The 66658-nt window shown below is 38.7% G+C and overlaps 1 protein-coding gene across 1 annotated transcript; it reads right to left on the reverse strand.

The window, feature by feature from the left end:
- Nucleotides 1–49945: 49945 nt before the first annotated feature.
- On the reverse strand, nt 49946–60734 carry Kcnj2 (potassium inwardly rectifying channel subfamily J member 2). Its single transcript, XM_052757077.1, has 2 exons — nt 60542–60734; nt 49946–55330 (listed from the first exon to the last, which is right to left on the reverse strand). The coding sequence occupies exon 2, from the start codon at nt 55101–55103 to the stop codon at nt 53820–53822; it is 1284 nt and encodes a 427-aa protein (XP_052613037.1). The 5' UTR covers nt 55104–55330; nt 60542–60734; the 3' UTR covers nt 49946–53819.
- Nucleotides 60735–66658: the final 5924 nt, after the last annotated feature.

The following is a 66658-nucleotide window of genomic DNA, read 5'->3' on the forward strand; positions in this document are numbered from 1 at the left end:
AACCTGGGGACCCTTCCATTAAGAAAGCTAATATTCTGGTGAGAGTTTTCTAAGGCTTCATTTTTTCTTTCGTTTTTTTTTTCCTGAGGTACCGAAATTATGGGAAATAAGGACATCTACTAAGCTTCTTTTGTTTAGGGAAAACAGTGCAGAAGAGGATGAATTGAGACTATGTGGGGCTTTCATGGAGCATACACAAAACAAATGTATTACAAGTGGGAAGTTGAAGAGCCTGGGTTGTTTATTCTGAATGTGATATGCTGACAAGCAGGATAAATTTTTTAATTTATTTTTATTTTTAACTATGTGAGATGATGTTTTATGTGTGGTGTCCGTGCCTGTATGTGTGCATACCTACGTGTGTGTGTGTGTGTGTGTGTGTGTGTGTGTGTGTGTGTATCTCTGTGTGCAGGCACAGGTATCTGCAAAAGCAATGTGTTACAGGTAGTTATGAGCTGCCCACTGTGGATACTGGGATTCAAACTAAGGTCAGCTGTAAGAGTAATATACATACATAGTTAGCCACCAGGCCATCTCTCAATCAGGATACATTTATTTTACCTTGAGAGTGCCGTCAAAAGTAATGCACAGGCCATTCCCACTTTGGGTTTTAATTCCCTTTGATTCTTGGGTATCACAAATCAAGACACTATTCAGCCCCAAGCAGAGCTACTAAGCCACCTAAGTGTGTAGTTTGTTGCTTTATAATGTTAATACTCTATTGGTAAACTCATTAGACATATCCTATCCATCAATACCTTGTTCGTTTTCTTATCTGTGCTTCTGCAGTATCAACTCTGTAAATCAACACACACTGTACCTGCCAAATGGGAAGTTACTGAGTCAGAAATGGGCACTCTTGTTTACAGGAGAATACCCTATTCAAGCTCAGTCCCCATAAACTGGCCCAGCAGGCTTTATCCTGGCAGAGAGTCAGAAATGTAAGAGTTCCTCTCATGCAGTTCTTTCCGAAGGTCCTGCTCCCAGGAAAGGAATAATTACATCTTTGCAAATGACTAAGATGTTCATTTGACTATGTAAAATATGCTTCCCCGGTCACAATCCCTAACAGAGACTGCATGTGGTGAGTGTAATGATTACCTCTTTGTTCTACGCTTTGAGCTTTTGATTTTTGTGGATGAGAAGAGTGAGGTTATTTGCAGATAGAGATAAAATGATACTTACATTTACAAGAGGAGAGATTTGTTTTATTTTGATTGGGTTTGTTTTACTTTTGCTCTTTAAAATTCTAGGGAGGGAATAAGTCACTGTCCACTTAAAAATTAAATGTCATGACATTTAAAGTCTATTAGTTTCTGGTAAACTTCTTGTAGCTGAGGGCTGGGGTTGCTGAAGATTTGGAATCAGTCCTGGTTGAGCCAAGAACTAGTCCAGTTGCTGTAGGTATTGTCAAATTAAAGTCTGTGTCTAAATTTTTTCTCTGTCCCTTTAAAATGTTCTATTCTTCTAGGGAGATTGATATCACTATTATTCCAGTGCTTAAAACAAATGGTTGAAAACTGGAAGGTGGTTAAATATTCTCTGGGCTGGCATTGTGCAGAAAGAAGAGATGGATGCACTCTGTACAACTGACTGGAAAGGAGGTCAGGATTATTCACTATGTCACCAAGGACATTTGCCCAGAGCTTTGTTGCCATAACTAAATGATAGGTAGTATTTGCTGTTTTATTATTTATTCATATTACTAAAGTGTAGTGTGCATTTTAGAAACTCTTTGTGGGTCAGGATGATGAAAAGCTTTATATCTTGCTGTTCATGATCGGCATCTAAAATGCTGGGGAGATGATAGAGGTTAAGTCCACACATGGTGCATGCAATGTGCAGAAGCATAAAGCAAATGGGCTACAGAAATCATTCAAGGGAAATTGCCCTGTTTTCTCACTCACATCAAGTCGTATCCTTCACATGATGCATCTGAACAGCTCAAGCAGTACCCTAAGCAAGGGCAAATCTTTACTGATAAGCATGGTGTCAGCAACTCAGTGGAAGAAATGTGATACAGAGATCAAACCTCTGATAAAAATATTAGCTTTATAAAACAAATTCTTCCTATTCAATCCTCCTCAACTCTAGCCAATTGCAGATTTTTTAGAGTATTTATATAATGTTTGAGAAAATAAGTAGGGTCCAACTAGAGAAGAATAAGTAAATCAAAACAAAATTTCTTCTCATTTAAATAAAAATTAGGTAACATTGAAACATCTTAATTGATATTGTTTCATACAGGTGGATAATATATATTATTTAATGTTTATACACTATTCTTTAAGATAAATGTATAAAATTTTTTTCTATAGTGATCATATTAAACAGTTAGATGTGCTTCATTAGATAATCAGAAGAATATATTGTTTCCTTTGTTGGTGAAAAGTTATGCGCCTTTCTTTTTAGTGATTCTAAAAACTAGATAAATGTCTAAATCTGAGGCAGGTAAGTATGTCAATATAGTATGCTTAACAACTACAGTTTTCAAAATGCAAATCCACCAAAGTAGGCAATCAAATACAGAGATAAGGAAAGAAGAAAAGCAGAAGATTCTAGAAATTAGGGGTGCAACTTTATCAAGGCTTAGCTTATTTAAATGAGATTGTGTTTTCATCAGAATGAACACCAACAAAAACTAGAACATTGGCTATTAAGTTGGTAAACCTCTTCAATGGCCAATTAAATGAAATCCTACGAGTAGGATCTACTGTCTGTCATACTCAAAAACACACCCAGACTCTGTTGCGTAGGTTCTATTAAATGTCTGCAGATGCTCAGTCCAAGTGCTTGGAAGCTGTTGGAAGCAGTGAGTGAATGATTGCAATCTCATATTCCTAGAGTAGACAGAGAAGACAGACAACCAATGTTGTTTTTGGTGGGGGGTTGCTCATAGATTTGTGCCACATTTTGGTGAACCACAGAAGAGAACATCATGACCCTGTGTTATGAAAACCACAGTAATTCAACAAGCAAGTTTAGACAATTCCTAGAAAAAACCTCTGTTTTTCTGTCATGCTGAATGTGGTTGTCACTCACAGCTCAGATGCATGGTACCAGAACTAGATTCTAGTAAAGTGTGCTGGATAGTTGTATGTCAGCTTGACACAAGCTAAAAACATCTTAGAAGAAAGAACCTCAATTCAGAAAACACTGCAGTAAGCTCGGTGCTATAGCTGAGCCTGTATGACATTTTCTTGATTAGTGATTGATGGAAAGGGTCTAGTCATTGTAGGTGGTGCTATCTCTGGGCTATGGTCCTGGGTTCTATAAGAAAGTGAGCTGTGCAAACCAGGAGTAGCAAACCAGTAAGCAGCACCCTTCCATGGCTTCTGCATAGCTCCTGCCTACAAATCTATCCTGAATTCCTTTGATGATGAACTGTGATGTGAAAATGTAAGCTGAATAAAACTTTTCCTCTTCAAGATGCGTTGGTCATGAGGTTTTGTTGCAGCAACAAAAACTCTAAGACATAAAGAGAAATCCAATTGTATTTAGATACAAAGAATTTTGATGCATCAATCCTGGATATGAATTGAGTGTGCTCCCTAACAGTTCATGTGTTGAAGGCTAACTGTGAGGTTGGAACCTTTAAGAGATGGCGCCTAGGTCATTGAAATGCTCCCCTAATGGAAGACTTGGATGGTTCTTGTAGCATTCCAATTACTTCTTGCTATTGACTGTCCACAAAAAAAAATTACTAGTCTCCCCTCCCTATGTTTTACTTTTTTGTCTTATGATCTTTTTGCTCATAAACATGTTTCTGCTGTGATGGCCACCCACAAAGCTGAGATACATGCATAACGTCCCCCTGGTAGCTACTGTGAGGTAGGTACAATGCATTGAGATTCCAAAACTATGAAGTAAATAAACTTCTTTTCTGTGTAAAAATCTACACTAATGAATTATGTTTTGGGACAGATATTGTACTGATCTACTCAACTAGCCCATATCCTAATGACAGGTTGATTCTTAGAGCTATCCAGAGTTAAGCTCAAATGACCTTAGAGGATTTAAAAGGAATATATATGGGCAAGTCAATAAAATTTCCTGATCTTCTCAGTCTCTATTTGTTAAATAAAAATGATCATACTTCCTGGTTCATAGTAGTACTATGATAATTTAATGGGACATATAAAGTGCTTATCACTGATTAAAGTTCACTTAATAATCATAAAAATTATGAATTTTATATAATATGACTCTTAAAATAAGTATTAAATAGTCCTGTAAAATAAGGAAAAAAAGATCAAGATTCTATTTCATTGTGACTCATTGACCAATAGGGCCTGGTTTACAACTTAGGTTGGGAAACTGTCAGTATATACTTGTAAACCAAGAAATCATGGTTGCTATAAGCAAGTGCTGTAATAAACACTGTTTTCCTTTTATTAAAGAAAATTTCTTTGGGATGAATCTAGGTAAGCAGATATATTCAACAGTCTTTTGCTTGAAAATAATAAGCTAAAAAATAGTTTCTGACCTCAAGTAAATATGCTTAGTACTGAACACGATCCTCATCATTTCAATGTATTCATATTTTATTTTGATTTTTCATTACTCTAATTTACATATGAACCCAGGGGAAATTGGATTTGTTTAGTTTAAGATGAATTTGATTGACTTGCCATTACCCTTCACACATTTTATTCACTTACAATTGTTTGATTGTTGTACTTGGGTGCATCTGTGCCTACAAGTACATGTGCTCATGTGTATCCATAAATGTGGAGGTCAGAGGACATGCTCTGTAGTTACTCTTCAGTTGCTGTTTACCTCATTAGCTTGGAAATCATCCGGTAAGTTAGGCTGGCTGCATAGCAAGCCCCAGTTATCTTTCTGTCTCCTCCTGCTCCTGAGTGCTTGCTTTACAAATAACTATCACCATGCCCAGCATTTCATATGGAAGCTGTGTATCAAGCTCAAGTCCTCCTATCTGTAAAGCCAATACTTTACCAACAAAGCCATGTCCCCAGACCCTTAATTAGTTTTGAATTCTGTGTGATTAAAAATGTAAATGAATACAAATTAGAAAAGCAACTGGTTTTCATGAGAATGGATAGATCATTGAAATAATTTCATAATATGTTAAGATTAATATCTTGTGAAAACAGACTCATTTGGGAACTGTTCTCAAAGTCTGTGTTTATTTAGCAAGGCTCAACCTTTAATTCTACTGACTTTTTGTTAATGATGAATTCTCATTCTTCACTCCATATTCCATCTCTGACTCCTAATATATCATGTTTTAGTCAAATGATTTGGAGAGGTAAACAGAAATCTATCACAGCCGAATTTCATTAGTATCTTTGATGTCAATATGCAAGTTTCTGTGAAATTTGAAGATTAATATTGTCTCCAAAATTGTTAGGAGGATCATGGAACGTGAAGACAGGCAAGAATTAGCATCAGGAAGCTCCTCTTCGAAGAAACATCTATGGAACAGGTTTGTTCTATGTGGTGATTTTATTTGTGCTCACCAATAAAGCTTATCTGGGGATCAGAGGAAAAACCCAGCCACTATATTAAACATAGAGGTCAGGCACATGCCTTTAATCCTAGCATTCAGGAGGCAGAGATACATCTGGATCTCTGTGAGTTCAAGGACACACAGAGAACAGAGCTAGATGTGGTGGCACATGCCTTTAATCCCAGCACTAGTTAACCATAGAGGTCTGAAGGTCTGTATAGATAGATAGGAAGTGATACAGCTGGGCGGAAAAAGGAAGTGATGTAGCTGGGAGGAGAGAGGAAGTAAGATGGCAAGATACAGAAAGGTATATAGGTGTGAGTATACAGGAAATACCTCTTTCTTGGGCAGAGGATTTCCCAGCAGTAAGAACATGGCTGGCTTCTTTCTGCTTCTCTGGTCTTTCAGCTTTCACCCCAATATCTGGTTCCAGTTTTTTTATTAATAAGACCGTTTAGCAATTCATGTTACAGTTCTGAATTAAACAATCTCAGAAAGAGGATTTCAGTGTGAAAAGAAAGTGGACAAACAGCAAAATTCACAGAAAAATGCAGCATATCACATGCCCAGACATTCCCCCAAAATGCAAGAAAGAGACTCCACTCTGGATAAAGACAAATGCATACTCTCTCCACCCATGGCCTAGATGAAGGAATCTATAACAGTTTCAACCAACCACTCAAAATATAACCCCAAAAGGCATGGACCATTTGATATGTTCTTAGTAATTTAAAGCTTTAATCCATCCAATGCTGTTCAGTAGTCTACATTCACAATGACCTCCTTTTTACTCTACCTGAGTGTTAAGTATCCTCTAATTATGCTCTAAAGACCAATAGGAAAGATATATTGGAATGATATAGAGTTCTCTCTCCCAAAGAGCATGGCAGATACTGCCTTTAGATTTGATAAGTCAAACCAGCTCCTGAAGAAACTTTATACAAAAGAGGACCCCATTCTTTTGCTGCTCTGGGTATACTGTGCACAAGGTTGGAGGAAGAAGGCAAGGCCTCCTGAATGATTGTCTTCCTTCTGGACTACATTTGAGGCTTCTGGAGTCTTGGAATTTCTTGATCAATGAGTTATAGCTTGCTTCTAGGCATTATTCTTCCAAAATATAGTTTGAGTATATTCCCTAAGAGGTAATATGTTGAATAAAGGCTTAACATTGAGGTTTTGGGACATGTAAGAGGAGTACCATAAAAGTTTATTGGAGATGTTCCTGTAAGGAAGACTTCAGTGATTATCGTGGGAACCCAGTTATTTCTAGCTCGTGGTACCTATTTAGTGGTAAGCAGTACAAAAGATCTTGTATCTCATACGTGAGTGTATACATGCATATTAGCAAGTCCTTTCATGGTTTGTCTAAGAACTAGGAGTAGGAAAAATTAAATAAATAGGTCCCAGTGACTATGACATTCTCATTACTATACACTGGCAAGAATCACTGAAGAGTCTGAAAATTCTGAATTCAAATCTAAATATCCAGGTCACAAAAAGACATATTTGTCATGGTACTTGAATATAACATTGTATTTAACCACATTTAAACATACCCTGCTTTTTACTCTTGCCCTGGACCCTACAGGTGATTGAGTACTGGCTTACCTGCATTTCTCTTTGATCTAAGATAGTAAGCTGCTTGTGTGTTCAGAAAGCCACTAAATCAAGTTAATGGGTTTAAAGGGCTAATTCAAACTCAATGCTTATCCATGTCTTTCAAAGAAAGTAGACTAGAATGACCAGTTTATCCTTTGGTTAGTGACATTGTCTAGTCTTCAATTTCTAGCTCAGAATGTTTATTAATGGTGAGCATACCTAGAAATGGTAGGAATTCAAATGAAGATGCAAGGTCTTGATGATCTATTTCATTTCATCTCTTAGGACCAGAGAATGATATTTTTGTTGGACAGCCTTCACAGATTTAGGAACAGACTCCATTAGTACTAGTTATATCTCATTGCACTTCATTTGTATAGTTGAAAATGCTTTAAGAAGTTTGAGACAGTCATTCCCTGCTTTTCAACATCAGACACAAACTTTTACAAATGCTTCTTTGTATGTGAGACTCGCTGTTAGCATGCCTTTCTTCTAAAAGAGTATTGAAATCTGCATGACCAGTGGTCATTATTCTTCATGTCATCTTCTCACATGAAGCAATCGAGAGGAGGGACATGTTATGACTAAATTGATTAATGATCTTTCCTGTGCTTACTAAAGCTTTTCTTCATGTATGCTCTGGCCGGGGTTCATTTGACTAGACATCTCACATCTTTGCAAACTTAGTTTTCTACTGAAAGGAGGTGTCCATAAAATTGCATGTACAATAACACTTTCATAACACAGACCATCCATTCTTGCTTCATAAAAACTAACCTTATCAGTGTACAGTATATTCCAGCCTGATATTTTATGACCATGTGACCTATTCTATAGTTGTGAGCCTTTCAGAATAGTAAGCATTGAGATTGTAGTGTGAAGCACAGAGTCAAAAGTACTCCTTGCTTGTATTGGATTGAGCAGATAATTTGACTGTTCATAAAAAGAAAAAACAACACTTTAGTCCAGGCATATCCTGACTCCTACATGCCAATAATTTAATAAAAATCATTGTAAAGATCTGTGCAGCTGTTCAACACTGAAACAATGATGCTAACACACCAAAATAATTTTTGCCTCCTGGAACCAAATAGGGATTTCGTGGTTGTCAGATTTTCAAACATGAGCTTATTGCCTTCTCTTTGTCAAAGTGGAGAGAAATTCTTATTTTGATTCTGCTGTTGACACTCACAAGGACATCTGAGAGTTCAAAGAGACTGTGGCAATGTAAAGTCTCATATGTGAGCTGAATTGGAAAAAAAAATCTCTCAGATGCCTCCCTGAAGAGAATTGTTGAAATATTTAAGGGCTTTCTTCAAAAACTATAAGTTAATATGCTTGATGTTTTTGCCAGTCTGAACTTGACTATAGGATTTATTATAAAAATATTTGCCTGCCTCCCATGTCTGAAACTTTGGAAATTCTTGCTAATATTTGTTGAATAAATATTTTCACATTCAATTAAATCAATAGAGGCTAATTTTCTATATCAGACATTGCTGAATGCCTCCTCTAAAAGAGACCCACAGTCAATATTTTAGGTTTTATGGACGGTGTGTGGCCTCTGACAGAGCTATTTGATCACAGTGTTGGAGTTCAGAACAGCAAGTGACAATATGCAAGAATGAGCATGGTTGTTTTTCAGTAAAATGCTCTTTATCAAAACAGGCCATTTGGTCTACACTCTTTAGTTCCCAACCTCTCATCTACACAGCCTTAAAGTTGGGAGGATAAATGCTTCTGTGTCTTTGACAAATAAATCCATGAGTTTGGTATGGTTTTAACATAATATTTTGAGGGATAAGAAAATAAGTGCATATTTTAACAGATTGATCTGAAATAACACAGCCCATGGAATGACAATTATCCAGAAAGCAACATGAATTTTTCTGTAAAATGTTAATTATAATTAATATCCAATTCTAGTTGTTTGATAGAGGCTATCTAGTTTTTAATCTATGACAACCAGATATAGTTTCTATTGAGTGGATATGTTGATATTATATTTGTTGATATATAACCTAGAAACATTCCTGCAACAGGTGTGATTCTTTTGATTCTAATGCCAAAAGAAATGCATTGAAAACAGACCACATTAGACGAAATAAGAAGCTTTAGTTTTTCAGTATATTACTGTATCTATTTGACAACATAATGAAAGGAGAACATGAAAGACAGTGAATTTTTCAGGAAAGGAGGAAGGATAGGAGAGTGGAGGAGAGAGGAGGAAAGAGGAAGAAAAGGGGAGGAAGTTTGTTTTCTGGGGATATTTTAAAAGAGGTAGGTTGGATAAATAAAATAACTCAGATAAGTACCTGTTAGTACCAAAACCACTTGCCCCCCTTTCTTATAAATGAGCTTTTACTTGTTATAGTAAACCAGAGTTGTTGTTGGACTGATGAAGAAAACTTTGATACATCGACATATCTATATCATAGTCACATACCTGTGATGTAATCCCAAGAGATAGAATGTCACATGAAGCAACACAAGAGGAACATGAGTGTGGAGAGAGGCTTGTCATTCCAAACAACACTGTGCTGGAAGTCAGGACAGACTGTCCAGAAACATGGAGAAAGTAACCTAACACATGTTCCCTGATGGAGTCAGACGTTAGAAGGACACTGTCAACTGCAGAAAGTGATTCAACCAAACAGATAGAGCAAATGAAACAGTTTTCCAGGTGAACCATGCAATTATTTAGAGCTATTACCGTTTTAAATACCTGATGATATCAAGGAATTAAGAGACTATGTGTGGCATTTAAACTGTATTTGTTATAAATGTATAGATAAAGCACATCCATTTGCCTGTGATAGAGAAAATTCTTCACTTTTTTTTGTTCTAAAAACTTTTTAAAGACATTTTTAAAAATGATGTGCAAATGTGTGTTTCTGTGTGTGCATATGACACATGTGTGCCCATGGAAGCCAGAAGAGGACACCAGATCTTCTAGACTTTGAATTACAGGAAGTTGTAGGTACCTGAGGCAGGCACTGGAAAAACATTTCCAACCATCTCTCACCAAGAAGAATACACACTCATAACCACTGGGTTATCTTTCCAGATTTCTATGTTATTTTTTCAAAGAAATTTGTTATATCCTTTCTTGATTTTTGGAGGAAGAACATCAGTACAAAATTCCTTTTCCTTTCTGAAGACCAGGCAAGTGAATGTCTTTATCTTCACACGTAAGTGGCTTTCCTAAAGAAATTCTATATTCTGTGACCTTCAGAAATGAAGAATTTGTTTAGGCTAAATAAAGTATCCACCAAGACATTTTCAGAAACAAGTAGTGGACAATAGTGTTGACTTCAAAACCAAAATCACAAACTTGAGTGACTTAGTAAACTTTTAATCTGAGTAATTCAGAAAATGGGTGATCATCACAATATAAGTATTCTTATAACTGTTTTCATCTCTTAGATGTCGTGTGTGTGTGTGTGTGTGTGTGTGTGTGTGTGTGTGTGTGTGTGTGTTTTGTCCAGGTATCAGAGTGAGATCTGTCTTTATTCAAAGAAATATTTTTAATTTCATAGATGTATACAATACAGTATGGTCATATCCATCCTGTACGTCCTCCTTCCAGCTCCCCCCATTCCCTCTCAATATATCTTTTTTCTCCCTCCCAACTTAATGTCTTCATAACCCACTAAGTCCTGTTAGTGCTGTCCATATGAGCATATGTATGACATCATCAATGGGTACATGGGCAACTCACTTAATTTGTTCAAACTCAGCAAGTCCTATCCAATGTCCTTTCAAATCTTATAAGGAGATCTCAATGTTAAGTTAGAATAATCAATAATCACTCTTTTTTATAATTTAATTTAATTTTACATATCAGCCACAGATTCCCCTGTCCTCCCCCCTCCCACCCCCCTGCATTCCCCCCAACCCACCCCGCATTCCCATCTCCTCCAGGGCAAAGACTCCCCTGGGGATTGAGTTCAACCTGGTAGATTCAGTCCAGGCAGGTCCAGTCCCCTCCTCCCAGGCTGAGCTAAGTGTCCCTGCATAAGCCCCAGGTTCCAAACAGCCAGCTCATGCACTAAGGACAGGTCCTGGTCCCACTGCCTGGGTGCCTCCCAAACAGTTCAAGCTAACCAACTGTCTCACTTATCCAGAGGGCCTGATCCAGTTGGGGGCTCCTCAGCTATTGGCTCATAGTTCATGTGTTTCCATTAGTTTGGCTATTTGTCCCTGTGTTTTTCCCAAGCTTGGTCTCAACAATTCTCGCTCATACAATCCCTCCTCTTTGTCGTCAATTGGACACCTGGAGCTCCGCCTGGGGCCTGGTCGTGGATCTTTGTATCCGTTTCCCTTAGTCATTGGATGAGATTTCAATAATCACTCTTAGTATACATTAGGAATTCAGCTACCAGTTTTCATTAGTGTACTGACCTTAATAAATCTCCTAAAGCACTATGTAATGGGTAGCTGTTCCGGCTTTGACATGGAAGTACTACCCCCATTGAGGCTTCCAGTAATTGTCACACCTATGAGTTGGGGCCAAGAGAGGAGCCCTTAAGATCCGGATGTGCTGGCTCTCATGGTTCCTGGATCCTGAACACTGGATGTAGATTGAGCAGTATTTTCCAGAGAACACTGCTGGACTGCACTACACCTTTCCTGGACCCTAAACCTATCCCTTTACTTGTAAGTTACCCCACAAAATAAACCTCCCTTTTAACTACGTGGAGTTGCCTTAATACTTCCACCAATAGCACTATATGCCTTTCCTAGGGAAGACAGTTACCCAGGTGTGCTGCAAATCACCTGCCATTATTAACTCTGATATTTACTAATGCCAGATCAATTAGAAAGTTTGGAGGGCTGAGTACTCTTTGTTCCCTTGCATGTAAAATTTTAAAACGAAGCTTCATTCTAAGTGTCTTCACCTTGTTAGAAATGTGGGATACATTATCAGTAACTATGATCTGCCCAGCCTAAATCTCTTTGATTCCTTAGCCAGACATTGAAAGGGGCACAAATATGCCCACTCTTTCCATTATCTGAACTATAAGTGTTGACTTTGTAGATGTGGGAAACTATGGATAATGTGAGTAAACATGAAAAAATGTGGATGGTGTCTGAGTGATAAAGACACATGTAAAAACAATATCACCATGGGAAGAAAATATGATGCTTTTTTTTGGCATCTCTGTTTTAAAAGCTTGCTGTACTGTTCTGTGTGAGGAAAGATCTTGAGATCACATGAAGTTAGTCATGACAGAAATCATTTCCACTGGATGGCATGGAAAATGACCCCACACTTACGGCACAGAGCTTTAGTCACATGCTATCAGAACATCATCCCTGGCAACTTATCTACAATCCAGAAGTCTCATGTCACATTGCAAAAATATTTTTAGAAATTAACAACAAAAAAATTAACCCACTGTAATAAAGATGCACTAACCATAAAATGAATCAAGTTCACAACTAATGTTGTGATATAAAGGGTACTCTTACCATGTTCCTTCTAAGCAGCCATTACTCTGGGACCATTAGAAATAAGTTCATAGAAAATGAACACATACAAATGGGACCTGAGGGACAAATGTAAATTTAAACTACATTTGCCAGAATAATAAGGCTTTCACAAATTTGAAATAACAGTTGGCTCTAATACTAAAATCCAAATTGTTAACAAAATTGGTAATAATTCTGATTTTTTTAAATATTTTCTGCAAGTTCAGAGAACTTATTTATATAGAACTATGCCATAGCATATATAAGGAGCTATACATCTAAGCATTAAGTTCTACCCTTAAAAACCTCATGTGGCAGTAAAAGGAACAGGAAATACATCATTTAACATACACATAGAGGGCTGAAGACGTGGCTTAGTGAGTTAAATGCTTACCTCTCAAGTGTAAGGATCTGAGTTCTGATCTCCAAAACCAAGTTTAAAAATGCTCAATGTGATAATTGGCTTGAAATCCCCATCCTGGAAAAACAGAGACATCTGAATCCCTGGAGCCCAGTGGCCAGCCAGCCCAACCTACTCATATGGCCAATAAAAAAAAAAAAACATTATCTTAAGAAAAAAAATGGATGTCTCCTGGGGAAGGAAGTTGAAGTAATTCTCTGGCATCCCTATATATGTGCACATGTACTTGCATACACATGTTCACCCTGTACACACATGAGCACTCATGCAAGAGTGTTCTACATAAGTACAAAAACAAAAGGAATATAAATAATAAATAAGCTAAAATACACACATCCACACAAATACAAAAACTGTAACATATACAAGAATCTATAGACAATTTAAATAAAGCCTCTAAGAAGAAATAGACCATTTTGTTTAGAGAAGCCACACAGCTTTATAAACCTTGACATTATCAAACACTCTTTGTGGTTATTGCTGCAATAATGATATGCTGTAGTTCTTAGGATCTGGGGTCAATTTGAGGCAAAGATAAGATCACTCAGGACAGTGTCAGCACTGGGTCTGGATTTCCTTATTTCATAGGAATAGAATAAACCAGTGTAACAGTTAAGAAAGAGCCTTTCAATGTGACTTTGTCAACTGATACTTAGAAATGGAATTCTGTGAGTTCACAGGTACAGTGATTCTGAAGGGTCTAGAAGACAGAGTTTCACAGAAGTCCTCTCTAATGTGATCAAAATACATTGCATACATGTATGAAATTCCGAAAGATTGAATAATTCTGAAGTCAAGCTAAGGATTTTTTTTATTGATTCTGATATCATGATGGATTTGTTCACACTCTTACTTATGCATAACACATAAAATTTTGGTAACTAGTGAAGAATTTCATAAAGTGATTTTCATACATCTGAATTATGCATTTTGACCATGTTCACCCCACACCCTCCCTTCTCACCTCTTCACAGTAGTTTTTTCCTTCCAGAAAAATCTTATAATTTTACTTCTATTTTCATTTTACATATTCACACGCATATGTATTATATATTGTGAAGTCTAGAATCCACAATGGAACAAAAGATTATTTCTCTTCTTGTATCTGAGATAATCTGTTTAACACACTGATCTACAATTGCATCTATTGGTCTGAAAATGGCATACCTGTTCTTTATGGCTGAATAAAATTCAATTACATACATATATATATATATATATATATATATATATATATATATATATCATGCTTTCTTTAACAATGCAGATGCAATGTTGCAACAATGCAATGTTGATAGGCACTGAGGCCAATTCTATAGTGGCATTTGTGACAAATTCTATGATAAACATGAATGTTCAAGTGTCTCTGTGTTATGTTGACTTAGTATCCTTTGGTTACCTGCTCAGGAGTGGTATAAATAGGTCATACAGTAGTTTGTTTTTAGTTTTTGACAAATTTCCATACTGATTTCCATTGTGGATAGACTCAAAATCTGGACTTCTCTAATAGGAGTTGGAATCTGGCATTGTGTGCAATAATGGCCAGAAGGTGCTCATAGAAATCATGTAGACATTTAAAGAAAACTAATAAAATTACCAACTTAAATACTGTAACCTAAATTACTTCTCAGTCTTTTGTCTAAAACAAAGTGTAGAACTTGTGACCTTCGTGTTTGATCAGAAAACACAAATCCAATGCCAGTGAACACCAGCAAAGCAATTTATCACTTGCTTGGTGAACAATTGCCACACTCCAACTATCACACTTACATTATCACAAAGGGTTTCACCATTTGCCCCAGAGTTTGCTACACATTTGCTCAAACAATGAAATGGGTAACTCAGTAAGAGATTATTGACACTTATTCATTAGCAAACTCTTTTGTTCTGTTTTGTTTATTAAGGAATTTTTTATTCATTTTACATACCAATCACAGATCTCCCTGTCCTCCCTCCTCCAGGCCCTCCCGCCATCCCCCTCAACCTCAACCCCCATTCCCTCCTCCAACAAGGCAAGGTCTCCTATGGGGAGTCCAAAGAGCCTGGTACATTCAATAGAGGTAGGTCCAAACCCCTCCCCCTGAATCAAGGCAGTATAAGGTGTCCCACCATAGGTAGTGGGGTCCAAAAAGTCAACAACACTAGCAAACTCTTTACAAACCCAGTCTGTGCACTGATATGCACCCTGTAACGTTCTGCTGTATATTTCTAGGAAGCAAAGCCTTGCATTCAACCCGATCAAATCTAAGACTTGTAAATTTTTAATGTCATCATCTTCTTATCTGTAAAATAAAAATATTGAAAGTCTCTTATTAATGAAGTTATTGTAATGATGAAAAGTGATAATGTGTATAATGTAGTTGGCAATGATCAAAGCATGTTTAACATTCCTGACTGTGTCATAGTTTCAGTCATCATCAACACCATCCAATGCAAGAAATTTTATTTATTTCTCTGAACTCAAATTCCCTTGGGTTAGAAATTAACTCAAGAGCACTTGCTGTTCATGCAGAAGATCAAGGTTTGGTTCCCAGCACCCACATAGCAGCTCACAATCATCTTCAACTTCAGTTCCAGGGAATCTGAAACACACTTCTGGACTCTGTACAACAGACATGCACATGGTACACATAGATAAGTGCCAACAATTACTCATACACATGAAATAAATCCTAAAAAGAAGAAAAAAACAAAACTTCGCTCCTGTCTTCAGGTTGTAGCTCAGTGCTTATCCAGCTCACACTAGGCCCTTAGTTTAATCTCCCTACAATGTAATTTCTTGAGATTTCTTCCCATGATTTTAATTTAACCTTTCATTCATTAAAACTAAGTATATAAATAATGATGCAAATCTTTCATATAGCTAAATTCAGTTGTTAACACATCATTGAAAATAACTGGTTGCATTCTGCACTGAGACTCTTTCTAAACTTAATTATGGAAAGAGACATATTTAAGAAGGGAATCTTATTATTGTGATGAGGACTCACTATGCCATGTTCTTTAAACCTGCACCAGAGAACCCTTTACTTTTCTGTTCAGCCTTTCCTGACACTGCTTGAATGTTTTTGTTTCTATTAAGAGGCAGTTATTAACCTTTATGGAAAATTCCCCTCATATGTGTAACTTATTTTAAAAAGTAATAGTGGAGGGTGGTAGAAGGTCCACGAACAAAGTGACCCACCTCATCATTGCTTTCGCTGTTCCTAGTCCATTTCCATGGACTAGTTCCATGGCTAGTCTCTTTGTGTCTGTTTTATTTTTTCAAGCTTAAATTATTGAGATTCTTTGCTATAAAAATTTAATGGGAAATTATATAAAAGATTTTTAGGTGTTTGTTTGTTCAGGGGGATTTTCTTGTTTTGTTTTATCTTGATGATAGAGAAAAAAGTTTCTTGGATGAAAAGAAAGAAAGAAATGAGTCTATAGATAGGAACTGAGGTTGAATCTTGTCAACAGGCAGCTTGATTCGTTGATTCCTGCATGTGTTTAAAATCAAAAGACAGAGCAGAATCTTTGCATAATTTATAATGTCAATACACTGCTCACCAACATAGCAAGAATGGTATATGAAGCCATTTAAAGAGACAGTAATTTCTCTTACTAAAGGCTGAAACATATTTTATGGCAAAGTTAGCTGTTTTCATTTACTAGAATATACAACATTTTGGAAATATGAAATTGTATGTTAAATTATGAGATTTACACATCCAATAGAAAGTATATGACTTAATACGCTTTAAGTGGATTGGCTTTATGATCAATAATTAGTTCTCAGTTAAATATTAAATATCAAATCCATATTTGTAGTATAATGTAATTTTGTTAAAGTTGTTATTCACAGCTGTATGATAAATTCTTGCCTGGATACAAATTAACAATGACAGAAAAAATGCCCTGCTAGTATGTGTAGTTTTGTTCAAAAAAACGCTTCCATATATCCTTCCATGCTGTCTTCCTATAATTCTTGAATAGTATATTAAAAAACATATAATACTTTTATAATCAGATAAAAAGAACAGAGTTGAAACATAAATGGAATGATTAGCCTACATTTGTACAACAGTAATTCTTTAGTGCATTGAACTCAGTGTGTCTCAAATTCTGATTCTTACCCCCAGACCTAGCCTCTTAACCATTAATCCACACACTCCCATTGTGAAGCGTCACATCTCAGAAGAGAAACAAAGCTAAAAGGATCGTGATTTATGTACAGCCTATATATTTCAGAACCTGCTTGACCACTTCTCAATCAATTTTCCTAGGAAGAGAAAAAGTCACCCTCAAGCTGTGGACTTTCAACTTCTGAGCTCTGCCCCAGGAAATGTCCTGAGCAACAGGAAGATATAAGGATACCTGGTCTCCAAGCAACCTGGCTCCCATTTAGCACGCAGCTTCATAAAGCTTAACGAGGACTGGCTATCTCCTCCACTTGGGGAGCGACTAGGCTCAGTGGGAACAGGGTGTTCTGGGTTTTGTACCATGTGAATGAAGAGATCATAAACCTGTGTGACTCTTACAAGCACTTTTGGTCAATGGAAACTTCTGGCTACTGTACTCAGCGTCCACAGATTTAATGACTAATAAGAGGTCTCATACTTTAGCAACCATCCTGAAATAACCTCAGTAGTCAGAAGCTCCTTGGATACACATCTCTCAAAGCCCCTCATTCAAGGAGAACTATGCAGTTCTGAAGTCAGTAAAAATATAACCATGAGAGTTACATTGTTCAGTTTTGAATCCTGGCCTGTGTGTGACCTTGATCAAGCTATTGTAGCTCTCTGCATTTGTATCTTCTCCTCTTTTAAGTGGAGAGAGTGTCAATATGTAGCCCAAGAGCTGCTACAAAGTTTAAGTGAATTAATATTAGTAAAATACTTAAAATGGAACCTGGAGTACTATGCATGTATTCCATTAGAAATAGACCTGTTTTGTCTGCTTCAGAAACTTCAGAAATATTCTTTTTTTTTTTTTTTTTTTTTTTTTTCTTTTTTTTTTTATTAATTTATTTTGCAATACAATTCAGTTCTACATATCAGCCACGGATTCCCTTGTTCTCCCCCCCTCCCGTCCCCCTCACCTTCCCCCCAACCCCCCCCCCCCCATTCCCATCTCCTCCAGGGCAAAGCCTTCCCCACAGACTGAGGTCAACCTGGTAGACTCAGTCCAGGTAGGTCTAGTCCCCTCCTCCCAGGCCGAGCCAAACAATCCTGCATAGGCCCCAGGTTTCAAACAGCCAACTCATGCAATGAGCACAAGATCTGGTCCCACTGCCTGGGTGCCTCCCAAACAGATCAAGCCAATCAACTGTCTCATCCATTCAGAGGGCCTGATCCAGTGGGGACCCCTCAGCCATTGGTTCATAGTTCATGTGTTTCCATTCATTTGGCTATTTGTCCCTGTGCTTTATCCAACCTTGGTCTCAACAATTCTCGCTCATATAAACCCTCCTCATTCTCGCTAATTGGACTCCCAGAGATCCACCCGGGGCCTAGTCATGGATCTCTGCATCCAGATCCCTCAGTAGTTGGATGAGGTTTCTAGCACAACAATTAGGGTGTTTGGCCATCCCATCACCAGAGTAGGTCAGTTCAGGCTGTCTCTCGACCTCTGCCAGCAGTCTGTTGTGTGGGTATCTTTGTGGATTTCTGTGGGCCTCTCTAGCACTTTGCTTCTTCCTATTCTCATGTGGTCTTTATTTACCATGGTCTCCTATTCCTTGTTCTCCCTCTCTGTTGTTGATCCAGCTGGGATCTCCCGCTCCCCCAAGCTCTCTTTCCCTCAACCCTCGCCTTTCATTACCCCCACTCATGTCCAGGCTGTTCATGTAGATCTCATTCCATTTCTCTGTCATTGGGTGATCCCTGTGTCTTTCTTGGGGTCCTGTTTTCCAGGTAGCCTCCCTGGTGATGTGAGTAGCAGACAAGTCATCCTTGTTTCATGTCTAGTATCCTGCTATGAGTGAGTACATACCATGTTTGTCTTTCTGAGTCTGGGTTACCTCACTCAGGATGATTTTTTTCTAGATCCATCCATTTGTCTGCAAACCTCATGATGCCATTGTTTTTCTCTGCTGAGTAGTATTCCATTGTGTATATGTACCACATTTTGTTTATCCATTCTTCAGTTGAAGGGCATCTGGGTTGTTTCCATGTTCTGGCTCATGGATAGGCAGGACTAACATAGTAAAAATGGCAATCTTACCAAAAGCAATCTACAGATTCAATGCAATCCCCATCAAAATACCAACACAATTCTTCACAGACCTGGAAAAAATAATACTCAACTTCATATGGAAAAACAAAAAACCCAGGATAGCCAAAGGAATCCTGTACAATAACACAACTTCTGGAGGCATCACAATCCCTGACTTCAAGCTCTACTATAGAGCTACAGTAATAAAAACAGCTTGGTACTGGCATAAAAACCGACATGTGGACCAATGGAATCGAATTGAAGACCCTGACATTAATCCGCACACCTATGAACATATAATTTTTGACAAAGAAGCCAAAAGCGCACAATGGAAAAAAGAAAGCATCTTCAACAAATGGTGCTGGCAAAACTGGATATCAACATGTAGAAGGCTGCAAATAGATCCATATCTATCACCGTGCACAAAACTTAAGTCCAAGTGGATCAAGGACCTCAACATAAATCCAGCTACTCTGAACCTGCTAGAAGAGAAAGTAGGAAGTAGTCTTGAACACATTGGCATAGGAGACTACTTCCTAAATAGAACACCAGTAGCACAGACTCTGAGACAAACAATCAATCAATGGGACCTCTTGAAACTGAGAAGCTTTTGTAGAGCAAAGGATACGGTCAACAAGGCAAAGCGACAGCCTACAGAATGGGAAAAGATCTTCACCAACCCCACATCTGACAGAGGACTGATATCCAGAATATATAGGGAATTCAAGAAATTAGACATCAAAATGCCCAACAGTCCAATTAAGAAATGGGTTATAGAACTAAACAGAGAATTCTCAACAGAGGAAACTCAAATGGCCGAAAGACATTTAAGGAACTGCTCAACATCCCTAATCATCAGGGAAATGCAAATCAAAACAACTCTGAGATACCACCTTACGCCTGTCAGAATGGCTAAGATCAAAAACACTGAAGACACCTTATGCTGGAGAGGATGTGGAGCTAGGGGAACTCTCCTCCACTGCTGGTGGGAATGCAAGCTTGTACAACCACTTTGGAAATCAATATGGCGCTTTCTTAGAAAATTGGGAATCAATCTCCCCCAAGATCCAGCTATACCACTCTTGGGCATATACCCAAGAAATGCTCAACCACACCATAAGAGCACTTGTTCAGTTATGTTCATATCAGCATTGTTTGTAATAGCCAGAACATGGAAACAACCCAGAAATATTCTTAATACTAAATACGAGGTCTGTTTCACTTGTATTCAAATAGCGTTGCCTAAAAGTTCCATGGGAAGTCAGTTTACTATCCTCAGGAAGGTGAGAAAAAAAATATCAGGCCAGTAAAGGTGGCATGTGTTTTCTCTTACAATGTGTCAAAGGGAAGCATTCAAATTAGAACAAACAGGATGCTTAAATGCAGGGTCAGGAGAAAGGACCACTGTCCTGGAAGGATGCAGAAAGCATTAATGCATCTGAGGTGAGTAGAAATGGGTTCATATTATCAGGATTTATCATAGGATAATGAGTAGCCCCTAAAGGTTGTCTTAGTAGGACAATGGCAAAATACTTATGTATTTTGAACAAATAGATTTGGCAGCTTGTAGAAAAGTTATTCCAGGTGCAAGAGGATGAGAGAGGTCATGAAGATGGGGAATTCTGCTTAGTTGAGCAAATGAGATCATGCACTAAGACAATGGCTGGAGGAGTGACCTGAGCAAACAGGTTTTGAGACACCGAAGAGTGAGGCTGGGAACATGCTGGGACTGGGTGTTGGGGTAGAGGGGAGACTCAAACGTAAACAGATACTTTCATAGAAAATTGAGAGTTGCCACAAACCATCTCAACCTCCCTCCAGTAATTAGTTTTTCTATGAAAATGGTTAACCATATATAAGGCCATAGTCATACTTTGGGGCAACATGTTTAAAACATTAAATCAAATTTTAAAATAGTATTTTAGGGGCTAGTCTTGCCAAATCAGTTTTTCCAGGTTCAGTGATATATTCAGTCTCACAAAGTAAAGTGAAGAGTGATAGATGAAGACACCCAACATTGACTATTGACTTCTGGCCTATACACACACACACACACACACACACACACACACACACACACACACACACACACACATACACACAAACACAAACACACACAAAAAAAATGTATGCACATGTATGTACACACACTCACATGCACATACAAAAACTCCTCACTTAGATTTTTAAGCAAACTTTCAAATTGAATTTTGCAGCATAATTAATTTTGTTGAAAGTATTAATAGGGGCTAGAGAGATGAATTTTCAGTTAACAGCACTTGTTGCTCCTGCAGAAGACTCTTATTCAGTTCTCAGTAACCACATAGTGGCTCATAACCATCTGTGAACCCCAATTTCATGATATCAGATGACTATTTATGACCTGGAATCACCAGGCATGCATGTAATGTACATACGTACATGCAGATAAAACACTGATAGACAAAATAAAATATTAATGTTATTATTAATCATATGATAGAGTCACACAGAGGAAAACAGAGACATGTGCTGTTAATCTGCATAGACTATTGATGAATGTATTCTCCACAGTCCTGAGTTTCTCAGAGATTTGGTTTTTTCCAGAGTGTGTCCTGTGTTTATTTATAGTGCTCTTTGCCTTTTCTTCTACTACGTTCTTCATCTTCTCTCCTTGCATATCCTCTCTTTTACATGCATATCCACACCTTGGGCAAATAACTTAGTATTCTGAGTTTTCTTTTTCTCCCTCAGTTTTTATTAGTTTATTAGGAATTTTGTATAATGTATTTTGATCATACTCATCCAGCAGCTCCTTCTACATACACTCACTGCACTCCTATCCACCCAACTTTGTGCCTTCATTTTTCATTTTCCAAGTACAGCTGATGCTGCAAGGCCACACTTGGATGTGTGGCCTTCCACTGGTGGGCAGTTGGCCTACGAGGAGTCATACCTCAAAGAAACCTGACTCTCCCAAGAGCTATCAAATGTCAAAAGCTCCTCGGCTAAGTAGGGGTGACTCTTCGTGTCCACCTTCCCTTTTCACAGTAGGATTTTGTCTGGCATGAGTTTGCACAGGTCTTGTGCACGCTGTTACAACTATTATGAATTAATTTGTACAACTTCCCTACTGTATCCAGAAGACACTGTTTCCTTGTACACACCCAATATCTTTGGCTTTTGTAACATTTCTGCTCCCTCTTCTAAAATGATCCTCTGTTTTGGGAGGAGTGGGTGTAATATAGATGTTCTGTTTAGGGCTAAGTATTCTGCAGTTGCTTGTTCTATTTCTCTGACCATCCAGCATTTCACCCCAACAACTGGCCCCAGGTTTGATCTTATTAATAAGAACTGTTAACATTCATGCTACATCTGGCGCCCAACGTTCGTGGTATGGATTCTCGAAAAAGCTACTTGCCTGTGGGTCTTGTGGGCCCAAGCTCAGGCCCGAGTTACACTCGGCCGGTTGTGGTGGTGCACGCAGGTAGGATTTGCTGAAGGAGAGAGAGGCAGGAGGATCACGAGTTTGAGGCCGGCCTAGGAGGCTTGGGAGAAGCTTCGGCCCAGACCGAGCCACAAACAGCAGTGGGACCATGGAGGCAGTGGCTACTGCTCCATGTTGCCAGCTCCTTCTCATCGTATTGGTGACTGCGGTGATGCTGCTACCTGGGATGAAGGGTTTACTGCTGCTGGTTCAGAGAAGAATTGCCAGGACCATCGTGTTACAAAAAAGCATCGGCAAAGGTCAGTTTGGAAAAGTTTGGCAAGACAAATGGTGGGGAGAAATTGTTGTGAAGATATTCTCTTCTAGGGAAGAACATTCATTGTTTCAAGAGACAGACATTTATCAGACTGTGATTGCTCCAAACCACAGAGGAGGCGCACACACACACACACACACACACACACACACACACACACACACACACACACACACATACACACATACACACACACACACACACACACACAAAAAAGTCTGCAGGGAACCATGACCACACCTAACAGCAACTTTGAAATCTTCAAAAGGATGATGAGATCCCACAATGGCGATCAATGGCGATTCTACATGGACTATGGTAAAGCCATTAAGCCCATTAACACCACAGAAAGATTGACTTTGGACTACAAACTGGTCAGGACAATTTCGAGATGACTAGCTGAGATGATCCAGCCTGACAGACTACTCGAACAAGGATTTGTGACAAGCCCTGAAATTTCCTATTATACAGAGACTGGACAAATGATACAGGACTTGACAATTAACCCAAAAATTTTCTTTTCAAGATTTCCTAAAGATATCTTCACCCTTAGAAAGCAAAAAGAAAAAGAGAATAAGATATGAGATAGATCATTGAATCTACTCTGAGAAAAAAGATAAAGAAATAATAGGATAAATAGGTAGATCACTGAATCTACACTGAAGAAAAAGGGGGAAGATATAAAAATGACAAAAGATAGACTACTGAATGTATTATGAAAAGAAAAAAGAGAGAATATGGATATGATAAGATAAAAAGGGAGATTATGGAATCTACTTTTAAAAAAGGAGCTACTTGTTGTAAATAAGATAAGTAATGAAAAAATTTTGGTCCGAGTTTATCAGATGTTACTGGACTGGACATTGTTAATATATATAATGGAGTTTTTATCTGAATCTGTCAAATGTTAATGAACTAGACATCATTAATGTAATTTTTGGCTGTATATATTGTATATACTTATTGGCTAGTTTTTCTTGTATTAGTTATAAGCCTTTTTTAATTTTAGACAAAAAGAGAGGAAATGTGGTGGTATTGTGTTCCCCAAAATATTGTGTAATTTAATAAACTTATCTGGGGTCAGAGAACAGAAAAGCCACAAGATACTTAGGCTAGAAAATGTTAGCACACGCCTTTAATCCTAGCATTCCAGAGACAGAAATCCCTCTGGATCTCTGTGAGTTCAAGGCCACATTGGAAACAGCCAGGCATGGTGACTCACGCCTTTAATCCCAGAAAGCAGCCTTTAACCCCAGAGAGTGGTGGTAGAAAGCAGAAAGGTTTATAAGGCGTGAGGACCAGAAACTAGAAGCATTGGCCTGCTTAAGCATTTTGCCTGGTTAGGCATTTGGCTAGTTAAGCATTTGGCTGGTTAAGCTTTCAGACTTTCGAGCAGCAGTTCAGCTGAGAGCCATTGGGATGAGGACACAGAAGCTTCCAGTCTGAGGAAACAGGACCAGCTGAGGAATTGGCAAGGTGAGATAGCTGTGGCTTGTTCTGTCTCTCTGACCTTCCAGTGTTCACCCCATTACCTGGCCTGGGTTTGATTTTATTAATAAGACTCTCTAAGATTCCTGCTACAATCTTTGGCTTTTGTAACATTTCTGCTCCCTCTTCTAAAACGATCCTCTGTTTTGGGAGGAGTGGGTGTAATATAGATGTTCTGTTTAGGGCTAAGTATTCTGCAGTTGCTTATTCACTGTACCTTGGGTCTCTGTGCTAATCACCATATACTGCAGAAATAAATGTCTGTGATGAGGTTGAGATATGTATTAATCTGTGTGTATAATGAGAGTGAACATTAATTTCATTTTCCTAAGCCTTTGTTTACTTCTGAGTGCATTAGCCTGTTAGACCTTGTAAAATCTTGCATGGTCATACAGATTTCAGGTTGAACATCAAATTATTTATAACTTTTTCAGCAAGCAGTTAACAATATGAATATTTTGATGTGTTTTCAGGCTAATGTTATAAGGACCTATGCATACAGTCATAAATATGATATAGTACTTATGATTTTAATTATAGCACCAACCTAGTGTGCCCTGCTTCTGCTTACATGGAGATCTGGAAGACATGTGAATGTATACATGTATCAAATTAAAGCCCCAGTTTGCTAAAATCATACTCCCAATATTGCTGTTTTTAAAAGGCATTGGCAGAAAAATGCCACAACAGGCATTGTCCTTACATCTATGCACCGTGACTCTCCTTGAAAGGTTATACATGTGTTTAAAGGCCAAAACTATGTGACAAACTGATAGTGTCCATGCTATCTAATAGTGACTGACAGAATGAAGTGTTAGGTTATAACCCTCTGTGTTCTAGTTTGTTTTATAATGCTGTGATAACTAAAATCATCTTGGAAGTAGAAAACATTTATTACATCTTACAACTCCTAGATAACAGTCCATCACTGAGAGAAATCAGGACAGGAACTCAAGGCAGGAACCTGGTGTTAACTAAAACAGAGGCCATGGAGGAATGCTGCTTACTGGATTGCTCCCTATGGCTTGCTCATCCTGCTTTTCTATACAGCCAAAGATCACCACTAATCATCATTAATAAAAAAAAATCTCCACAGACTTTACAGACAAGCAATACTTCATTTAATGTTCCCTCCATCATTCTAAATGACTCTAGCTGTGTCAAGGTGTCAAAAACTTAATTAGTGCAGCCTATCTTTATAATCATGCTTTAAAATGCAAATTTTGTTGTTTATAGAACTATCAACCAAATACCCAGTCCTTTTGATTACATTTGACTTTTTATAAAAATCCATATATGTGTGAATATCCAGACAATGGGTATATCTTACCTTCTTTGGGAGAACATAAAATTTTTCTGGGTACTTGTCATTAGAGATTGTAATTTCAAAAGAACAAGAAAAAGACAATCCAAGCTGTACCTTCCATGCAAATGCTATAGCAGTTAGAATGCAAAGATAACATTCCTGAGCAGAACACAATCTTCTAAAAACAGGAGGAAAAGGACAGATTGCTACAATTAAGAGAACTGCTGATGTGCTGTTTTGTGTGGGGTAAGAAGATAAAAAGTGATTGATTACTCTGCTTTAAATTGGAAATGCTTTATTCTCAGATAATAGCACTTTCTCTTCCAGTAATGCCAGCCTAATTAAGGACAAAAAAATTATATGCTGGGTCTTTTTTATTTCAATAAATATTTAGGCCCAGAGTCCAAGGATGTTCTGCTAGTTCTTTCAACACTCTAAACAGGATTAGTTTTGTAAGTTATTTATTATCTCATTTTTTTAAAGCATATATACATTCCAAAGGAAAGAGTTGGTTCTGTGGTATGCATTTGATCAGCCAACATGTCAGAAACAAGTCATAGGAACTAAATCATTGAGTCCAGAACATAAGTCCTCTCCTGAGAGATATGAAAGAGCAAAATGGGCTATGGAAACCTCTGACATGTGGCCAGTCCCTATAATACTAAGGTCTGAAGACTCCTTCCTCTACACATCTCTTCATTAAATGAAACAAAAATATAGATTGTTCCCACTGTAGATTACAGCAAAGCTTAAACTGGAAATTTTTGTTTTTATTTTATAACCAAGGCTGAACTCAAAATCACGACAATCCACCTGCCCCAAGAGCATTGTATCTATTCAGCTGAAAACTTTCTGGTTGCACAACTGGATTAGAAATTTCACAATAGCCTTATGGCTTTTTTTCTTGCAGGAACTTTTGAATATGTTCCCTGTAAGGCTAGAACTTGCCTTTCTTGCCTCATTTTAGTACTTCCAGCATGCAACAGAACCAGGAAGTGTAACTGAATATGAAAGTAATGTAGAAGGGAAAGAAACAAATAAATTGAATGCAATTTTTGGTCATTGCCATAGATTCTTCCCGAATTGCACATATGTACACTTGTGCTTGTATATGACCCATGCGCTCAATGAAAGTATTGAATTACTGTGAGATGTCTAAATGCAATCTGACTGCTCTGATGGACATTCATTTTTTAATTAAAAACCAATTCCCCCTCTGAAAAGTAGGTGCCTCTGGAAATATACATAAACATTGTGATATTTTCCTCAGACAAATAAAGTAATAATAATATGTCCATGTGTTTGATATGGTAATATGACCTAAAGATATGTGTAGCTTGTGTGGCCCACCATAGATTTGGAAAGAGACAAATACTTCAATATGTATAATCATTTTTTTCTGAAAAGAAGCAAAGGCTTAGTCCTTGTAATAATCCTACCAACTTTTCACCAATGTATGGCTTTCAACAGAAAAATATTTGGTAGTAGGAATGCACTGTTTATTTCTTGAATGTTGTAAATCTTGACTGTAAAGAGTCATGCCTGGCTAAGCTGATGCTGCTGAGAATTCACCCAGAATAACTAATCCTCTTGGACCCTGAGACTCCAGAAGGTCATTGCCAAAAGACCCAGAACCACATCACCTGAGAAACAGCAATATATCCTTCCAAGAGACCTTGGAAATCTGTTTTCATAGGATATAATTTCCTTCAGGTCCTTCTGAAGTTAGGAACATGATGCCCCTCTCCACCCCAAATAAAAATGTAATGTTTCTACAGCATTCCCTTATGACAGCGTCCAAAAATAAGAAGAGTCTCTGCTTCAGTAAAGGACAGAGAGAAATATATATCGTTTCATGAGTTTGGCTTTCTTAAAGTGCAACTAAATGAAAGAATGTGGGGGAGGACTCCAGTACAAAGCAATGGTAGGATAAAAAGGAACCACCTACGAACGTGTTCCTTTAAAAAGCAGCACTCATCACATGTAGGCTCACATACACGTTTACTACCTACCCCAGATGGCCTTCTCACTGTCACATCTTCTCTGAGGGAGAATCTTTAATCCATTAGCTGTTGTTTTTTTAATGCATGTTATGTGAATTTTAAATACCCTATGCAATGCTAAATTTTAACAGGGGTTTTGATTGGTGGGAGCCTATAACACTGTTTGTCTGCATTGCATTTATCACATTTGAAATAAAGGGAGATTCATCTCTAAGAAAGTCAACCACTAGGAAATACATCAGTCATCCCAAGTGCTTATGTTAATAGTGTTAATAGTATCAACAATGTTTACATTGGTAATATAGAGAACATTTTGATATGCATGCACATACTAAATTTATACAGTTTGCAGGCAAATGTACACGCAAATACACAAGCATATAGTGATGCTTTAAAATGCATACATATGCAAATTGGCTGTAATATGTTTCCATTTATAAGCTCCTTAGCATAATACATGAGTATTGCATCCTTGGCTCCTTGGCATCTAGTATTAAGAGTTACTCTCTAGACATTGCAGCACTCAAAGCTCCAGAGACATTTCCCCCAAAATCTGATGAGTAGTGGCCTCTTGTTCCACCAGAATTATGTCCTGTAGGGCTGATAAGCAAGTTACAAAGTCGTCCTTTTGCAGTAGCCTGGACTGGTGTCATTGGATACTACAGTCTCTCTGCCGAAGGGGTCATTGCAGAGATTTCTTTCCACCTTTGCAAATTGTGCTCTCTAAGAAACCATTTTCCTAACTTAGAGTGTTTGCTTTAGCCACAACTTGAAGTAGACCAGGAATCTGGACTCTTCACCCTTAGCAAATGAACAGGAAGCACACATGGAACATGAAAGAGAAAATAAGACTTTCAACTTTGAATTTTGTTGAAATTTTATAAAAAGCAAAATGAAACAAAAATCACCAAAATATACATTATCCCTTCAAACTTTAAGAGAAAGATGACCCTTACTTGTAAGATATTGAGGATGCTGCTGCTGCTGCTGATGATGATGATGATGATGACGACAGTGATGATGATGATGGTGATGGTGATGGTGGTGGTGGTGATTGAGACATGGACTCATACAACCCAGGCTGGCTTCAAACTTGCTATATATCTGAGGATGACTTGAAGTTCTGATCCTCCTACCTCTACTTCCTGATGGTCAGGATTACCAAAATGTGCCACCAGGCCAAGGTTCATTCATTTCATTTTAATTTTATGTTTATGAATGTTTTCACCATATGTGTGTAGGTGCATGTGGGCACTGCCCATGGAAGGCATCAGATCCCCTTGAACTGGAGTTACAGTGAGCCTCCATGTGGGTGCTGGGAACTGATCCTGGTCCTTTATAAGAGCAATGAGTGCTCCTAACTGCTGATCCATCTCTCCAGCTCCTAGGCCAAGTTTTATACAGTGTTGTGTATTGAGCTCAGGGCTTTTGTATGGTAATGTTGCAGTCTACCAACTGAGCTCTATCCTCATGTTTTACTATAGTTATTGTCTTTCTTTTATTTTTGAGACTATAACCTTTATATATATAATATATATTATATATATATATTATAATTGAGATTATAATATAATTACATCACATCTCCTTTTACTTTTCCCCGTCCAAGCCCTCCCATATAGCCTTCCTTGTTCTCTTCCTACTAATGGCCTATTCTCATTGATTGTTGCCACACACACATATCTATATCTATATCTATATCTATATCTATATCTATATCTATATCTATATCTATATCTATATCTCTATATATATATGTTCCTAAATATAACCTACTCAGTCTGCATAATGGTAGTTGTATGTATGTTTTCAGGGCTGGCCATTTGGCACTGGATAACCAATTGGTATGCCCTTTTCTAAAGAAGACTATTTCTCTAGCTTCCAGCATTCCTCTTGTACCTCTTTGTTCCAGGTTGAGGTCCACATGAGCATGTCTATCATTGCTCTCTTTGTTCTTCTCATGTGTAAGCACTCAGGTAAATGAGACTTTATGGGTATAGCTTCTGACATTACTAGGAGACATAGACTCACAGCAAATGAGTCATTTCAAACATATAAAAATATATTTTACTTTCTTTTTTTATAGCTTTCAAATTAACCTGACTTTTGAAAAACAGCCCTAAAGTATTTTTAAATAGATGTAAAAATAAATATTGATAAATCAGGGTTTTATTTTATTTTTTGGGAGGGGGCAATTTGACACAGGGTTTCTTTGTATAGCTTTGGAGCCTTTCCTGGAACTCACTCTGTAGCACAGGCTGGCCTCGAACTCACAGAGATCAGTCTGCCTCTGCCTCCCAAGCTCTGGGATTAAAGAAGGTATGTTCCATCACCACTCAGTTAGGGTTTTATTTTAAATAGGTTGAATTAGACACCAACAGTACATCAGAATTGTTTTAAAACTTAATATACACTTTTCTCTATGTAATTTTATATCAAATATATATAGCTGATATGATTATCAACATTTTATATAAGAAAATTGAACTAAAGAAAATTTAGGAACATATGTATCTAACATATATATATTTAACATATATATAAGACACATACAAATCAATTTTAAAAGGCATGAGTAAAAATGTTGAAGAGTTAATGTATTTTTGACTAAGATACCCTCAATACAAATATATTTTTGAAACTAACAATGTAAATTTATATTCTCCTAGCCTACATTTGTAGTGTTTAAAGATAGCCTATGGGTTAAAATTAAATTTACTTCAGTTATTTTTTCATAATTGCTCAAAGAAGTGTGAAAGAGAAATCATATTTGTTGATTATTTTAGGACATCTCTGGAGACTCAGGCTATTGCTGTATGACTTGGGCTATGGCTGTGAGTTAAGTGGAGAACACAATGTACCTTTCTGGTTCAGATGCAGGTGAGCCCAGAATATCACCTGGGCAATTGGTTTTTAAAAAAACAGAAGAAGAAGAATAGAAAGAATAAGATATATCTGTGTGAGTATAAACAAGGTTATAAAGAATAGTAAATGCTCCCACTTGTTCATTATTGTTTCTTCTTTCTTTCCCCATTCATTCTTTATTTCTTCCCTCTAATCATCCCAAAATACTTACAGAGTGCAGGCTTTGCCCCTTATTCACAGGAAATAAATTCCAAGACCACCCTCAAATAACTGAAATCAAGGCTAGTGCTAAATCCTGCACATTATGGTTATTTTTTTCCTAAATGAGGGACCAATGTTGGTTTAAGTTGTAAATTAAACACAGTAAGATCTAAAAATGACAACAGTAGATTATAACAATATGCTGTATTGAAAGTTGCTTAAATCATGTGAATTGCTTATTTCTCATATGTTCCATTAAACATTTGTGGACTGCTATTGTCCCTGGAAACAGACAGCCAAAGGCAAGCCTGAAGATAGGATAAAGGGGACTCTAGAAGCCATGAGTGCGTAGTTTCACACCACTGCTGAGAGGACTCTCTCTCTCTCTCTCTCTCTCTCTCTCTCTCTCTCTCTCTCTCTCTCTCTCTCTCTCTCAGCATCCTTTCCCAGAATGGTCCTCTGCTAGCTAACTGTCCCTTATCTGAAGGCATGTCCTCTATTTTTCTTTCCTTCTGCCCCTGGGCTGACCACTGCAAATTCCCTGCCCCATAACTGTGTAAGGTAGGGTTTTCTGTCCACTACTTGGATTTTCAGCCCAAAAGATCTAAAGATACTTATGACTTTGGTCTCAGTCCACCATCCCTCCAGGCCCATCTGAACTGAGACATCAAACCTTAGAGACTGGCATCACTTGCTTAAATGGTCCCTCTCCTCACTTCTTGATGTCTGGTGCCTGGAACTTGGACTCTTTAGAAGTTAGTACTGGGATTTTTTTTTCCCTAAGAAAGCAGTCTGCAGTTGGACCTTGGATTTTTGTCTCTTTAAAAGTCATTTGTTATGATCTAAAGATAGAAGATTGTGAGAGAGACTTCTTAGTGTTTGACTGACACTCAAGACTTTCACCATTGCTGCTGCGTGCACTTCCTCATTCAAAATTGTGCAACGTGTTTCTTCTTCCTTGTTCACGTTGCTGTTTTGCCTGCCTTCTGTGGAACATTGCCAGATGAGATCTCTTTTGTTTTGCCTTCCCTTTAGAAACGCTGCTTAGGCAGATTCAATAGAAACCAGTTTATTAATCACATTTAAATGTCACCTAAGGTAGCTGTTCCTTTGCATTCATGCAATAAAATAAACACTATGGTATCAAGCCAAGTTAGTAAGGAATCATGCCTACTACTACATGAGGGGTATGTCATCATCTAAGGGTGATGAGGAGTAAGTGAGCATACTTTATATCTATTCAATGGGTCTAACTTAAAGGAAGCTGTAAATTAAAAACAAGAACAGAAGTATGTATGAGGCATTTCCTAGTGGTTATCAAACATCCAATAATTAATATAATTATTTTTAACTTTGTAACCAATCACTTAATTAAATAGTCACAAATATTTTAGAAATAGAATGTATTACATCTGCATTTCAAACAGTGAAAAAGTCTATTCATTCACTCTTAAAAGTTTTTAAGCAAACTCTTTGTATATTACTTAATGCAAACAAATGTTGAACAGTTGGGTCAGACCCATGTACACATGGAAAATGAAAATTAATAGATAAGTTCAGCAATGCAGACATTTTTCCACAGAGGCTGGGACATTCTTGAATAATGGAAATTTAGAATGCAGTGCAAGATATAAATATAGAAACTGAAAAACATGTATATCACTTACATATAAGAGAATATAATGTTCCCTGTCTAATGTGGTCACCAAATGGTGGTTACTTGCAGTATAACATAATGGTTAAGATTGACTGGAGTAAAACAGAGCTGAGATATGAGCCAGCAATATGGTTCAGTAGGTAAAAGTGATGGGTCCCAAGCCTCATGACCTGAGTTCTACCCTAGGTATCCCCATGGCAGAACAAGACAACAGACTCTGACCTCCTCATGCACACTGTGGCATGTGTTGAACACACACACAAACACATACATAATCATGTAACATAAATGTAACAAGTTTTTAATATTTGAATGAACTAGATGGAAATTTTAGCTTGATACCAGAACATGATGTTATACACTTGTAACTCCAGAAATTAGCTGACTATAGCAGGAGACTCATAAATACCAGGCCAGCCAGAGCCACTTAGCATGTGACAGAACAGTCTGGGCTATACGACTAGTTCCTGTCTCAATTAATGAAAATAAATAAATAAATTCAAAGCTCCTAGTTTGATCACCTGGTAGTAATTTAATTTTCGACAAATTTCTTGCCTCAATTTCTTCTGGCAAAGGTAATCATAGTGTTGCCTGCTTCAAAGTATGTGGCCAGGCTACAATGAAAACGAAGAGTGTGTAAAGTGCTCACAATTGAGTGTGGCACATAGTGAAGCTGTCTTTTGTTCACGCATTTGTTCTTGTATTTAGCATGTGTCTGACTAAATACAGGGAAAAAAATGAAAAGCATGCTAGTTACCACCAAACAGCAAATAGTATGTATATTTGTGTGTTTATTTAAATTGACATCTGACAGAGACATTTTCATTTTTTGGCATTAGAAAACAAAAGCATTGCTCTAGGGGATAGTCTGCAGAATAAAGAAAACAGTTCATTTCATAAAAATCAGTAGAAGGAATAAATTCAAATTCAGGTTTTGTTGTGTTACATTGATATGTAATAATCACCTAGATTTTAACAGTCATTAGAAAACATTTGAACTAACACCTATTAAACTTCACTTTAGTTTACAGAGCACAAATTTTTGTCTTCATTCTAACACCAGTGTTCATAGACTAATAATTCAGTCAATTTTCATAACTAATGTTTAAATGATTCACTTTTCAGTGAATTAAGAGAGGAAACATGGATAAGACCACCTAAACTCCAGAAACATATAATAAACCATATTTTTTTCAGCATTGCAGTAGTCCTTTTCAAACTGATATTTTCTTGAACGTTTTTACATGTTTGAAATATTCTCCAGAATTAACCTGGGCAATTTAAGCTTTCCTGGAATTCTTTAAGGAAGATCTAAAGTTAACAACTTGTTTGCCAAACCCATCATCAGTACCTAGAAAACTCATTTCCTTTGCCATCAAAGATATTTATCTTTAGTCATCCACACTAAGTCATTATCAGAGGGAATATAAATAAAGGCTATTCAGCAAACACATAACATCCTAACATAATGTAACACATGTATCCTGAAATTACACCCACCTGACAGTTTAGATGCAGTTGGTTTAATTAGCATAGACAACATTTTTATAGCCCACTTTTCAATTGCTTTCTGAATTTGTGTAGGTTATTTAAGAATCACCTTAAATTGCTTAAGGTAAACTGACAACTAATTTTGATAGTACTGATGCTTAGTGGAGATCTCAAGTAATACAATTAAAGTGTTAAGACTAACAAAATACTTTTTCATTCCCAGCTGGGGATGAAAGCTTCTTCATCTAAGATTTCATTAGAATGAATAATAGGACAGGTGAACTTGGCATGGTGGCACCTGGTTTCATTCAGTACCCAGGAGGCAGAGGACAATGGATCTCTATAAATTTGACGGCAGTATAGTCCACACATAGAGTTCTAGGCCATCAAGGGTACAGAGTCAAACCCTCTCTAAAGGTAAAAAAAGCGCAACAGGGGAAACTGTTAAAATCATGGTGAGAAACTCCACCAGATCAATTTACATTTAATCTCAGTGTATATTTCTGTGTGTCTCTGGGACTAATCCATGTGTTCAGTGTGCAAAGTTGAGATGTCTCCTATAGTCTTCCCAGCAGAGATTGAAATGATTTCTAGATACCAATGGTCATCAGTTCCCACCTCAGCACTCATGATCATTTCAGATAAAATCTGAAGAAATATTCTCCTTGGATTAGGAAGACCCCAGCAAATATTCACTGTATCTCAAAAGTATTACTAGTGGTACTATTTCAGTTTTCTCTCTTGGAAACTGTACCATGACAACAAAATGCTCCAGATAGGTAAAGTAAGTAAGGAGAAACAACTTGATTAACTATGTCTGAGGTGGAAGACTTGCTAGCATAGATAGATGTTCCTCAATTTTAGGACCTTGTGAAATAATTCTCTACATTTCCCATTCTAGAATGCCTTTCTGGGGACCCAGGGAGACCTTTATCTCATAAGTACAGATAATATAGATTGATCTAAATCAGCTGAATTCTTTTATACTAACAATCTTAACATTTTTTATTAAATTTTAAGGATCCATATTCCCCAAAACTATCACATTTCTTTATTATCATCTCGTCTGTCTTCATTTTATATAATTATTTATCTTCACCAAACATAAATACTTGTTAACTATTTCAACTTAAAAATTAGCTGGGGAATCAGGGTGGGGACAATTCTTGAAAACTGGGATGCACCACAATGATTTTTTTCCTTTGTCTCTCCTCTCCTCAAGCTTTCCACTATGTTCCGTTCTCTTCCCAAAGCATGTGCTGTTCACTCCTGTGGACTTCTGGAAATGTATGTAAATCATGTCTTTTGCACAAGAAAATGGATGTAGTAAAAGAAAAAACTAGAACCTAGAAGCCAATCAAATGTACACAAGACAGATTTCTAGATGGTGATAAAAGGATGTAGTGACTTAGGACCATGAGGAATAGTTGTGTCCATTGTAATAAACATCCAAGATAAGCATATGGCAGGCCAAGGCATTGACCAATCTATCTCTGTAGCAGCCAGGTTTTCTTTTGTGGTATACATAGGTGAGAACTAAAGATAAAACCTTCTCATAATCCATTCCACTGTGGGAAGCACTTTGTGTGCAGTCTCGTAAGCAGGATTCATGGTGAAGTATGAATTCCCTTGGACATGTATTTGGCTACTAGGGCATGAAAAGGATAAACTTAAAAACATGAGGTACCAAATCTAGATCAGTCAACAAAACTCATAGACTATATCTATATAGATACAGGAGTGCTTATGCAAATACAGTTGTACTATACTTTGGAAACCAGCTGAGAAAAGGTTCATGAGGTATAGAACAAATTTTGCAATTTATCAGAGTATAAGTATTTTGTGTTTAGTTTACTCTTTATAGCAATTGTTCTCAACTTGTGGGTCTTGACCCCTTCTGAGGTAGCACAACCCTTTCACAGGGTCACATATCAGATAGCCCATATATCAGATATTTACATTATGATTCATAACAGTAGTAAAATTACAGTTCTGAAGTAGCCACGAAAATAATTTTATGGTTGGCAGTCTGTATTAAAGAACTGTATTAAAGGGTCACAGCATTAAGAAGGTTGATAATTACTGCTTTATAGCATAGGCTCAAATTGCATGACACAAATATGATTAGAATATATAGAATTCCCAGATACTTTTGTTACGTGATCTAGTAGAGCTAGAAATATGAAGAAATCCAGCAAAAGAAGCCAAGAGACTTCTGTCTTATGAGTATTTCAAAGTGCCCATTTCTGACTGCTGTGTACATCAGCTGTGGACAGTGATTACTTCCTTGCCTCCTCATCTCTGCTTTTGGAGGAGGCAGGGCAGAATGTATCCCACTCTAAAGTAATATATCTATAATGAGGTTAACAAAGTGCCGTGGGTCAAGTTGTAGCAGGAGTGATGGTAAATACATGAGAATGAGTCAATGCTGGATTAAAACAAAGAATGTAATTCATGGAAACCTCTCAAATATACATGTTGGGATGTGCTGAGCAGTCAGCTTGAGAGGATCTGTAGCAGCATGTGGAAGATTTACATAAATGTGAACTCATGCCCAGAACACAAATGTGACTCACAGCGTTACTGCTCTGGAATCAGGGAAACTGCACACAGAATCAGATACAATTGATGGTAAATTAAAAAAAAATGAGCATCCTTCACTAAGGCTAAACATTTAGTGAACTCCTGTGCTGCTAGGATGAGACTAGATGAGCTGGCCTCGGAGTTAAAGGGCTAAAGAGCCACACTCATACCCCTCCCTATGGGAGAGGAAGATTACTGTGTTACAGAGGGTGGTAACTTGGAATCAACTCAATTGGAAGAGTTGAGGTATGTAGACAGAAGGATAAGTTGACTCTACCTGCCTTGTAGCATTCAATTTGATGTGTCTACCTATAAAAGACCTGCCCAAACTTCAAAATTAAGAGTGTTGTCTCCTCTTTTGGACTGGCCCTCTCTCCTGACTCTCCTCCTTATCAGTGCATCTATATTGTGAATTTTACAGCCACTTATTATTTCTCCTAATCTAAACAATTACCAAGTTATGCACACTCCTCTACTGCAATGCCAACAGAACCAATAGCTTCCCTTCCTTTCTAAGTTCAAGTACTCATTATCTCGTACTTAAAATATCACCACCAGCTGTTAAGAGGTATACTTATCTCTGTCTCCATCTCTTGCTCCTCCAGTCAACACTATGTATTTGACATTTCATCTTTTTAAAGGGCAATATAGTTCTATTACTCTCTCAGCCCAAGAAACTTCATTGACTGCTCACAATCTTCTATTCTCAGTATAATTACTTCACTCTAGCACTAAAGACCTTAAGCCACATTCCCAGTCTTCTTTCCCACTGACACTGGTACACATTCATTTTATTGCTACACTATTCTCAACAACCATGAGTTAGACCATCTGTTCATCAATATATTAATTGATAAAGCAAAGAAGATATATCAAAAGGAAGAGGAAAGTCATGCCATTTTTCAGTCAAATTGAGATTATTGTGCTAAGGGAAATAAGCCAACATTAGAAAGACAAATCCCACAGATTTTATCTCACATGTGAAATCTGAGGACATTGAAAGATGGGTATGAAACAGAATCAGGACTATTAGATATGTGGAATGGGGAAAAGATGTGGGACAGGAATAAATAATAATAACAGAAGGGTTATTATGATAAAAGTACAGCATATTCATGTATGGAAATGTCATAATGAAACCTTTTAGTTTGTACATTTATAAAAAAAAGAGGAGAAAATTTAACTATAATCTAGGATGATTTTTCTCAGTTTCAGGATTGTCAGAATGATATTCTGGATAGTTCTTTGTTGTAGGATAGTTTATTGATACCCCTAACTTGTAACATATGATAAAATATTAAGAGATATTGTTACATGTTCTCAGAGAATGAAATGTTGTCCTAGACAACATTGATCTATTTTATTATCCAGATATACTTTAAATTTCTCCCAACCCCCACTCCCACACCTTCATCTCTTTGTATCATTAGATGGCTTGTAACTCCAGCTCTCGATGAAGGCTGGCCTTAAACTCATGATTCCTCCACCTCTTCCCCCACCCCCAAGTATAGGAGATTCAGGAGTACAGCTGTGTACCACCATGCCTGCCCTTCTTTAATTAAAAAAAAAATGGTATATAAATATTTTCTTTCCCCTTTGTATCATTATGATATATAAAACAATATTTAAACCCTTTATCTTCATTCTAACTTTGCTCATTTAATTTGGTTTAATGCCAGGTATGGTGGTGCATGCCTGTAATCTCTGGAGGTTGAGCAAAGGGGACCATGAGTTCAGGGCCAGCTTGAGCTACATACAAAGACTCTGTTTCAAACAAACAACACAGAAGCAAAGTGGTGGCCTGTTATTAGATGAATAAATAAATATGCCTTGACTTAAGCAAGCTATCATATATATGCTTTAAACCTAATCCCCTCACTTTTTAATGCCTCTAACGAATACACACATCCTCTTGTATAAATATTGTATATTGCCATATAAATACTTCTCTAACTGCTAAAAGCAATAATGTATACAATGAGGAATTATGAAATGAGGAATACAATACATTATACCTTCTCTAGAAAGACACAAAGGCAATAACCAATAACTAGTGGTAGCCTGACCTTAGAAACCATGTGGACCTTCCTTGTCTTGTCTAAGTCATTGGAACGTTAGCCAGGCTGATGCCTCTGCTGTGTCTGTCACAGTTAGGGGAAGTCCCCAGGGCCCCTGATTAGAATGTATTGCAATAGATGTGCTGTTCCAATTGTGGGGTTATAAAAACAGTCCCATGTGTACATGAGTAGTCACGGGTGGCAGCCTGTGTTTGGAACATTGCAGGATGTCTCAGGTATCAGTTCCTTGGGAGGCTTAGAGGGCCTATTCAAGAACAGAGTGATTTTGACCAAGTGTGGCCATACAGCATTTCATACCAAGTGAAGATTAAGCTGTTGTAGACTCTGAAAAGCAGATGGAAAGTCAGCTGTGCTCAATATCAAATTAACAACCTGACTATTTCCTGGAATTCGCAGCTCAATCCCCAGTTCCTGTCTTGATGTAGTAGAAATAGTTTAAATTTGCTTTCATTGCTGTGCTGTCTACCTCGTCCTAAGAAAGCACAATGAAGTTCCATCAAGTTTAAAATAAAAATCCATGAAAATTCATTCCATTTATAAATGTGTATGCACTACAAGGTGTAGAAATCCCAAGAACAGTGTTTCAATCTATAGTTTACTAATTGATTGATCAATCGATTGATTGAGGCAGAGTCTATGTAGCCCTGCCTGACCTGGAGCTCCCTGTGTAGACAAAGCTAGCTCAGAGTCATAGAAATTGCCTGCCTCTGTCTGCTGAGTTCCAAGATTGTAAAGGCTTGTACTACCCACACATGGCACAAACTGGACATTTGTAAACACTTTTAAACACTGATTAAACCACAGCAATCTATTTAGGAAATGTTTAGAATACATTCTGCTATAAAATATTATAATCTGTGGATTTTGACAAAATGCTACTTATGAAACTTCATAGAATTAACACATCTATTACAAAAACCAAATAAATAATTTAAAAGGAAATCAACTAAATTCAATGCAATCTCTGATGAAGTATGAAAAATGTTACTTATTTTCACTGTAGCAAATTTACAAGTTGCAAATGAGAGGGATAAACACAACTCATTCCCAATCCTATATTGTTTCTTTTTCAGTTCACGTGACTATAGATAAGCCATGATAAAGAAATGAAAATTAATGCCTTAAATCATGATGTCTATGTGGTTTCAAGACTGGCTTTGTTCTTTTGGTCTTACCAGTGTCCCAAGAGATACTCTGAGTGAAACTGTGGGGATGCTCATGAAGGCAGGCCATCCATCCATCCATCCATCCATCCATCCATCCATCCATCCATCCATCCATCTATCTATCTATCTATCTATCTATCTATCTATCTATCTATCTATCATCTCCCTATCTCTCTGTCTCTGTCTGTTCATATCTCTCTCTCTCTCTCTCTCTCTCTCTCTCTCTCTCTCTCTCTCTCTCTCTCTCTCTCTCTGTGTGTGTGTGTGTGTGTGTGTGTGTGTGTGTGTGTACCTGTCTGTCTTTCTGGCTGCTTTATGTACAGTGATGTGAAGAAAGTCTTTTCATAATTCTTTGCCAGGAATAACATTTTCCTTGCAAAAAGAGTCTGTCAAAAGAAAATAAATGTTTCATTCTTAGCAGATATTTTCTATAATATTATAGTCTGATAAAGACTGACCCTAAAAGTACAGCAATGCACACTGAAAAAAAATATACCATAGCAAGTGAGAGAACAGAATTCTCAGAGTGTGATGAGGAGAAACACTCTCTTGAGCATACTACAGGAAAGGACACATCTTATACAACTTGCCTTGATAAATATGCTGCCAAACCCTGCCGCACTTCAGGGACACTGCTTACACACAAATTCTAGGAAGGACCAGCCTCTTGCTCTTGTGGAGTAGCTGTGATTTTGAACAATAAGGTCATGTTCATTCAGCAAAGGCATCTAGTGCTCCAGATACATTTCTTATATGGACATTGGCCCTAGTAGAATGTGTGCCAAAAGAGTACACTCTCCTCTCCAAAAGGACGAGAAGGAGCAAGTAGCATGCCCAAACAAGACATGAAATCCTAGCCTTCTTGCTCCCTGAGTAGAGTCCAATGCCCCAAGATAAAGGAAATCCACTCCGTAATCTGATAGGCTTGCTACCGAGCATTTTGCCAGGAACAACGCCTTCCCTTCACATAGTGCCAGAGTCCAGGTGCATAAGCTCCAATCCTAGAGAAACAAGTAGGAAAAGAAAATGTAAGAAAGAAAATCTCTACTTAGCATTCGACAGAACATGACAGGCAGAGCTGTGGAGTGTTTCAGCAACTGTGTGGAAGAATGCTTAGCTTATGTCTTCACAGACACTTCATTGGAGGCCTTTGGCTTAATTGCTAAGGTCAGAACACAAATATAGAAATCTAAAATTAGATTACTATAATTGCTTTTCTCCTTCTCCCTCACTCTGCTGCAAGCTCTTTGCAAAGAGTACCTTTGAATACACCATAGCTATCCCAGCACCAAGTACCTTGGTCTGGGAAAACATTTTGCAAAGAGAGAATGGGTTTTTCCAGTTCCAGTTTCTGGAAGTTAAGGAGAAGGATAACACAGAAAGTAAAAAAAATCGCTTCTGTAAATATGCAAATAATATACACATAACAGTATACAATTTTGCATGTAGGTTTGTTGGTGTCTGCTTATATATGTGCTCACAAGCCTGTGTGGATGTACTTGCATGTGTGTGCATGCATATGGAGGTCAACACTGACATCAACTGTCTTTCTTACTTTCTATGATCCATATTGATGCAGAGTCTCCCGTTTGAGCTATATAACTCATCTATTCAGCTGATCCAAACAGCCAGCTTGATGCTGGGTTCCAGCATCTTTACTTCTGAGCACTGGAATAAGGAGGATGCCATAACCACCCAGACTTTACCTGAGTGCTAAGGATCCGAACTCGGGTCCTCATGCTGGCACAGCAGCACTTTACTCACTAAGTCCATCATATAATTTATAAAAACGCTTTCACAAAAATTATCATCTTCATCCCTACTTCCAAATGATCCAACTACTACTCAAACTGCTAAAGTAACTTGTCAAAGGCAACTTATTTCAATCAAATCTTTGTGGAAGATGAATTGGGAGAAGAGTAATACATTATGATGAAAGATAAAATACATTTTATAAACAAATAAAAGGATGGAGAGAAAGTAAGTCTGTTTCATAAAACCTGTAGAAGGTGCTTATGATATTTTTCTCAGAATTGAAGAATTCATTAAAAGAAAATGTTTGCTAAGTTATACACCTTTATGTATGTGTCTTTATACACACAAATAATTGTATGTGTATGATCTTCTATATCATATGGTCACAATAATATTTTTTTCTCCAAAGCTAGCTATTAAAGATCAAGCAAAAATACTGATCAAAGTGGCTGAGCTGGGGGGGCAGGTAATTAAAGGAAATGGGTGTGGGAGAGCAGTAAATTAAATATGCAAACTTCCCAAGATCTTGAAAATCAGAGAGAAAGAGTTTCTTTTAAGAGTTAGAGGGTGGAATCATGACAGGGTGCACCCAAGCAGAGGTACCGAGAGCTTCCGAAAGGGAAAGCAATGGATCTCTAGAAAAGGCAAAATTAATTTCCCTTTTCAAACAGCAGTACATGGACTCAGTGGGTTGTTCATGTGTGTGACAATCACAATTATAGGAAAGGTCCTCATGAACTTGAGAGGACATGGGGGGACATGGGAGGAGCTGTAGGAGAGAGGGAGGGGTAGAAATGATGAAAACACAGTACTAGACCCGGGACAAAATGGTTTCAACACTCTTTCCCCTTCTGATAAACACACATTACTTATGCAAATGGGTATGTAGAATATATTTGAAAATGTCTGAAAATTAATCTTTCCCTTCTTCCTTTAAAATATTTATTTATTTACTTATTTCAGGTAATGCCTCACACAGTACTAGTGTATGGAAGTAGTGTATCAAATTAAAATAAATAAATAAAATTTACTTGTGGTTTTCTGGAGCCAGATGTGGTTTGGGGATGAAAGGTTTTCTGAGCTAGGGGATTCTTTAATCTTTGGAATCAATACAAATATTCTGGCTGCTATAACTATAAGAAGAACATACACCTTTATGAAAGTCACAAAAGTGGACGTATGCACACGTGCGTGTAAAATATGCTGTAAAAGGATAATTAACATTTTAAAAGTTACACATAAGACAAGAGACTAAAGGTAAGACACATAGGTCAGTTGGTCAAGTGCTTGCCTAGCATGCAGAGCCCTGGGTTCAATCCCCAGCACTGTATCTACTAGCCATGGTAGAACATGCCTGGAATCCCAGCATCCACTCAGGAAGTAGAAGGGGCAGGATTAGGAGTTTAAAGTGATCCTTAGCTACATATAGAACTCAAGGCCATTCTGGACTGTGTGAGAAATTATCAGAAATAAGTCAGTAGATAAATAAATAAATATCATTTGTAAAGGAAGAAAGGGAACGATTAATTTTCAGACATTTTCAAATGTACTTATATATCCATTTGCATAAGTAACATCTGTGTTTATCAGAAGGGGAAATAGTGTTGAAATCATTTGACCTGGGACAGATCTGAGGGAAGAAGGCCTGCCATGGATGGTTCATGCGTTGTTCAGGGAAAGGGAGTCCTTCCTATGCACTGTACGTGACTCCATTGGTAGCATCAGATCCACCCTAGAGTTGGAGGTAAGATGATCTTTATGTGCTAACATCCCAGTTGATTCACCTTCAGACTCCTAGGTCTGATCCCAAGCACCACAGAAAATTCACAGAGGTACAACTTAGACCAAGAGTTCACATGTGTGTCCTTTGCCCTGTGTTCATAGTTCTGTGCATGTCTAGTTCATGTATCTACCTCCCAAGGCTGTCTCAGCTGCCTAAAATATGAGCTGGATTCAGACTCTGAGACAGAGAGGCTGAAGCGAAACCTCAGACTGTGGGGATTTGTGCTCATTTGTGCATTAGTGGTGTGACTACGGTGTAAAGCACAATGGAGTGCTGCAGCTGTGGAGCTCGCCATTTTTAATCAGTCTTCTTACCCATGATGCCTTTCGTTTTATTCAGCATCTTCAAAGGAGTCTGGAGATAAGAAAAGTCACATGGCTGGGTACATAGTAAGAGGAGAGAAGGGAAAGAAACATGATCAGTTGGATGCTCACCATGGAGAGTGTGGTGAGAAGCCCTCTTTCATCTCCTACATGAGTGTTCTAAACAGTTGACATAATGCAAGGCTAGATGGATTATATCATTTGTGGAAAATACAAATAGGAACTGAGTACTCAAGTACTCCTAAACAATCCACAAAGACAACATAAAGTGAGACCCCCAAACCATCATACCCAGACTCAGAGTGAGACAGAGCATAGAATATCTTTCTGATAGTCTAAGCTGTATTTAAATAAATTTCATTTTGTATTTGTTTGGTAGCCCTGGATACAAAGTTCTGGAAATTATATTTTCATTAATTAAAAATTCTCAACCATATACAGTCAAAGTTTTTTTCTTTTTCTTTTTCTTTTTTTTCTTTTGGAAAGCATGCACCTGGTTTCAATAGGTATTTAAGCAACATAGCTAGACTGGCTGTCCAAGTGGCACTAGATAAACCAGCAGCATTTTTTACTTGCAGGTTGCCAACTGTCCTAAAGGGAAAAAATCCTTTCATATTTCTTCATGTAAAGGACTTGTTTGCCTTGTAGAGAGACTCAGTGTCCTGCTCTGATTATATAGTCCTCTCAAATCAAGAGCTCACAGACAACAGATCAGCTGTGTCCTGCCTCAGCAGACACGCCCTGTACCTTTGCATTTTCCTCTTGAGTAAATTCTATGGTGCACACAACCTCATGCAAATCACTAACAGGAAGCCACTACCTAGGTACAATCACCTTTCAAAGCTTGCCAACATGCAGGCCCAGGACTGCCTTGATTCAGCAGGAAGAAGAGATCTTCGTTTATTTTCCTAACAGAAATTTTAATCCAGTAGCCCAGTTAAAAAGCATACAAAGAGAAGCAGACCCTATGCATTCTGAACATGTCCTCCAAGGTGCATGCTGCAAGGGAGTCACTGTTGAGGTCCTTATGGAACCTCCCACATTGTGAAATGACCTGTTTATTACAAGTAGCAACAGACTTTTAAAAGGAAAAGATTCTGTTGGCCTTCTATACTAATAGCTTTTTTGGCATTCTGCTGTCCATTTTTTATTAGCCTACAAAAAGTTCATAAACCTACAGAATGTTCTAGACATCTAGATATTCATGAGTGTCTAATGGCAGAGCAATTTCAGGAGCTCCAAGTAAGCCCACACAGCCCAGCATGAGCATTCACTGTAAAGGGACCCTATTATCAAAAACACCACCAGACAGATTCAAGTGGGAGCTAGCCAAAGGTGGGCATGAAGAAGAAAGCCTAGCTCCCTTATCTTGGCAAATCTGTGCCTCACTTAAGTTAAATAGAAAATGGAGACTCTCTCCTGAATAGTTCAAATGACTTCAAATGGGAGAAAGAAGCGAGTGAGCTGTAGACAGAGGCAAAAGTACATACTGTATTTATAATTGAACACAGCTTTTTATATAATTACATCTTTGTGCACTTTTTATTTTTGGTTCTTGAACATAGTCACTCAGATGAAATTAAAGAGCTTGCAGGAGAAGGTGCTTTGATGCTGTTTCCAGTTTCTATGGCAACTCGGGGGCATCTTATTCATCTGCCTCATTGACTGTGAGGGTACTCAAGTGATGCTGGTTACAACTTCTAGCTGCTTCTGGAAGAGGCAGAAAGTAGTACTTGCTGATCTCATGGCCACCAGAAGAAATGTACAATAGGAGTGAAGAAAACCTCTGACATGTTTAGTCAACCTTTTCTTGCCTGGCTACAAATGGCTGCCACCTGAGAGCACTTTTGCCAAGAGTGGGTTGCTCAGGGTGTGTATGGACTTGCCTTTGAAATGGCTCTATTGGTAAATAATGTGATTTTATAAGTAACTTTTGGAGGGAGCTAACTATGTACGCTAAAATAAACTCCTACATACTATTTAGTGAGACCCTTTTTGCTATAGTGTCACATAAAAAAAAAAGATTAGCTGGGGCTTCAGATAAAGAACTGTCTTAGAAAAAAATGTGAAAAACCAAAGGCAAACAAAATTTATAAAATGGGAGAACTGATTCATTTGTTTGTTACACAAAAATGGACTCATGTGCTTACTCAAGGAAGGTCAATTGCCCTTCCCCTAGGGACCAGGGACAGAGCTGATCATAGCAGAATCTAGGATCTGAACTGACATTAAATGAAGAAAGGTATGAATATGTCCATGAGAACACAGTCCTTCAAGTCCTTCCAACATGAAATCTGAGCATGAAAAATCTAGGTTGAGCATTGCACAAAAAAAAAAATGCTATTTGTCATCTTAAAAACATTTGTGTACAACGTATGTGCTCATTCATGTGTGTGAATGTAGGTACAGACATGCCACTGTGCATGTGTCAAAGTCAGAGGACAGCCTTGGTCCTCACCTTCCACCTTGTTTGAGACAGTGCTTGTCTTGTTGTTTACAACTGCATTGTGTACACAAGGCTAGACCACCTGAAAACTTGCAGGGATTTTCATGTCTCCATCTCCGACATCTCTGTAGGAATTCTGTGATTTCAGGAATTTGTGTTCACAATCTGTCTTCTCTGTGGTTTCTCGAGATTAGAACTCATGTTCTTGTGCTTTTGCCCACTGAACCATCTCCCTAGCTCAACAATTGCCATCTTCCTTTTCCACTTCTGTCATTTCATCCAGGTTCTTAATTTTTTTACGTAATAGTAAAATTTAACAGCCAGGCTTTATAAAAATAGCACTTAATTTTTTAAATGTGCTCTGGAAAAAAGTGATCCCCAGTAAATTGTTGCAGAAATACTCAAATCCATAATGTGATAACTCTTAAAAATCCCTTCACTAACAAGTCAATGTTTCTAAATATGGACAGTAAGAGCTGTTGGTCTATCTTTGTGAGACCCAATGGAGAGTAATTTCTGAGTAATTATTACTTACTGTCATATGTATACTTCTTATTTCTAAGCACAGCTACATTTCCTAGCTTTAAAGCAAAGAGAGCAGTCATACTGACCACTTCCCAAATGGTAATCTAATGAAATTAAATACAACATAGAAAACTTTAAATACCCAAAACTACACAATAAATCCTTCTTTTGGCTGAGTTGAATAGACTTTCTAGAAGTTAAACTTCTGAACAGCCTGAAGAACTCAGAACAGAAACCCAAACCTGAAATAAGAAGTAGCTTTGATCCCAAGCCTGGTTGTATGAGCCTGTGATCCCAGCTACTCTCAAGATTGAAACATATAAAGAATATAAATCCAAGGACAGCCTGGGAAACTCAGTAAAAGCCTGTCTCAAAATTAAATGATGAATAGAGATGGAATTCAGTTCAGTGGTTGACTGCTTGCCTGGTACAAACGATGCTGGATTCAGTCTCCAGTGCCATGAAGGAAGAAAAGGGGGCAGGTGTGATGGTGAGAAGGGACAGGGAAGGAGAGGAAACAGAAAGATTTCTGAAGATAAGTAAAATCATGACAAACTCCTTGTTTGAACCAGATCTTTCATGTTTTACCTGGACCTCTTGACTTGCATGGTATTGCTGCTAGTCTGACAGAACTGTTTGATCATCTACATAGCCCATGTGATATGCAAAGGAGCTTACGACATACAGTGTCTATGACATTATAATACAGGGTCTGCACAGCATAGTGTATTCATCTGTTTTCCTTTATACAAAAGATCAGAGGCAAAGGCTAAATTGTGCTGTCAGTGAACAAAAACACAGCTGATGTTTTCACAATAAATGAGACAGGTAGGAGCTTAGATGCCACCATGAAGAAAGGCACACATTAGCTTCAGTAACCCAAGGAAATGTTAAATAATATATATCATTATTTTAAACCAGAGAAAGAATTATAATTTAAGAAAATCATTCCTCCAAACAATGAATATCCCTGAGGCTACACATTTTCTTACTTGGAGAGAGCCACTTATGTATAATTATTCATCATTATTCTCCTTGGGATTTGGTAACTCTCCCATGCTGGAGCTGGCTCACCTAGCTTAATCTCCTCCCTTCCACATTCTCCTTAACTGTCCCCCTCCTCACCAGTCATCTTACTTCTCCAGCTTCCAAATAGCAGAACTGCCCCCTCCCAGTTTTCACTGAACACTACCCATCTTAGCTCTAAAAGGCCAGCACCTTGGGAAACCATTACCTTATTTCAGAGCTAAATACTCTAATAGTTTTAGTCCATCTCTGTCTTAAAGGGATGTAAACTGTTTTTGAAAAAGTCATTAAGGACAAACCTCAGACAGGGCTTTAAGTCTTAGAATTACTAGGCTCACTGGGGTCGTGTGAGAAAAACATTAGAGAAATTTCAAACCATGTGCATCAGGCCTTGATATGTGGGGCTGGTGTTCCCTCTGTATGTGTAGGTGTGTTCAACTTTACAAAAACAAATCCAGTTGATTTAATCAATTTCCGTAGCTCTAAAGTGGGATCATCTAGAATTAAATACATTTCCTTCTTCATATATATTATCCAAGGAACTGTGGCCTACAAAGGCTGGAGATTGGAAGACTTGAATGTAAGCTACTCAAAGGCTCCTCTCTTCAACAAAGGATTTCTGAAATTCAACTTGGAAGTTTATTTATGGATATTATTATATTTAATATCTGAATACATACAAAAATACACGTATATGTGTGTACATACAAATGAATGAATGGACACAGAGATGGGGTCTTTATTGCATCCTCCTGGCTTTATCATGCCATGTTCTTCTTTCTCCTCCGAACCACAGGAGTGTTCTGTCACCCTCTGGCTGCCCACATCAGGGGGAAAGCAGAAGTGTATGAAGTGGTTAGGTACCTACAGTTTGGTAGGCGGCAGAGCTTTGTGGTTTTGCCTAGAGACAGGCCTGAGCTATTTGAAGCTAACTGAAATGTATCTGAAGCTTGAAATACATACAGGTCACAAACTTGGTGTTTGCACATGCTGTGATTCTACCTCTTATAAGTGACCCCTCATCCCCAGCTGTCCAGATGATAAAGGAGGAGTAGTCTAAGCTTCAGCACATTCTACTGTTAGAGCATCTCCCCATCTTTCCTCGGCCTTCTGGCTAAGAGCTTGTGCAAAGTGCTTCTCCAGACCTTGGTCACTTCATTTCTCAAGTCGGGATTGAACAGGAGCCACGTAGTTTTCCTGTTAGGATGAAATTATTATTTGCCAAGAACTTAGAACCACATATTAAAGGGTTCTCCGAGTAAAAGAAACAGCAAGAAGCATATCTTGAGGGCTAAGAGAATCCCTTCTGTCTCCAGATTTGGAAAACATTTTATTGGTGACTTGTTAGAAGGAATGACCCTTTTTCTCAGAGACAATCTAGGGTTGGGAATGTTGTGTTCTGAAACAATGAGCAGTATAGTGGTAGCAGATCAAATGAATTTAAATCCCATCTCAGTGATTTCTTAGCTTTAAAATTCACCCTAACTTTCTTTGTCATAGGCAAACAACCAAATATGGCCAACTTTCTGTACTCATATCTCACATTTTTTTGCTCAAACACACTAGCTCATTTTTGCTCCTGTTGTCTGTGACTGTACTGCTTTTGGACTATAAGAGTATATTGCTGGCTTAAGACAAAAGCCCTCAGGCCCAGAAAGTCAAAATATTTTCTCTCAATGGTTACCACATCTCTCTTCCTAGTTCTACACTAAACATGCAATAATATCTTGATTTTATTTTGGGTAGGAAAGATGAAATAGAGTGGAAATGTAGCTCAGTTATCACAGTGTTTGCCTAGCATCCACACAGCCCCCAGGGTTCTATCCTTGGCACCAAATAAACCAGGCATGGTGACTCATGCCTGGAATCTCATCATTGGGGGCAGATGCAGGAAAATCAGAAGTTCAAGGCCATCCTTGGCTACATAGATAATTCAGAGGCCAGTCTGAGCTACATGAGATATTGCCTCAATTTTTTTTTTAAAAAAAAAAGGAAGAAAGAAAAGAAAAGATAAATAATACACAAGGCAGGACCTACTTACAGTCAAGGGTCAACAAAATGCAATTACTATAAGTTAGTAATCAAAATACAAACCATTTTCTTCAGTTTTGTTTTTTTTCCTCCTTTTCTATCCTCTAAGCTGTTCTGTCCCAAAGCAAATACAAGCTTGATTTCCTCTAACTTGGATTAAACTAATCTGCCAGTTCCCTGCACCTGCGTGTTCAGGCAATTTCTATGGCTCTGTTCATTCAAATAACCAGAGTTTATGTCCCATTGTCTGAGACTATTAATTTCAATCTTTCTACAGCAATCATACAAGAAATCCAAAGAAACTTCCACAACTTCATTTTCAATTTTATTTTTTATTTAGAAATAATAAAATAAGACATAATATATAAAAAATATGTACAACCCATGGTTTGTGCAGTGCAATAGGAAGACTTTAGGTACAAAAAGATGGCAGATGGGAAAATAATAACTATCATGATTGTCAAAGGCTAGGATTGTTCATCTCGCCAGAGCCCAGAGCTGAAACCTAACATTCCTAGGAAAGAAACTCTAGTTTATGGAAGGTTGTGGGAGGGGATGTAATAATGCAACACTTTTATACTTTCCACCTTAACGTCATTAAACAGAGTGATGGGGAGCTTAAGCCACCCCTTTGGATGAGCTGTTTGCTTTTAGGAGGTGACTGATTATAAGATAAAAGCTGACATTTGTTGTCTACAAGAGGAACATCTTTGGGGAACCAAGGTCATCAGACACACAGCAAGATTTAGGGAGGGAGTATATGGGGAGAAAGGAAGTGAAAGACAATGAATAATGCACTAACAGAACAAGAATGGAGTCAAAGGAACTTTCTCTAGGGATTTGGAAATGACTACAGTGCTATACGACATTCTAAAAATGTCTGATTCAAGTATACTCTTAGAGGGATAGAAAACTATTCCTTTCTCAATAATCAAAATAGAATTCACTTTGTCTACCTTTTATTTAAAAATAGAATAACCAGGAATCTATGCCTCCCCCCTCCAAAAAAATATATATAATGCCCATCCAGATATGGGCAAACATTCTTTAAAAGGGAATACATCCTAGAGGGATTTGCTTGCAGCAGGGAAGCAACGGGCATCTGGGAATGAATCCCAGATGTTCAAAGTGAGTCTCTCCATCTGCTTACTAGTGGCAGTTGTGTACACTAGTTCCGGAGGCCCAGTCAATAAAGACAGATATTCTGAAGGTAAAAATGCAGGGAGAAATGCCGTGCATTACCTATGTCTTGGCTCTTGGCAAAAACAAAACAAAAAGCCATTTAAAGCTTGTAACTATTAAAATGCTAGTAACTACAAAAAGCTCTCAAAAGAACAGTCCATGCTGAAATAAATAACAGAAGAACATACCAAAACGAACCTCCAAAGGCTGGTAATAGCCACTAAAACCATGCTAACCGGTAGCATAATAGGTGCTAGCTCTCAGAACCCCTGCTATAATTAAACCTCCTATGGTATTGTATTTTTTTTCCTTTACAGATTTCTATTTACATTTGGCTTTAAATATGAAAATATCTGATAAACTTTATAAAATGTACACTTCAAAAATGTAGCTTCTGCAAAAGTTTCTTGAAAAAAAAAAAAGAAAGAAAAACAAACCTATGCACCAGAAATTTTAGATGCTTTCTTCTTTTTAAGAAATGAGTTGAAAGATTCCCCTCCCTCTTTTCTTGTCCCTGTACCCACCCCTTTTCAAATAGCTCAAGTCTTTTTAAGTGGTAGCACTGTATGTTTGGAGGAAACTCCAGGTGGTCACCTCTATTCTCCACTGCATCTTCATGTGGTTTACATTCCACTGAATACTCTTTGGTTTGATAGTTTTCCTTTGCAAATCACCTTAATAGCAGCATCTGAAGCCCTCCATGGCCTCGCACTGTCGAAAGCCAGTCTGTTTTCTCTTCAACTGACTCTTCCAACTCTTCAAGCAACTTCCCAACCCTGCCTTTACACATGGATGTACAATTAGAACCCCTTTCTCAACACTTCCCTCTTGATTTCAATGATAAATAACACCCAGAGCTCTCAAACCATTGACTTAAGATAGTTGAAAACAGCAGAAACTGTCATCATTTTACAGGCACTGCATTCAGATACGGCTGCTCACAAGCCACAGACCAGCACAATCATCAACTGAAACAAAATACATGATTCTAGAACAAGCTGATTTTTAATGGCATATTAGGATGCAATACCATTAGAGAGTTGATTTTCAGACTCCAACTAAAAAGCAAAATTAGCAGCCCTAGGATCCACAAGTAGGGGACTTTTAAATCTAAAGATGGAAAGGAAGGGAGACTTGCATTATTGGGCTAGATTGAGGGTGGGGAGAGATGTTTTCATCAAGGCAGGTGACGAGGCAGAAGAGGGTTCTAGAAAATAATGTGTCCTTGGTAACCTGCTCTGGGACTGTATAAGAGACAATGGCCAGCTCACATTAATCATGAGTGTGTACACAGAGAGAAATAACCCTTTGGACTATTAACTCATTAGCTTGTAATTGTGTTGTGTTTATATGGCTCACTAAGACTCTAAAATACTGAGACATTCTCTCCTACCTTCTGCCATTAAAAAGGCAGCTTCCCTCTCCCTTATAAAGCAGATTTTTGCATTGAAGTGGCACACACATAAACACACACACACACACACACACACACACACACACACACACACACACGTGCGCATACAGAGAGAGAGAGGGGGGGGGGGAGAGAGAGAGAGAGAGAGAGAGAGAGAGAGAGAGAGAGAGAGAGAGAGAGAGAGAAATCCCCTGCTTTGTCATATTTAGTCCATGTTGATTCTCTGCAGATGCCTCAGAAGGACAAGCCTAGAGGCCAGATATCTTTCCTAATATGATACCAAGCTAGAAATACTCTGACAGTCAAGGCCATGATTCAGCTGCAAAATTTGAAATCTATCTATCTTCCATGCTGGATGTCTCTGTTTAGAGAATGCCAGGTTACCACAAAGTTCAAGCAAGATCTGATCTTATGGAATAAGCTTTGGAATGTGCAGAAAGAGGAAAGCTCAGAAATGTCTGAGTATCACTCTCTCTCTCCTTTGAATACATTAGCCTGATCAACACTATCTATCAGGGAAAGAAAGACGTTAGTACAGTGTGCATGTAGGTGTGACCCATGTTCTTTTTCCCTTCCTCTTCAAATAAGAAGGATGCACAGAAGAACAAAATTGAAAACACACATTTATCGACTTTGATGCTCTTTTTCAGACTAAGGTGCAGAACGAACAGGCTGTTCAACATCTTGTTGAGGTTCAAAGTTAGTCTCTGGATTTCCCAGACAACCCATGGGGCTTTTTTTTTCCTTTTTAATATTAACTCCACTGTGCAAAAAAATGTGCATTATCTTTGGTATTTATTTTAGGTAATCTAACTGAAAATTTGAGATAACCTATTAGTGTCGTGGAAAGGAAAAGTATAAAACCCAGAGGCTACCATTTGGCTAGTGTTACATAATGCCCTTACGTAACGAGAAAGTGGGGAGAGGGAGAGAGAGAGAGAGAGAGAGAGAGAGAGAGAGAGAGAGAGAGAGAGAGAGAGAGAGAGAGATTGGAGATCAGAGAGATCAATTTTAGCAAACAAATTACTGGCCTCAGAAAATCAGGCTCTCATTTTGGCAGTTAATAGCCAAATACTTGACACTTTGAAGCACACTGTGCGCCTTCAACAATGTTCAACACTGACTTTTTAAAATTATGTAAAAGATAAACCACACTGCAACAAAAATACAGTTTGTGTTCATGTAGTTAGCAGCTTTTCAAAAAATTAAGGCAGAGTCTTGCCTGTGTTATGCCATTAAAATCATCCTTGTTCCCCTAAAGAGAAGCATTCCAGGTAAGCTAAATACCAAAACTGAGGCTTGCCTGCATATTCAAGTTTTGTAAAAACACAAAACAATACATTTAAAATCCCACAACTCATTCTACAACAGATATGTGCCATCGGGTCACTCGGAGGCCTGCAAAGCACTTTACATCAGTCATCCAGCTTACAGTCTTTTCTTGAAACCTTCGTGCTAGCCTTAGTCTCTTGTGGCTGCTCACCTTCACCCACCTCTTGACCAGTACCATGGTCTGTATAACTGTCCCGGATCTCTGACCAGCAACAGACTGTGCAGCGACATAAATATTCCAAAGACGCAATCAGCCAGTCATATCTCCGATTCTCTCCTTAACGGCCTGGGCTCTAGAGGTACGCTTGCTTGGTTATGAAGATCTATGCCAGGAGGTGAGTCTGTACTTGTGCTCTCTGGGACTCCATTTTCACTGTCCTCTTCCTCTTTGCTTGTGAGGGCAACTTCATTTTCATAGCAAAATGAATTCGCATTTGAGAGGATGTATTTCTTCTCTGCTAAGTCTCTGGCACTACAAAGGGGAGTGTTAGGTACCTCGTAAGTCTTATGGAATCTTGAATAGTCCACTTTGTAATAGTGTTTCTCTTCAAAGAGCACTGGCTCATAGCGGTGACCCCAGAGAATTTCATTGGCCAGATATGAACTCCGGCATTGTGTCGTCATGGCAGTGGCTTCCACCATGCCTTCCAGTATGACAACAATTTCAAAGTCTGCATTGTCAATGTCCTGCTTACTCAAGTCATATAAAGGGCTGTCTTCATCTATTTCATGGACAATAGTGATAGGGGACACCAGAAATATACGGTCAATTCCACTATCAAAACCAACATTGATGTCTATCTGGTCCAAGGGAATATATTCCCCTTCTGAAGTGATTCTGGATTTGAGTAGCTGTGCCCGGACATGAGCTTCCACAAGGTGGCTTTTGCGAAGATTGCCCACCCTCCACATTAAGCATAGTTTGCCGTCCCTCATGGCAATCACAGCATTGTGACTGAAAACAAGAGTCTCATTTCTCTTCTTTGGTTTTGCCATTTTTGCCATGACTGCGCCAATGATGAAGGCGTCGATGATGCAGCCTACGATTGACTGGAATACCACCATGAAAACAGCAATTGGGCACTCATCTGTAACACACCTGAAACCATAGCCTATGGTTGTCTGGGTCTCAATGGAGAAGAGGAAGGCAGCTGTAAAGCTGTTGACCTCAGACACACAAGCTTTGCTCTCTTTAGAAGCATCCAGATCCCCATGGAGCAGAGCTATCAACCAAAACACACAGCCAAAGAACAGCCAGGAGAGCACAAATGCCAGGCAGAAGATAACCAGCATCCATCGCCAACGAATGTCAACACAGGTAGTAAAGATGTCTGCCAGGTACCTCTGTCCCTTCTCACCCACATTAATGAACTGGACATTGCAGTGCCCATCTTTCTTCACAAAGCGGCTCCTGCACTGTTGCCGCGTATGGACTTTACTCTTGCCGTTCCCGAAGCCATTGGCCACTGCCATAGTGGCCAACTTCATGCCATCTTCTTCTGAAGAGACAATGCTGTAGCGGTTGGTTCGCACACTGCCCATTGCTTCCGCGGTGGACGCCAGTGTTTCTGCTTTAGAAAACAGTCTAAGTTTTTGCAAAACCCTTTGAAGAAACAGTTTTGAATGTTCAGTGAAGACACACACACCAAAAATTAAAAAAAAAAAGAGGAGAGATGGATGCTTCCAAAGGACCTTGAGGTTCTACCAAGGTTTGCCTTTTGACCAGTAGAGTTACCTTAGTAACTCAGCTGACACCCAGAGAACTTGTCCTGCAAGAAAAGAGAGTATTCATTACAAAACAGCCATACTTAAAGGAGTCCTACTGTCTAAGACAATATCCCCATCTTAACAAAAACAGAACAGGACACAAACAAATTGGATTGGATTGTGTGGAGTTTTCTTTGTTCCTATAAATTATATTTTAATTTTTTATTTAAAAATGCAGTCACTGAACATAGATGAAGTACCTCTGCTAGTCATCCCACCAAAATTTCAGTTCCCTATTCATCTGCTATTTGTCAGCAATCTAGAATATTCTATAATCCATATATACCTATCAACTCTTACTCTCTTCCAGGTTCTCAAGGTAATAAACAGAAGAATCATTCTGATTTCTAAGGTTTGTATCAGTGTCTAAAAGTAGGGTATGTCTAGAGAACATTTCCTAAGAGCAGCCTGGATATTAGTCCAGTTACATATGTGTTAAGAGAGAATGTCCCAGCCCTTGCTGACAAAGTTGACATCTATAGGCACAGACAGTTTTGTTTCAGTAGTAATGTTGGGCAGACAGTCCTTTGTAGCATTTGAAATGGATCCTAACTTGTGTATACTGTTTGTACTTGTTCCATCTCTCCCCACACTGGAAGCAGGCACTGTGCAGAAATGTCTGATACCATCTCCCTGAATGCAAGCGATTCTGACTTGAAGACACAGATTTGCTCTGGGGGATAGAGAGCCTTTCTGTTGCTTAGCAATATGAGTCCTGAAATTCTCCAGAGATGGGATTGCCATGTGTAATGACAGGGTAGGGAGGAAGCACCTCTGTTCCAAAGGCCCAGGTCTTTAGCGGATTGAGATAAGGCAGGAGCTCATTTCATGTGGGTTCAAGGCTGTGTTCTCTCCAACAGAGACAACTTTGTAATCAAAGTAGCTCATAAATGCCAGTCAGCTTACTTTCACTTCCAGTGCTCTTGTTTGCTGTAGGTTCCTATGGAGAAGGCACTCACCTTTACTTAACATGAACAAATAGTAGCTTCCAGCTTCCTCCCACTGCTTCATTCTGCCCCAGGTAAAATTTAGCTACTCGCTTTGACTTTACCTCAACTCCAAAATCAAAACAAAACAATAAAAATCCTACATTTTCCTGTAACAAAAAGAAAGAAAGAAAGAGAAAGAGAGAGAGAGAGAAAGAAAGAAAGAAAAAAAGAAAGAAAGGAAGGAAGGAAGGAAGGAAGAAAGAAAGAAAGAAAGAAAGAAAGAAAAGAAAGAAAGAAAGAAAGAAAGAAAGGAAAGAATGACTAAGAAGCAGTCAAGGTGTTTTCTTTATGCAATATGTATTAGCAAAGTCTAGAAGTAGATTAATATTAATATAGCCTAGAACTAAAAACTGAAAGTGATTTCCAACTTTTCAAACCACCAAATCCTTGTCCTGTTTTTAAGAGGGACAATAGAAAGGATCAGAAATGTATTGAGGCCTTGGTGAGGGGGCTCCAGTTTTGATTTCCCACAGAAGGCACATGAATATGGATCAGTCAACAGAACCATTTTCAGCCAAGCCAGCTGCAGACACAGAAAGCAACCCATTTGTCCTTATTTCATGCAGGCCTTTACAAGGAGGCAAGGTGCATTGTGTCTGGAAATGGCGTGTTCTAGTCCTCTGACTTCTCCCGTTATATCTACATTATTATCAAGACATACACCAACTTATTTTTCTTGAGATTAGTCATCTGTGGAAATGGCAATGTGTGTTACATTTTGGCAGCTCTTGACACCTAAATGATGCTTTATTTGAAAACGCCTTTGAATTGCTTTATAAAAAGAAGTTCCGGTGCCTGGTGCCTTCCCTACCTTCTCCCTGCTTTGGTGTTTTGTCTGCTTCTCTGTGAAGTGTGCATTTGGACAAAGGAATAAAGAATCATAGTCCTCAGAGGTTAGACCCTGGACTTGGAAAGAAATATGTTAACAGTATTTTCAGATGATTTGGCTCACATAATGTTGCCAAATGTTTCTACCCAAACATGGAGACAGCAGCATGACACCAAATGCAGGTGTGCTTTTCTTTAAAACGTCGTCGGAATGGGACAAAGGAGTCCCTTCAGAGAGTGTATCTGAGTTACAACTGACTTTAAACTATTTTACAATAAACTAACACCAATCAACTCCCCTTTCACTATTCAAAAGAAGCCTTTCTCTGCATTAACGTTGTGCGTCATGCACAGACTCTCGGATTTCTTCACACTGACTCCTGCCTCTTTCCAGATAAGAACTTAACAACCCTATGAACTCTAAAGGCCCAATTAGGACTTTCCAAAATCTCCATCCTAGGACATCTGTTTGAATTCCACAAGTCACACAATAGCTGTTTCCTATGAATAGCTTTCCCCACTTGGAACCTTGCAAATAGCATGTACTGAGGGGGCTGTCATTGTCTCATTTCCATTGCTAATGGCAGAATTTGTTCCACATGCTAGCACATCATTTTCAGGTCTTACCAGGGCTTCCTGGAAAGGAAAAAAAAAGTTTTTCCTTTCCTTTCTTTCCTTGAAATAGAAAATTTCCTCATGTCAAACACATGTCAAACCCAAGCAGAGTAATGTTTGTACGTGTGCACACACACATGTCATATGTCTTCAAACTTTATGGAGCTGGTTACAATTACAAAAGTCTAGAACATGCTACACTCTGACACGTTAACTGTCCATATAGTTCACTTTACTTTTGCTCTTGACCTGCCCACAGGTCCCAGTCACCTCAAGCAAGAAGAAAATTCTCTTGCCCTCTCCTCCCTCAGTGGGAATCACCAATTCATAAACATCTGGGAAAAGCTTTCATTAAAAAATAGGACTTCCACGCAGGTTTATTCCAAATTTTTTTGAAAAACAGCAAACTAGTAATTTATTCAGATACACTTGCCTCCTTGATGGGTATAGCTCCAGAGAGCTTATAATGGATTTGGTGAGTAATATACAAATTCCCTTTAAGCTCAAATATTTAAAGCCTCAGTTCTAAACTCAATGGACATGAATACTCATTTCACCCAAGCCATAACCAATGAGGTACAAAGTATTTCTGGGAAATTGAGAGGCTACATGTGGTGCTGTTCATGTTAAGACTATTTATAGGCTGATCCAAAATTAAGCATAAGCAATGGAAAAAATAGTCCAGCGCCTCAATCTTAGGTAGATGTTGAGGGAGAGAGGCCTGGGGGGAGAGAGAGAGAGAGAGAGAGAGAGAGAGAGAGAGAGAGAGAGAGAGAGAACTATGCACAAATACAGGGGTAAAATCACATTGTAAAAATGCGAGAATCCGAATTGTTTTCTACATAAGAAATACCTCCAGTAGAGCATGTGAAAAACTAGATAGAGGTACTTAGGAAGAATAAATGAGAATCATAGTGTCCCATAGGAGGGTCATTGACTCTCAGTGAAAATGTAAGTTTCTGACTAAAGACAGGACATAGCAGAAGAAGAGATGCTGGGTAAGAGAAGTCTGCTAATGAGTGCTTAAGCAGCTATTCCCCAGCTGACGCCATGCAGACCAGTCCCAGAGTGCTCTGGGCATAAGTTGCTATGTGAGTCCTATTGCTGCAGAGCAACCTCTGTGAAGCTCAGTAAACAGAAAGGGGGGTGGGTGGGGAGGAGACACCCATTTATATCTACGTGAGTGCTGCCTCCAACATTTATACACAGCAATGTTTGCGGCAACTCGAGGCATTTATTGCATGCCAAAGATGACTGGTGTTCAGTAAACAAAAATTCATCTCTTTTCAAAAGCTCAAAATGGTCCAAAGTTCAGGTAAAGATAGGGTCAATCTTTTAAACTAATCAGAAGTCAGAGAAAGACAGCTGACCAGAGAGTTTTGATAAGGAATGTCTGAAAGGTGTCAATTGACTAATTTGTTTGTTTGTTTGTCTGTGTAATTTCGCAAATGTGTAAAACAAGTATCTTTGCAGATATCAATAACATAAAAATAAAAGAATACCACACAATATGGAGTTAAAGGTACAAAACAAAGTGAAATGACCTTGACCCCAACTGTCACCGTTTCCACCATACTTGAAGTAACCTGTCTCTCTCCTGGGCGTGGGGATTTTTTTTTCCTGCATAATGAAACATAAAAATAAAACCCTTGGTTGTGATGAGGACTAGGTGAACAAGTGTATTGGTGCTCACAGGGCACATACAGAGCGGGCTAACAAAGGGAACTATGACAGCCTATTAATTATTAATGGGAAGAGACAGTATATGATAAAAGGAGATATTAATTCCCTTCTTGTCTTAACCAAAACAGGTTTTCAAGTAACACTTTTATTTCATGTCAGGTACATTCAGAGTTTGTGAAAACCTTTGGAGGGAACAGTCTCCTCCATGTCTCTACTGACAGACTGAACCATACAGATGTGCATCTGCCCATTTCCTATCTCGGTTTTTCCTCCAACTGTCATAAGGAATCCATGTTATGATGCAGTCTTTTTTTTTTTTTTCAGAATCATGTCGCTCTGATTATTGCTTCCCTAAAACCACAGTGTCTTCAGATGAGGAATTTACACCATTATTACTAAGAATAGCAAAGTGCCTAGGACAGACTGACATAGGATGGGAAAGTTTTCCATTCTTCAGGCTAAAATCCAACACTGGCTCCTACTCTGTTTCTCAGCAAAGGAACTCTGAGACTTGAGGTGTTCACTCTGGAACTCTGTGCTATATTTGAAGCAACGACTCCCTACCCCCATCACACACACACACACACACACACACACACACACACACACACACACACACACACACCAAGGATCTAGAATAAGTGCTGAGTCTCGCTGTCTGAGACCAGCGCTCAAGAGGGACCTCCAATCCACAATTACATTCTCTTCCTCCCTGGATCCCCCAGTAAGAGGAAGAATCCGCTTCAGGCTCGCGCTTGCCTCTAAACCCCAGTATCTCGCTACAGCTGGTGCATTGGAAGTTATGAGCACAAACAGATGCTGCAGAGAAATCTGTTTCTATTGCTCAACTCTTCCAAGCATGTCTCAGTATTTTTAGCTCTGAGGATGTTCTGGTGCGCACACAAACTATATAGGCAATGAGCCTGGGGGGGGGGGGGGGGACTCCAAAGCTTGCAGAGGAAAGCATTACAGCAGCTTGACAGATGGGCACCTCCAGAACAGCGGGGACAGCAGGGTAGGGGACTGTGGCGCAACTCCATTGCCCTAGACACACACAGACAAGAGGAGAGGAGAGGAAAAAACCACAGAAGCCCTTACCTGTTGCTGGCACAGGATCATAGGGACATGGAGTGGAAGTGGGGGTTACAGAAGCATGTAAGATCCAGTGGTTTTTGTGAAGGAGAGTGAACCGAAGCAAGTAAGAATTCCCAAGACCCTGCTTGCCGGCGCCGGGAAGGCTGCGCGCTGGCCAGGGCTCCAGTGCGCTCTGCGATAGCCTGGGAGCTTTTGAGGCGGTCCTTGTGATAACCGGCCTTCTTGGCTCCGCCCCCTGTCCACTGTTGGCCAATCGGAGAGCACCTGGCTGCGCCGCCAGCCCGGGGAACCGCCACCAGGAGGGGGAGGAGGATCCTTACACCCGAGGCCCCTAGCTCTGCCAGCCAGGGAACCTGCGGTGGCTTCCTCTACTTCCTCCAGCTTCCTAGCCTGATCTGAGAGTCCAGCTCAGGGCTGGGGAGGAGGAAGTCGCGGCCCAGAGGGGACAGCAACAGGTGGGAAGCTCAGCCGCCACGCTGCTGCCTAATTGCAGCCTGGCCTTGGGCAAAAAGCTTCCTAGTGGGTCAATGGGACCCACACTTTCCAGTTTCTTTCCAGGGTGGAAGCCGGCTCTACATGTTCCTGTAAGGGCCTGAGAGGTGTCAGTGCCTGAGAAAGACGCCTGCATCAGGGAGGGAATGAATGATCACTGGGGTGCGTCTCCCTCTATCCCTTCTCCTGCATATAGACCTTGGAAACCACAGCGCATTCAACTGCAGCTCGCGGATAATCCGCTAATTAAACAGCGAAAATGTCCCGGGACCTGTACTCAGTAACCAGCAAGATTTAGATGAGCACAAGTACAGCAATGGCTTGTCTGATCAGGCTGTTTTCTCCGCCTGAATGATGGTGAATTACTTACAGAAAGTGCCTGGACTTCTCTAGGGGGTGGGGGGGGGGAAGGGAGGGAGCCGCTGGTTCCTCTCGCCTTGTCCGCCCTTCATCTCTCTCTTCACCACCGCCCGGCACGCTCTGCTCGTGTAAAATCAGAACAATTAGAGAGTAATGAATTCTCTGGAACAGTAACTCCTACAGACTCTCAGCTCTGCCCTCGCACCAGCGCCTCCCAGCCCCCCTTCTCAGCAACCAGGCAAGAGCATAGCAGACCCTCAAAAACCAGCTTCGGCTTTAACCTTGCCTGCATCCTGACAGTTTATAAACTAATTCTTTAGTGAGTGTGTAAACTGAGTGCATAGTCTCTCTGAATATGAACGTTGGTATCATAGCGAAGCTTTGTTCTTAAAAGAACAGCGTTTAGGAGTCTTTATCTTCCGCGGAGTTTGCAGTCCGGCTTAATGACTATGCTTCAGGAGCTCCAAAGCATCTCGCATACCTTTTATTTAAACCCCTAAAGATTGCGTTGAGTAACCAAACTACTCTACAAAGCATTTCGCATTCCTGGTTGTACAAGCAGGGTACGTTTTTCTGTGTAGGGGAGTTGAAAGGAACAGTTCTGAGTTGCTGCGTGGATACCCACCTCCTAGTCTCATATCCTCACGTGGCCCCTAGGAGGTGCTAGTGAAATGTGAATACATTTTCATTTCTTCTCACTGAGCCTTTCTCTTTTCCTAGTACTGAGTGAGAGACACTTAAGAGGGTGTGGAATAGGTCATGGAAGCCTGCGACTGTTTTGATAGTCAAATGGTGTTTGTTTGTTAGGACTGCATTTACACCAAGCTCTGTTACTGAGGGTTGGTTACCTTTTCAAGCTTTGTACACCAGGATATTGTCTCCCACGGGTGAGGTAGGTCTCCTTTATCATAGAATAAGCCATGTATAATTTATAAATTGCTTGGATTGAATCTGCAATGAAGATGACTATATTAGAACCCAGGATGTAGCCTAAATCTAGAGACAGGAAGAAAAGTAACTCTTCATTAGCCAAGGCATAGAGAAGAAGTTATCAGCTCATTTATGTTTTTTTTTCCTTTCTTCTGTGCTGTGACTCATTGCATAAATAGATGGGGAAGAATTCTCCAAACTACACAAACTCCCCCATCCTCTGCCCCCACAGGTAAGGCTCTCCTTGTGAAATTGCCCTGCTACCCAGAAAAGGTATTTTTCAGAATCTTGGTTTGCAGTTATTTTAATATTCTACTCAGTAAAATGAATAAACCCCAGGCCAAGACAGCTTCGTGGAACAGGAAGGTCATTAAAGGAATGAGCACAATAGTCTATACTTTTGTTTGGATGTACACCTTTAGCTGTAGAGGTATATATAATACAGTCCCTAGTCTTTCTGTCAACCACCGATTTTATTCTCACTCCTCTCCCTGGGACTGGATGAATGAGAGGCCACAAGGCAGGTATCGTAGAGGAGATAGTTCAGGAAAATTAGATTTTTGCGAGCAACTTCCCAGTCTTGATAGACGTTTCCCCTCATTGTTTACTTAAACAAACATGAAGGATTTAATTTTGACTAAAACATTTTCGGTGTATGATAGATAGACTTGCATATCTCCCTTGCATTTAAAAGAGAAAGTAACTGCATTTTAATTAATAAATACCTTTTCACTCTGTCCCTATTAGGAAAACTCTAGGCTGCCAAAACATTAGTACTTGGATAAATATGCTATTTTTTGGAGCAGTGAGTGATACAGATTTCTCTAGTCAGTCTACCTTTTTTTGGCTGATTCAGGCCTTATTTAGCACACACACACACACACACACACATTTCCCATTAGTTTTAGATATTGTGGCAGTTGGGATCCATCTGTGGATTAAATTTTTCCAAGGAAATGACAATTACTCTTACTGATTCCCTCCACAGCAACCACCTATAATATCAGAACTAATATTAGTCAGACTCTGAATGAGAAGTTTGCTTGTTCATGGCCATGTGATGCAGAGACTGTCTCACTAGAAGCACAAATCATTCCTCCACACTCAGTTTAAGAAGTACGAATACGTTCAGACCTCTCCCGATCATATGTGTTCATATCAATACTGCAGTCATCAACAGCTCCTTGGATTTGCATCTACACCATATTAAGAACCATTAACTTATAATAATACTGATGATAACAATACTTATAATAATATAAATTGATAGATCATCAGTTTGGCTTATAACATACACAGGATGCATCTGTCATCTAGTGATGTTAGACAAAGCCACCAAAGTGGAACATTAAACACTGAACTGAATGGAATCTTTATTGGAAAGCCTCTTTGTCTTTGTAAGTTAATCAGTGTTACTTACCATTCTTATCACTGATCATACTTATTCTTTATATTGATCTTGACTGACAGACTCTTAAAATAACTACTGAGTACCTAGTCAAAGAAACAATATTTCTTTTTCCCCTAGGGTTTTAATTTTTTTCTTTAGATGCCAGAAACAGAAAGTAAAACAGTTAAATGATCCAATGCTGGAAAAAACAAACAAAAAAAAATCACAAAACACATTGTCACATGCGTTGCTACTGAGGATTCTGAAAACATACCAAAAGGCAAACGTGCTGCCTGATTGTGTTAATGTCCTCATGTCCCCATGATGTTCAGCTCTTTCTATGTTGATGAAATCACAAATGTTATTATGAATTTCGAGTATCACATCCTCACTGAGTGTCTCCATTTACTAGGAGGCATTGTAAGAGTGAATGTACTCGATAAGCATTGTCTGTTTTGCACCACAATGGATATGCTTTGGGGAGGACTGATCTGACATATTCAGGAACACAGTATCTTATATCACAGCTTTTCTTTGGAAATCCAGTTGGTTGGAAATTATTTTTTCTGAATTATTACACCTAGCTCTCTGATTACTAACACTCTGAACCCACCTCTCATATAGCTTATTTTGCTCTGTTTATGCTACTGAAAATATTTTTCATATGTAGCATGAATCTCAAAAGTTCTTATTAATAAAATTAAACCAGGGGCCAGTTATTGGGGTGAAATGCTGGAAGATCAGAGAGACAGAACAAGCCACAGCTATCTCACCTTGCCAATTCCTCAGCTGGTCCTGTTTCCTCAGACTGGAAGCCTCTGTGTCCTCATCCCAATGGCTCTCAGCTGAACTGCTGCTAGAAGCCTGAATGCTTAACCAGCCAAATGCTTAACCAGGCAAATGCCTAACCAGCCAAATGCTGCTCGTTTCTGGTCCTCAGCGCCTTATAAACCTTTCTGCTTTCTACCACCACTCCCTGGGATTAAAGGCTGCTTTCTGGGATTAAAGGCGTGAGTCACCATGCCTGGCTGTTTCCAATGAGGCCTTGAATTCACAGAGATCCAGAGGGATTTCTGTCTCTGGAATGCTAGGATTAAAGGCGTGTGCTACCACTGCCTAACCTCTATGTTTAATATTGTGGCTTTTCTGTTCTCTGACCCCAGATAAGTTTATTAGGATACACAATATTTTGGGGAACACAATACCACCACATCCATATGTTTGTTTATACGTAAGTGCGTTTCCAAAATTCATTGTTATGTCGTTTTACTTCTATATTCTGGTCAGTTTGCACTTAGACAAATGTGTAAATTCCTCTCCACAAAAGTCAGTTTCATGATGAAATGAACAGAAGAAATAGAAATTCTTTATTTAAAAAAAAATGGCTTACATAGTGACTCAGTGTTATGGTTTGAATATGAGATGTCCTCCAGAGCTCATATGTAGAAGATATGGTCCTTAGCTAGCAGTAGGGGAAATTTTAGAAGGTGGGACCTCACTGTCATGAAATTATCTGGTCCTCAGTCTCTTTGCATCCCTCTGTGTCTTTCTACTGTGAGATAAGTAACCTATGGCACATGTCCTTGTTGCCATGATGTCCCTCCCACCTCACCCTGTATCTAGAATCACTTGAAGTAAGCACCATGGACGACGGAGACCACAAGCAAAATTTATGTCAAATACTTTGTTGCGAAGGCCAAAGGTCACACTAGTACACTCATTATGATTGATTATATAATAGTTACTATGTGCTAACTCATTTTTACCTGCAATGCATTGGGCTTATCAGAGTGTAGTAGAGTCATTTCCCTACATTAAATGACTGGACTAAATGTATGTAAGACATTTTGCATAACCTTCCTTCCCTATCGGGAGAACCTTCACTTCACAGTTTTGTTTTGTTTTTTTTTCTTGTGTCAGTGTGGTGTGAATATGTCAGGCTGGAACCATCCTGTGCAGAACTTCTGGATTCTAATCTCTACTGGGCTGATACATTATATAACCACGATTGCTAAAAATATATGGTGAATAAAAATAAATATGATCTAACAAATCTAAAGATGTATTTTTTAAAATAGACTGGACAGATACTGAATTTCAAGTTACCTTATCTTAATCAATTTTCTGGATCTATCTAAGACATCTATTTTACCTTTGCACAACAATTAAATGCCTTGGTATTTGTTCCATTGTGAATAGTGAGCAGTCCAGGAAGACCTCTGAGTAAAGAGATGTCTGTGTGTTTATAACTATTTGTGTGTTAATGGGTGCATGTGTAGCACAATCACACTTATTCTCTCAGTAAATGCCATTGCTTACTGTGATGATATGTTATTAAAGGCTTTCATTTCCCAGGAGATCTGTTAACACCAATAACAAATGGGTCTGCTCTTTAAGAAGCCTCCACTTCCGGGACAGATAGGTTATTATTTAGTAAATCAGCTCTTTTGTCATGCTCTGGGAGCCCTTGTTTATCTCAGGTATGCAAGATAATTACACTCTGAAAATATCAAATTCATCTCAGGGCCGGGTCTTAATTTACTGTTTTTAACACGGTGATTACAAGGATCGCTTCATTTTTGTTATCTGTGGCGTGTTAGTTCTCTCAAAGACAGCTTCACTTTTCCTTTCTCACTACCAATGACAAAGCTTCTTAGGCTGGGTCAGCACAGGTCACTGGTTGAGGAGAATCCAGCTGAGAAAAAAAAAATGCTAATTATTTTGTGTCATCACTACTGCCACTGGGGACAGACAAGCCTTACTGCTCCAGGATCAGTGCCATCATTTGATAAGAGTGATGAAAGTTTAGTTAGAAGATCAGTGAGAAGCCAGTGTGGATGGAAAACTTCCCAAGCAGCAATCCCTGCTCTTGTGCTTCACAACCCATGATGCTCAGTGGCTCAGCATCACATGGTCATGCACTCAAGGAGATCATGAAAATGTCCCTC

The sequence above is a fragment of the Peromyscus californicus genome, unplaced genomic scaffold (genome assembly GCF_007827085.1).
Source record: "Peromyscus californicus insignis strain IS unplaced genomic scaffold, ASM782708v3 Scaffold_3__1_contigs__length_106647218, whole genome shotgun sequence".
Classification (NCBI taxonomy): Eukaryota; Metazoa; Chordata; class Mammalia; order Rodentia; family Cricetidae; genus Peromyscus; species Peromyscus californicus.

Coding starts and splice junctions, on each gene's coding strand:
- Kcnj2 (XM_052757077.1), bottom strand. CDS start 55,103: ATGGGCAGTGTGCGAACCAACCGCTACAGCATTGTCTCTTCAGAAGAA.